A 71,933-nucleotide genomic window follows, 5' to 3' on the forward strand; every position below is an offset into this window, starting at 1 on the left:
GTCCCTCTCTCAATAATTGCAGGATTGTTGCTTATATTGAGTATTTTGTTTACTTAAATTCTGAATATCTTAAACAGGCTTCCCATTTCCCTTGAAGATTGTTCTAGTCTAACAGCTGGTCAAGGCTTTCCAGTTTGTCAGTTATTTTTGTATCCCCTTTTAATCTTTTTAACCCCTGCCTGAGGCTGTCTTCCTCTGAGGAAAACTTGTCTTGCTTTATCCCTTTTGTCTTGACAGCTCCTTTTACAGTGCAGTGGAACTAGGGCAGAGTCGTAACATTTGAGTGACTTGGGCTTTTTTTCCTATGACCGGTTGGGTGGGATGACTTTTAGTGATCCCATATTTAGGGTAAATAGACCAGAAATGGCATATGTGAAGCTGGAATATGGTCTATTTGCTGCATCTGCAGCAGCCTTTCTCGTTTTCTGTCAAACTTGGATTTGTGGTAAGAAACAAAAAAAATGCTGCTTTCCTTTGCCTACGCTACTTCATGTTGCTTAATGTCAACCATGAGCCTGAAGGATTTCAGGGTGAGAAATTTCTCTGTTTGCTGTAGGAGGTTTCTCACTTTCTAATTATCTTACCTTTTCATCCTGTTATAAACTTACTTTGTTATTTTTAGAACGCTTCTAGCCTTGCTTTCTGGATTGCAAATAAGTAACTATGGGGAGACTCAAGGACAAGCTCTCTTAAGAGCCTCCACCGTAGTACTTTTACTGTGCATCCTGTAAGAGCCTAAAGTCCTCTACATTAACAGGTGCTGGCAAGGGTTACGCTTTCCTCTAAAATTGAGGTGAATAAGAAGTCCATGTTATTCAAGAACTGGAAACTGTGCCCCTTTTCTGTAAGGAGGACCCTACCCTAGGTTTTTAGCATAATGATCTACCTGTTGAAAGCCAGGTCCTTCCTGCCCTTTTTAGTGATAGCTAAAGTTGTTTAGGGGGTAACTATTGGAGGTGCCTGTTTGAGGAAAAGGTCCAACTAGTTTACACAGGAGGAGAGAGCATCTGCCACAGCACAATCCAGGGCTACTACCTTTTTCTCAGGTGCTAGTGCCCATTTTTTTCTTGGTGGTGTAGGTGCAGTTTGAGGCTGACTGGTCATGACCCTACATAGCCATTCACACACCCACACCCGGCGCAGCCCGGCAAGGGGCGGCTGAGGTTGGGGGGGTTGCAGGGTGGAACGCGAGGGAATGACGGGGCTGCTGCCCCCGGCCCGTTTCCCTGACCTCACACCCAGCACTTCCGGCTGCTGGCTCCGGGCGCTGGCGGGCGGGGGTCAATGCAAACACCGCGCTCATTCCCGGGCTGTTACTGCCGCTGACCGGCCGCGATGGCTGAGGCCGGCCGCGCGCGACCCCGCTCGCTGGGTGGTGCGGGGGTCACCGGAGAAGCTACACGGGAAGCGGAAGTGAGGTCATCGGGTGGAGGCGGGGCCTGGTCCGGAAGCAGCTGGGGCCGGACGCTCGGAAGGGAAACAAGTAACCAGCGGCGGTGAGTGGCGGGTCTGGCGGGAGGAGGCGGCCGCGTGCTCCGAGGGGCCCGGAGTCTCGGGTGGGTCCCGGTGGCGGCGGCTCCAGCCCCTGTGACCCCGGAGCCCGGCCTGGGGGCGCCTTGTACAGGCCCGGACCCCGCTCGCTGAGCGCTCCGGGAGCCGCTGACCCCGCAGGGCCTAGGAAGGGGCAGGTCCCCGGACGGTCCCGGCTTGTGTTCCGGGGCAGCAGGGCCGATAGGAGGCCCACGGCCAGAGAGGCGGGGGTTGAAGGGACGGACCCGGGCTCTTCCTCCCAGTGCTTCCTTCCTCCACACCCGAATTGATGGTGATTGTTTGTGTTACTTGAGCCCAGCCCTGACCCAGGGCCCCTTGTGCCCGGCGCTGCCCAGACACGGAACAAAAGATGGTTCCTGCCCCCAAAGAGCTTTACAATCTAAGGAGGTGAGGGGCGCTGCTGGGCAGGTTGGAGGCGCTGGTGCTGCTGCCCCTCCTGTACCCAGGGTGTAACTCTGACATCTTTAACCTGCACCAAATGTTCTTACACCCCGAACAAACAAAAGCTCTGGCGAGGAGCACTTATACAGGAAGGGTTTCACTTTAGGTGCAGAATCATATGTATCTCTTTATCTTCTTTAGACTTCAATAAAAATTCTTCAGGGCAGCAGCTGCTTGAAGTTGCATCACACCTGCTGTAAGGTGCTCCCACCTTTTAAGCATCTGACTTGAGACTGGAGGGAAGCTTTTAATTCATTAATGCAAGACCTAAGCATTTAGCCCTTATGCTGTAGTTTTCTGGGCTTTACTATGTAGAAGCCAGGTTAGCAGTGTGGTTGATAGAAGGTTTGAGTTATGCTTGCCCTTGAAACAAAATTTAGAATTGTGTGGTAAGAACTGAAGATGTTTGTGGACTGTGAAAGGGTCCAGTACCATAATGACAGTCAATTCTGACAACATTAAATGATCAAATGGAGAGAGGAGGTTCCTTTCTAGCAGATTCTTGTGAAGTGGCTGATCAATTGGTCATAGCCATTGATGGAAACAGAATTTGTCCTGAAGAAGAGCGTAGCAGGGATTCCTGGGTCCTTTCAATATATGGATTTATACTACACTAATCATTGACACATCTAGGATATGTATTTCGTGTAATTTAGCTTTACCCTACAGCTGTTTTGTTAACTGTGGGACTGTTGTCTTATTGGTCAATACTGGTTTCTTTTGCGTTCAAAGTGAAGCGATCCAGATCTTCTCAGTGCTTGGAGGACCTGAGTTTAGTGCTTGCCTCTGATTCTGAGGAGTGCTGCAGAGGCAGATTTACTGGGTTTTCAAGGAAGAATGTCTTATTGTTGGGATTTTGAGCATTTCGGTAATGAGGCGTCTGCTAAGCATTGTACCTCTCAGATACTACTTCATGGTTACAGGACTTGGTCATAGGACTTGAAAGTACCTCCTTTGCAGTCTGTCTGTACCTCTTCTAAATCAATGGGTCACCAAGCAGTGATGTGCAATTCCCAGCCCTGACATTGCTTCCACGGCATTGTTAGATATATATATGCAACTTCAGGAAATAAGAAGTCTTAAGAACGTAATTGAATTCCACATTGCATTACTCTTCCGAGGGATGACATCTTTGTTAGATGCATGTTGTGGCAATTACTTTAAAGTGAGGTTAAGAGGACACACTGAACTGGACATACAAGAAACTAAACTAAAGCATTGAGCAGACTGAGTTGTAGGGAGGAATGAAACTGGGTGATTTGTTTAATGCTATTTCACAGTGTAAGGTTAAGAATTCAATGAATTCTGCCGCAGCTAGTGTCATGCTAGGCCAAACAGTGGGATTATTGAAGTTACCAGCTCATATCATCAGATGTTCTCTGTCTTCTAAGTGACAATAGCCAATTCAGTCCTGCAGGTTCCTTCATTGTGAATAGCGGGAGAAGGGAGCGTATTGACCACATCTGACTATCCACTGATCTTACCACCAGGGCTGAAACTGGCAGGAAATGTCACTGGTGATAGCATTGCTCAGAATCCCTTGTCAAACTGCTGCTGATGGTAAAGTAATATCTCTAACTTCTAGATCAACACTGAAGTTATACTAGCAATTAAAACAAAATCCCAGTTCAAATAATTTGTTAAATAATGCAAGGTTTACCTTTCTGTGGTTTTTAGACTGAGAAATACTTTTACAAGGTAAGTTTGCTCACTTTAAGGAAAGGTTGAAATGTCTATAGCAAAATTGCTTTGTCACATTTAGAAGGAACATACAATACTGTTAAAACAGATGATGTCCTGTTAAGAAGTTTGTAACAGACTCTGGAGTGTTTGGTAATTAAAACAATTGCCTTCTGGTTGGGTGAAGTACACTTTCCTTTCTGTTCCTAATGTAAAGAGACACTTAATAGTGTTACAGAGAAACACATTTGTTTGCACATACTAATAACTTAGATGAGTAAATGTAAAAAGTTTTTAAAATTAAATTTACCATGACTGTAACTTACTACTCTGACTTTTTTGCATTTTGATGAGGAAAATAGTCAGTTTTGCTTATACTTGTTCACTTCTAGGTTCTTCTCAGTACTGTAATATTTTGGCTTCAAACATTTTAGGGTCATAGATTCCAAGGCCAGAAGGGACCGTTGTTGTTATCTAGTCTGGCATCTTGTAAAACAGAGGGGCCATAAAACTTCCCCAAAATAATTCTTAAAGCATATCTTTTAGAAAAACATCCCATTTTGATTTAAAAATTGAGAGTGATGGAGAATCCACCACAACCCTTGGTAAATTGTTCCAATGATTAGTTACTCTGTTTTTTTTTTGTTTTTTTTTAAAAGTCTTATTTCTAGTGCCCTACCAAGTTAACAACCATGAAAAATGCATTGTGGACAGTGAAATCTGGCTAGTGTAGGAGAGGGGCAGGGCTGGGGGTGCCCCAGCCAACGACTCCTATCCAGCTGCTAATCTTGGCCAGGCTGGATAGGACGGGACTTCCTCGTCCTCTGCAAGGGCCCCTGCCCGTCTCCTACTGCAGCTGGGGGAGGTTCTTGGAGCTGGATTTGACCTGGGAGCAGCCTCTGCAGGGGAAGAGGAAGTCCTGTCCCTCCCCAGCCCCGCTGAGACTAGCGGCTGGAGCCCCATGTGCGGTAGGAGGCCCTGGCTGGTCACCCACCCATAAGGCCAACCCTGCCCCCCCAAAAGTGATGCCCCCCATGACCCCTCCACAGTAGCTTTGACACCCTTTTGGGTAGGGACCCCCACAGTTACAACACCCTGAAATTTCACATGTAAACATCTGAAACTGTGAAATTGACTTTTTTAAAAATCTTATGACCGTGAAATTGACCAAAATGGACTGTGGCTTGGTAGGGCCCTAGTTATTTCCAGTCTGAATTTGGCTAGCCTCAACTTCCAACCATTGGATCATGTTATACCTTTCTCTGCTAGAGTGAAGAACCCATTCTTAAATATTTGTTTCCCACTAGGTACTTATGGTTTGGACTTTATTCTGTTTGCCCATTATAAATGTAATCAAGTCACGAAGATTTGTACCTAAGCTACCATTAATTTTTAGTTCTGTGATCAGTTTCCCTTTGTTCTGTCAAGACTAGGTGGAAATTATCTGTAATATTTAGAAATGTCAAGGATGTTTTAGTACTGGCAGCATGAGATCTCAAGCATGTCATTCAAATTGAAGTCCCCCATGATCATGCATTTCTTTTATTCCTTACACATTACAGATAGGAGTGTTCATCCTGTTCCCTAGTGTGGTTTGATGCCCTATGGTAGACACCAGCTATTACCCCATCTTCTTTGTGTTAGGACATTGATCCATAAGCATTCAAGGTAATTTTCTTCTGAGTGATCAGTGACTCAGAAACAGATAATGCCATTTTTGACATAGAGTGGCACTCCCGCTCCCTTTTTGTCCACTCAGTCCTTCCTAAATAGGTTATAACCATTGATTTTAACATTCCAATAGTGCAAATCATCCCAGTGGGTTTCAGTAATACCAAATAGATCAAATATATGCTTTATAAATGAGCAATTCCAATTCCTTTTGTTTGTTATCCAGGCTCCTAGTATTGGTGTTTAGGCAATTAAAGAATTTCTTTTCTCTTATCCTTTGGTTCCTTGATTAATGCTATTCTTGACATCTTGAGTCTATCCTCAGTGAACGATCATATCTTCCCTCTTTTTACCCTCCGCTTTTGTTGTCTTTTTAATATCCTCCTGACATTTCTAGCCAACCTATTCCCAAGAGATGGTTTCCTCTTTTACTGGGGTGGAGGCCATCCAAACTATACAGCCTCCTCTCCCTATAGAAGGTAGACCAATGTTCCTCAAAACTCAAACCCTATACCACTTTACCTAGCCAAGTGGTTCATTTCAGGGTATGTTCATTTGTTTTTAAAGCAATTTTATTTTCATTTGTTGCTAAAAAATTTTTGAAGCATTTGTATTTGATTTAGATTTTATTAAAGATTGTTTTTATGAGTTTGACCAAGTTTAGACGATGCCCTTTTATTATGGATTCCTTGCTACTCTTTCATTTTTCTTTGATACTTTGTCTCACTGTTGATGTCATGTTCAGGTCTTTCTAAGTGCACCCCCATCTCGTGTTCGGTCTTTTTCCCTTATCTGTCTCGGGGTGGAATCTTGTGATGGTTAGACCGGGACTTAGTACGCTATACCAACTTCTTATTGCCCAGCAGGTCCAAGTGGGTTTTAGGCAACTGCATTTCTTCCCTTCAAGAACCTGTGATCAGTAATATTGACCAAGAGCCATCTTAAAACCAAGTGTTTTTATTTAGTAGCTTGAACAAAGCATTAGGCCTGGTCTGCACTACAAAGTTAGGTTGTGTCTGTGGGGAGAAGAGGCTGTGCAGGCACAGCTCCAATCCAGCTGTAGAAACATCGACATCTATGAGTAGATTGCTGGGGGCATGTAGGAGAAGGGCTACAAGAGGGACCAGCTACACTACCATGTGAAAGCCAAAGACTTGCACCAGAAGGCAAGGGCGGCCAGCGATCGATCTGGTGCAGAGCCACAGACCTGCCACTTTTACAAAGAGCTTCATGCCATCAGCAGAGACCTCACCACCACCTCCAAGAGCCTGGTGGATACTTCGGAGGAGCCCGAGTCACAGGCCCCTGCCATGAACAGCAAGGAGGAGGAAGTGGACAAGAAAGAGTATGGGGAAAAGGCAACTGGGGGACAGGCAACTGGGGGATCCAGCTGTGAGAGCCAGGACATGTGTTTTACTTCACCAAGCCAGTCCCGACAGTCGAGCACGGGCAATCCTGATGCTGAGGAAGGAACCTCTGGTAAGTATGTGGTTTGCTTTGAAATTACAGGGATGGAACCCCCAAAGTAGCAGGACAAATCTGTTGATTTACTCTTTTTACTTGTGCTAGAAGAGGTAGTGAAACAACCAAGAGAGGTAAAGTTGCTATCTGCATTTCATTTCCCTCTAGAGTTAGGCGCAGAGGGCTGTGTGGAGCAGTTGGTTTACGTGCACTGGGATGTCCTGTGAATCCTGCATAGAAATCTTGATTAAACTTTCATGGGGGTAGTCTGCAATCCTTTGCCGAAGGCTTCTTGGGAGGGCTGCCTTATTTCTTCCACTTCAGTAGGACGCTTTCCCATGCTACTCAGCGATGACTTCATTGAGCAAAAGAGCAAGGCCAGGCAGAGCACACTACAGCTACACACACCACTCTGGCTCGCTATTAAAATAGTCTTTCAAAGCCTCACTGAGCCATATAGCTCTGCACTGAGCTCTTCTTATAGCCCTTGTATCTGGCTGTTCAGATTCAGCAGACAGCTGCTCCATCTCTGCCCTCCACCCCAGTGGAAACTTTCCCCCTTGGCTTCACAGATGTTATGCAGGACACATCAGGCAGCTATTGCCATTGGGATATTTTTTTCCACTGAGGTCCAATCTCGTAAGTAGACGATGCCAATGAGCCATCAAATGGCCAAAGGCATATTCAGCTGTCATTCCACACCTATTGAGCCTGTAGTTGAAGTGCTCCTTGGTGCTGTCAAGTGGCCGGTGTACGGCTTCATGAGCCCTGGGGGAAAGGGGTAGGCTGAGTCTCCCAGGATCACTATTGGCATTTCAACATCCCCAATGGTAATCCGCCGGTCGGGAAAGACAGTCCCTGCTTGCATCTTTCTGAACAGCCCTTTGTTCTTAAATATGCTCATGTCATACACCTTCCCTGACCAGCCACATTGATGTTGGTAAAGCATCCCTGGTGATCCACCAGCACTTGCATAACTGTAGAACAGTAGTCCTTTCTATTGATATACTATTCGTTGGCAAGGTGGTCTGGTGCTAAAATAGGGATGTGTGTGCCATTTGTCGCCCCACTTCACTTCGGGAAGCCCATTGCTGCAAAACCATCCATTATGTCCTGCAGATTGTCCAGAGTCGCAGTCCTTCGTAGCAGGCACTTAATGGCCCTGTGCACTTGCATCAAAACAGCCCCCGCGGTGGGTATCCCAACTCCAAATTGATTCCTAGCTGACCAGTAGCAATCTGGCATTGCAAGTTTCCACAGTGCAATCACCACTTGCTTCTCAGCTGTTACTGTCTCTCTCATTTTGGTCTCCCTGTACTGAAGGACTAGGGTGAGTTCGGCATGCAAATCCAGAAATGTGGCCTTGCGCATCCGAAAGTTCTGCAGCCTCTGCTTGTCATCCCAAACTTGCATGCCAATGCGATTCCCACCAGTCAATGCTTGTTTCTTGGGCCCAGAACCAGCACTCAACCATCTGCAGCTGCTCCCTGAATGCTGCCAACAACCATGAATTATTTGTTTCTATGTCCCACAGCAACCTAGCCTCCAAGGAATCGTCATGTTCCCCATGGCTTCTGTTGCAGCTCTGCAAATACTGCAGGATCAGGCAGCCCATTCTTGCAAAGCTCATCACAATAGTGCAGAGCTGTGCAGGATCCATGTTTCTGTCACAGATGGCAAACAGCAAGGAGTGACGTGTGGATTTGCGGGGATTTTTGAAGAGGCACTAAATATTATGGGATGGAGAACACTGCATTATGAGAAGTTGAATCCATGCTCCCAGTCACCCCTGCATGACTCATTTTGTCCCATGGGGCATTGCAGAAACTTCCCAAAACACCCTGTGCTGGATGGTGGTGAATTGCACAGTGGGATAGCTACCCAGAGTGTATTGCACTCTGCATTGATACAAGCACTCCTAGTGAGGAGGCGCACCGCTGACACAAGGAGCGTAGGGTGGACACGCACAAACGCTGTAATAAATGCAGGGACTGTATGCTGCCATTACATAGGTCGACATAATTTTGTAGTGAAGAGATGACCCTTGAGGAAGATTTTAAAACCAAGAGCCTAGATGCACATTAGGGTTTGTCTCCATTTAAAAAGCTACAGTGGCACAGCTAGACACTACCTTCACTGATGGGAGAGAGGGGTTCTCCTGCCGTTATAGTTAATCCACCTCGCCAAGTGGTGGTAGTTAGGCTAATGGAAGAATTCTTCCATCGACCTAGCTCTGTTTATGCCGGGGGTTAGGTCTGCATTGCTGCACCTCTCACGAGTGTGGAACATTCACACCCCTGAGAGACGCAGCTATCTATGCTAATGTAAGTTCCCAGTGTAGACCAACCCTCAATTAGGTTATATCTACACTAGAGACCTTACAGCGAGACAACTGTACCATTGCAGCTGCACCTCTAAGGTCTCCCATGTAGCCGCTCTATGCTGATGGGAGAGAGCTCTCCTGTCGGCATAATTAAACCACCCCAACGAGCAGCGGTAGCGATGTCAGTGGGAGAGCATCTCCCGCTGACATAGCGCTGTCCACACTGGCACTTCTGTCAGTGAAACTTATGTCACTTGTGGGGGGAGGGAGGATGTTTTTCATACCCCCGCCTAATAAAAGTTTTTACTGACAAAAGTGCTAGTGTAGACATAGCCTTAGATCAGTGGTCTCCAACCTTTTTACACCCAAGATCACTTTTTGAATCTAAGGGCAACCCAGGATCTACCCTGCCCTGCTCACCCCATCCCCCCTTCTCTCCATCGCTCACTCTCCCCCAGCCTCACTCACTTTCACCGGGCTGGGGTAGGGAGTTGGGGTTTGGGAGGGGGTGCGGGCTCTGGGCTGGGGCCGAGGGGTTTGCAGTGTGGGAGGGGGCTCTTGGCTGAGCCTGGGTCAGGGGGTTGGGGTGCAGGAGGGGGTGAGAGGTGCAAGCTCTAGGAGGGAGTTTGGGTGCAGGAGGGGGTACAGAGTGCTGGCTCTGGGAGGGGGCTCAGGGCTGGGGCTTGGGGTGCAGGAGGGGGTATGGGGTTTGGGTTCAGCCTCCTATCGGGCAGCACTTACCTCCAGCAGCTCCCAGTCGGCGGTGTGTGCAGCTAGGCTAAGGCAGGCTCCCTGCCTACCCCACCCCCACACCGCTTCCAGAAGGGACCAATGCGGGGCGAGGGTCACATGGCTCCACGCGCTGCCCCTCTCTGCAGGCACCATCCCTGCAGCTCTCCCGGCCAATGGGAGCTGCGGGGGCAGTGCTTGCAGGCAGGAGCAGCGCGTGGAGGGAGACCCTTGCCTGCTCCCCCTCCCCCCCCCAGCTGCGGGGCTGCATTAGCCACTTCCCGGAGCAGCGTGTGGCCGGGGTAGGCAGGGAGCCTGCCTTGCTGCCAGAGATCATGATTGACTGGGAGATCCTCTAGGATCGAGGAGTCAATCAAGATCGACCAGTCGGTGATCACTGCCTTAGATGGACTTACCTCTCATGTTACTAGAGCAGGCTGGAGCCATTAGAGCTAATCACTCTGGCATTGTCTCTTAATGACCATTAAGTGGAAGTCATTATTAGAAGGGGTTTCCTGTCTCTTTCCTGAGGTGGATAGACTCTACTACCCAGACAGACCTCTAGGGAGAAATATCAATTTCCATGTATGGTATGGAAACACTCAGCTAGTGAGAGATCCAAATACAATATTATTTATTAAACAGCACCCCCACATTTGTCACTTGGTTTTCTCTAAAACTCGTACTAAATTATTTTCCTGTGTCCTGGCTTTTACAGTCCTGTTTCCTGCCTCTAGTACTTAGTTCAGGGGTAGGCAACCTATTGGCACGCATACCGAAGGCGGCACGCGAGCTGATTTTCAGTGGCACGTGAGCTGATTTTCAGTGGCACTCACACTGCCCGGGTCCTGGCCACCGGTCCGGGGGGCTCTGCATTTTAATTTAATTTTAAATGAAGCTTCTTAAACACCTTAACCCTTTTTTAAACACCTTTTTAAAAACCTTATTTACTTTACATACAATAGTTTAGTTATATATTATAGACTTATAGAAAGAGACCTTCTAAAAATGTTAAAATGTATTACTGGCACGCAAAACCTTAAATTAGAGTGAATAAATGAAGACTCGGCGCACCACTTCTGAAAGATTGCCGACCCCTGACTTAGCTGTTGGGTGGGGGTGGGAGAGAGATTCATTCATATGTATCTTATTGTTTTTACATTAGAGTTTGCATAGATTTTAAATAATAACTGGGGCTGCCACATGTATATTATGCTTGGCACATTTGAGTAAATTTGCCCAGTGCTATCTGTTGGGGGGGTGAATATAGGGTGACCAGATGTCCTGATTTTATAGGGACAGTCCCGATATTTGGGGCTTTTTCTTATATAGCCTCCTATTACCCCCCCACCCCCACCCCAGTCCCGATTTTTCACACTTACTGTCTGGTCGCCCTAGGTGAATATGCATTAATACTTGAAGGCTTGCTGAAGGTTTTTGTGCTTAGTAATTGAATGGAAGTATTGTTCTGTGTAACTCCAGGCAACTGCCAGAGCATTAAAGATACTAAATGCTATGTGTCAAACTTCAGTTTTTCAAATGTCAAGATTTAAAACTATAAACTTGCATCAAGAAGCTGAGAGATCTCCAACCTGAGAATGAGTGAACCAAGAGTGAAGAATCCTGCATGTGGTTTACTGTTACTTGGCTGTGGGGTATGGTGTGAGGTAATGAGGCTAAGGAAAGTTATAGGAGGATGTTCTGCAGTCTAATTAAAAATATAAGTGTATCGTTTACATTGTAAACAAATGTGCAATGAATGTTTGCATAATTGCTCAAGGTGGGATAAAGAATTTATCCTCTTTTCTCAATGACTTATAGAATCGTAGACTTGGCGCTTCTTTTGTTTACCCTCATGGCTGACTGACTTTTCTGATATTTTTTTTTCATTTTTGTGCTGGGAAATCCCCATAGGGCAGATTTTCATGAAAATGTAGCATGGTTGTACATCACCAAAGAGAAGCAGGGGAAATGGTTATCCTGTGTCTACATGAGTTATGAAAGATTTTTTTTTTAAAAGAGTTGGTGAATATGGAATCTTAACACATCTGCTTTTCCTTGCAGTGTCTCAAGAGGAAAGATCTGTTTTGTGTAGCAATAATTGGTTTCCACAGAGCTGTCCCAATGACAGAGCTATCTGCACACCTACCTCAGTTCCAGCATGGGCAGCTGACAGAAAACTTCCCTGACAACCACCTGAGCAATACTGTAAGTAACAAACTACTTCATCAGGCAATCAGCTTGCAAATACCTAGAAGATAATAAGGTGATAAGTAACAGTTAACATGGATTCATCAAGAGCAAATTGTGTCAAACCAACCTAATAGCTTTCTTTGACAAGGTAACAAACCTTGGGTATAGGGGGGGAAGCGGTAGATGTAGTATATCTTGGCTATAGTAAGGCTTTTGATACTGTTTCACATAATCTCATAAACAAACTAGGGAAATACAACCTAAATGGAGCTACTATAAGGTGAGTGCATAACTATTCACCTCATACAAGTACCATAATGCAATCTCTTTATTGTGAAAGTGCAACTTACAAATGTAAGTTTATTTTGTTACATAACTGAACTCAAAAAAACAAAACAATGTAAAACTTTAGAGCCTACAAATCTACTCAGTCCTACTTCTTATTCAGCCAATCGCTAAGACAAACAAGTTTGTTTACCTTTACAGGAGATAATGCTGCCGGCTTCTTATTTACAAAGTCACCTGAAAGTGAGAACAGGCGTTCGCATGGCACTTTTGTAGCCGGCATTGCAAGGTTTATGTGCCAGATATGCTAAACATTTGTATGCCCCTTCATGATTTGGCTACCATTCCAGAGGACATGCTGATGCTTCCATGCTGATGACGCTCGTTTAAAAAAAAAAAAAAAAAGTGTTAATTAAATTTTGACTGAACTCCTTGCGGGAGAATAGTATGTCTTTTGCTCTGTTTTACCCGCATTCTGCCATGTATTTCAGATTATAGCAGTCTTGGATGATGACCCAGCACATGTTGTTCATTTTAAGAACGCTGTGACGGATTCGGTCACAGAGACCCCCTTGGGACCGTCACCTGACGTGCTGGAATTACCTCTGAGCCCGTTTTCCCTACCAGCTTGGGACTCCAGAACCCTGCCTTGTTGAGCCAGACACTCTAGCCTGCTGCAACACAGACCCAGGTCTGGTCCACGCCCCCAAAGCTGCAGACTTTAACCAAAAACTGCTCAGCAGGTTTCCTATCTCCAGCACCCAGACACCCAGCTCCCAATGGGATCCAAACCCCAAATACATCCGTTTTACTCTGTATAAAGCTTATTCAGAGTAAACTCATAAATTGTCTGCCCTCTATAACACTGATAGAGAGAGATGCACAGCTGTTTGCTCCCCCAGGTATTAATCATTTACCCCTGGTTAATTAATAAACAAAAGTGATTTTATTAAGTATAAAAAGTAGTATTTAAGTGGTTTCAAGTAATAACTGATGGAACAAAGTAAGTCACCAAGCAAAATAAAACAAAACATGCAAGTCTAAGCCTAATACATTAAGAAACTGTTTACAAGTAAATCTCACCCTCAGAGATGTTCCCATAAGCTTCTTTCACAGACTAGACTTTTTCCTAGCTGGGCCCAATCCTTTCCCCGGCACAGTCCTTGTTAGTTCCAGCAGGCATCTTAGGTAAAAAGCAGGGGCTTTCTCATGACTGGGACCCCCCCTTGTTCTGCCCCACCCCCTTTTTATACCTTTGGCCCAAGGCGCGAACCCTTTGTCTCTCTGGATTCCCACCCCTCCTCCTAAATGGAAAAGCACCAGGTTTAAGATGGATTCCGGTATCCTGTTACATGGTCACATGTCCTGTGAGACGTCATTCTTCCAGGGCTGGCCCACACATACCCAGGGAGATTTGCAAGTAAACAAAGCCATTTACAACTAATTGTCCTAATCAGTGGGAGCCATCAAGCTTCCAAACCACCATTAATGGCCCACACTTTGCATAATTACAGTAGGACCTCAGAGTTATACTTCATATTTCTAGTTTCAGATACAAGAATGATACATACATACAAATAGGATGAACACACTCAGTAGATTATAAGCTTTGTAATGATACCTTACAAGAGGCCTTTTGCATAAAGCATATTCCAGTTGCATTATATTCACACTCATAAGCATATTTCCATAAAACACGTGGAGTGCAACGTCACAAATGCTTTCACTGCAAATTTGACAAAACGCAAAGAAGGTACCGATGTGAGATTTCTAAAGATAGCTACAGCACTCAACCCCAGGTTTAAGAATCTGAAGTGTCTTCCAAAATCTGAGAGGGACGAGGCGTGGAGCATGCTTTCAGAAGTCTTAAAAGAGTATCACTCTGATGTGGAAACTACAGAATCTGAGCCATCAAAAAAGAAATTCAACCTTCTGCTGGTGGCATCTGACTCAGATGATGAAAGTGAACATGTGTCGGTCTGCACTGCTTTGGATCGTTATCGAGCAGAACCCATTTTCAGCATGGACTCGTGTCCTCTGGAATGGTGGTTGAAGATGAAGGGACATACGAATCTTTAGCGCATCTGGCACGTAAATATCTTGCAATGCTGGCTACAACAGTGCCATGCGAACGCCTGTTCTCACTTTCAGGTGACATTATAAACAACAAGCGGGCAGCATTATCTCCTGCAAATTGTAACCAAACTTGTTTGTCTGGCTGAACAAAAAGTAAGACTGAGTGGACTTGTAGGCGCTAAAGTTTTACATGGTTTTATTTTTGAATGCAGTTATTTTTTTGTACATAATTCTACATTTGTAAGTTCAACTTTCATGATAAAGAGATTGCACTATAGTACTTGTATGAGGTGAATTGAAAAATACTATTTGTTTTTTACAGCACAAATATTAATAATAAAAAATAAATATAAAGTGAGCACTCTAAACTTTGTATTCTGTGTTGTAATTGAAATCAGTATATTTGAAAATGTAGAAAATATCCAAAAATATTTAAATAAATGGTATTCTATTATTGTTTATCAGTGCGATTAATTGTGATGAATTTTTTTAATCGCTTGACAGCCCTACTTTATATGCTTGCATTCTATCCACAGTTTTCATGCAGTGTATTGTAAATGGTGTCGTTTAGATCCTTGCTGCTGAAGCTATATGACAGTAAATAGTACAGTGTACATTCCCCACTCCATAGCCTCCTTGGCCTAGCATACAGAACACAGGTTGCAAACAGATGCTTATGGAAATGGGATTATTTATCTTGCAGAATGACAGTGAGAGGCGACGCCATGATAATAGTGAGCGAAGGCGCAATGATAACCCTGAATCAGAGACTAATGGGCAGCCACAGAATAGGACGCAGCAAGTGGTGGAACAGGACGAAGAAGATGAGGAGTTGACATTGAAATATGGGGCAAAGCATGTGATTATGCTCTTTGCACCTGTCACACTTTGCATGGTGGTAGTTGTTGCAACCATCAAGTCTGTCAGCTTTTATACACGCAAGGATGGACAGCTGTATGTACCAAATCTTCTGTTTTTTTGTATTGTCTTTGTTGGTTTGGGTCTTCTGGGGATCCTTTCCTTTACTATATGTCTGCACATCTTCAAGTGCCTATATTATACAATGACCTTTCCTCCAGCCCAAGCCCTGGCTTAATGCTGGTCCTTCTGGAGTCCAGCAGCCCTACTTTCAGCATTGTTTCCAGCTCCTGTCAGCCTGGAGACTGATCCAGACTGGTTTCTCCTACCAGATCAGCCCAATTTTTCTTGTGCTTGCATAAGTTAAAGGACTTACCATGGTGAAACCTGAAGTTTCTCTTTGCTGCTTTGCCAATAATTTCAACTCTCCCTTGTAGAAGCACCTCTCTCAAGATAATTTGTTCACCATTACTTTCATCTGAATCCTGGCCTTTGACTGAATAGTTTGTGCCTCTTGTATGATGTTTACGTGATATGGACTTCATTCTGAGCACAGGCCATGAAAATTGCACTCCCTTAGAAATTAAATCTTCATTAGCGATGCAAAATGAGAGCTTAATGAACATCCATATGTATGCAGGGTTCAGGTTTGTTTATGGTGCTTGTTGACAAAGAAATAAATACATTAGCAAGAGTTGTCCAGAGATTTTCCAACTAAATTTTTCAATTTCAACAGATCTGCATTGTCCGATGGAAAAACATTTTGTGGAAACATGCTGAATTTAACAAAAATTCATTTTTGGAGGAAAAAACCTGACACAGCTTTTTGATAATGTCACATGTTTGATTTCTGGCTTCAAAATAGATATTGCAAAAAAATTTAAAATGTTAAGATCAGAATGAAACATTATGTGATCTGAAATTACTATTTTTTAATTTAATTACGTTAGGAAGTCTTAACATTTTGGTTTTGTTCTGTTTTGGAATAGATTTTTTTTTTTTTTTTTTAACTCATGGAATTTCCCACAGAACAGAAAATCTTATTCCTCCCCTGCTCTACTCATTTTTATCTTCAGGTTGCGTTTTATTGAATATCCACTAGATGGTGTATGTACAAAGGCCCAAATATACTTAGTGTGATCTAATTCACATTTACTTGCATGCTATAAATCAGGAGTTCTCAAACTTCATTGCACGTGACCCCCTTCTGACAACAAAAATTACTACATGACCCCAGGAGTGGGGACTGAAATCTGAGCCCACCCGAGCCCCACTGTCCCGGGTGGGGGGACCAAAGCCGAAGCCCAAGGGCTCAGCCCAGGGAGCCTGTAATCTGAGTCTTGCCACACAGGTCTGAAGCCTGAGGGCTTTGGCCCCGGGCCCCAGCAAGTCTAACGCCAGACCTGGTGACCCCATTAAAATGGGGTCACAACCCACTTTGGGGGCCCAACCTACAGTTTGAGAACCGCTGCTATACATAAAATAGTTTTTAAATGTTGGTTGCTCTCTTATTAAGCAGAAAATAACTCTCACTTTTGTAACTTTAATTTGAAAGATAAGTACTGAGATGTCAAGAGGGAAATTGGCTTTAAATATCTACATATTGATCCTGAGCTTTTATCTAGAAAACATTTATGTGGAATATGTATTGGAATTTCATTTCTTCTTTTGGTCTGTATTGTAGTATCTACACTCCGTTCACTGAAGACACAGACACTGTGGGACAGAGAGCCCTGAACTCTATTCTCAATGCTGCCATCATGATCAGTGTCATCATTGTCATGACCATACTCCTGGTTGTGCTTTACAAATACAGGTGCTATAAGGTGAGCACAAATGCAGTTAACCTTGGTAATTAATCCTGCTAACCTTCTTTTATTTCCTGAAATGTATTGTCAGGGAAAGAGCAATCGTGATTAATTAAACTGGCAGCACAGATGTTCACTCCTTTAGTTTTTGGAGCCTTGTTCCCCATATTGGGAGGGGAATGGACAATTTATTTTATCAGATAGTACATAGTCTTTGTGGACAAGGCATGACCTTGGCATTGCCAATAATAAAATGCACTTCAACAGCAATTTTTGTGTGTGACGGTATGTCACCTGAGATCAGGACTCAAAAATATATAATGGTATTATTGATGGGAGCTCAAACTTAATCTAGGTGAGGGTCACATCAACTTGCTAGAACCTGCAGTCTCCATATGTCAAAGCTCCATGTTAAAGCTGCTGGTGTGGGCTGCTTTTGGCCCAGTGATTGTTTTTTTCTTTAATATTCAATAAAGCAGGATGTGGAATAACAATGATATACTGTCTTTTAGTCAGACCCTTGAGTATCTGTGTTATACAGTCACAGAATTTGCCTTAAAATTCACTCCTTGCCGCAAAATTTAGTTCCAGCTTCTGTGATTTTTTGGGAGGAGTTTCTAACCTGCATGGATGCAATGAAAAAAAGTCTTTTGAAAATGTCGCCACATTGTGACATCTGCCTGAGTCTGCAGACACTCTGGAACAAGATTTATGAGGTGTTAACTTCCCCATCTATCACAATGGGGGTATTGACTCAAAAACCTAACAATGATAGTTTAAAATAGATATTTAAATTATTTCACTGCTGATCATTTTAGTAGAAGCAGCCAACTGATGTGCTTAAACCCACAATCCCAAACTGTTTCTTGGGCCTCCCCAGATGCCAGAAGCCTCACCTGTGCTTACCAAGCTGCCAAAACCTCTAGCTTCCCCTTGGCCATTTCTACAGTGCAGTTGTGCACTGTCATTACAAAAATCTTTGGCACATCAGAAAGTGAATATGTAGACTGCATAAAACTAAATTTAATGACAAAATAAATATTGGAGCTTTGCTAGTGATTTTTGCTTCATGGAAAGTGTTGAATTTTTTAATTTAAATGAGGCTAACACAGTATCTCCAGGCCGCTGCACTGAAGTGCTGCAAAATCCAGGCACCCAGTTGCTGAACATAAATCTAATTTTCTGCTGGGTATGTAGAGAATCACGGTTAGTTTACATTTCAGTGAACAGAAACAAACTTCTAGCTAAAGAATATTTGACATCCCAAATGGTGGCAGTATGGTATCTACTTTGCTCATTTGTAGTGCCTTTCATTCAGGCATTATGTCTGGGAAAACGCCTTTGAGGTAGGGAAAGTATTGTCCCAATTTTCCAACTGAAGAAATTGAGGCCCAAATGTGAAGTGTCTTGCATGAGGTTACAGAATAAATCAATAGTAGAACTGGTCCTGATTTCAGATTCTGATTCTAACCATCAGAAATCACACCTTCTAAGCTTGTCTGAGTAGCTTCTCTTATTCTTTCATGTATTTTTATTTTTGCCTTAATTCCCTCATGTTTTCAGTCTGTCTAAGCAAATTCTTTTACTGCCAGAGCTCCAGATTTAATTCCCTGTATTTTGCAAACCTTGGCAACTCACTTTTATTCAGGTTTTAGCAGGCAAGCTGACTCTGTACCAACAAATCAGTTAGTGTAGGAGCCATTGTCAGGTGAGACATGGGAATGTTTTAATCAGAAGTCTAGAAACTTGCCAAGACATGTTATGAAATATGTTGGATAACACTTGTCTTTCACATGAAGTGTGTTGAGAAACTTCTATGAGAAAAGGACAGGTGGTTTTGAAAACCATTTAGTGTTTGAAAAGCCATGTAATGTGAAGAACACACATTACTGGGGTGGAAAGTGTTGTGATACCTAACTGAAACAATTAGGTGTATCAGTGAGGCTACTCACGGTAGTTAAGCACATGTAAGTGTTGCAGGATTGGGGCCTTAGAGCAGTGGCTCTCAACCTTTCCAGATTACTATATCCCCTTCAGGAGTGTGATTTGTCTTGCGTACCCCCCAAGTTTCACCTCACTTAAAAACTACTTGCTTACAAAATTAGACATTAAAAATACAAGTGTCACAGCACACTATTACTGAAAAATTGCTCGCTTTCTCATTTTTACCATATAATTATAAAATAAATCAATTGGAATATAAGTATTGTATTTAGAGCAGCATAAACAAGTCATCTGTATGAAATTTTAGCTTGTACTGACTTCGCTAGTGCTTTTTATGTAGCATGTTGTGTAAAACTAGGCAAATATCTAGGTTAGTTGATGTACCCCACAGAAGACCTCTGTGTACCCATGGTGGAGAACCACTGCCTTAGGGTTATGCACTTTTTGGCATTTGTTCAGTAGAGCAGACCTGCTCTTTGCTAGAATGGGACATTAGTATTCAGGCACACTGTACCTCCAGGTCTCTTCTCTTCCTAGCGAGTGGGACAGTTTTCTTTGGAGTTTTCTTATTGCTAATGTGTGTTTCTTTTAACAATAAAGTTATGTCATCTTGTCCATCAAAGTGACCTGAAAAGATTTTGTTTTTAAAAACAAAATCCACTCTTTCACTCTATCAGAATGTATGTGTAGCCAACACGGTATTTGTAAAGCTGATCCCCCAACTTCAGCGTTCTTCCCCTTGTAACCGTTGGTGGTGACAGAAATGTGACGTCTTCCCTGCCCAACAGCATTTGAAAACAGAATGCTTAATGCAAAGGAGAGAGCTGCACAGCCTTTATTCTTTGAGAAGGCTCTCTCAGCTATAGAGGCCAACCTGTGAGGTTACCCAGGCTTGCCAACAAGTCTTGTTACATGGAGGTTTTTTTGTAAACTGGGATAAATCGTGAAGGATGTCCCAGAGGAAGAGAAGGAAAGTGGAAGAGATGCTGCAGTGGCCTCTGACCACGCTTTAAAAAAAAAAAAACATTTAAAACATATATGAAACTTGACTCTTGTTTGTTAGAAGGTTGTTGCTGTTTCATGTAAGTAAAATAAATACTAGTGAAACAGAAATAATCTCTACAAGGTAAAACATTAAATTTCATAAGAAGTTTTTATTGTTTTTAAAAATGTTTAAAATCCAATATAAACCCTTCATAGGGAGGGAAATAAGGAGAAAAACAAAGCTCCAGATCAGAAAGATTGAGTTCTCTTGGATGTATAGTTGTTTTGAGCAGTAAATTCTGTTCTGAATCTGACTTCAACACAGGAAGAATTTTTGTGCCATTTTACCCAGTTCAAACAAGTACTAAATTACTGCTTCTGAATTGTTTATCTACAAAGAACTTTAATCTAGTTGTGGGGTCCGTGTGTTAGCTTGTGTGTGAGGTTCCTTGTCTAGAGGAAAAAATATTTCTTTATATTTTATGTATTTCATATCCCAGTGCACCTCAAAGGTACTCTTCTTAAGGCCAGAACTTGCCCAAAGTCTTTAACAGGTTGGAGTTTTTGATTTTCTTACAATTCTAGGAATCTGTTTTTCTGAAGAGACTGTCCATTCCCCTCCTTCATTCGTTTTTGAAAGATCTCTTCTATTACTTTTTTCCCTAGACTTTTGTATGATTTTCTACCAGTTCGATGTGGCATTTCAGAGCTTTGTTTTTTGTAATCTGGTACTTAGGAAATCTAGCATATTGTCTTTTTGCAGCCTGTCAGTTCAGACATGATCATAGTTATAGGACTTTCCAAATTCTCTTCAATCTTTGTTTTTAGTCTGGAACATTAGTATGAAGGACTAGTCCCAAAGTATTCTCACTCCTTAAAACAAGGTTTGATTATTTTTTTCTAATGTAACTTTTTTTTTTTGTAAAATTCATGTAGGTCTTGCTAGACTTTAATCTCAAAACACTGTTGTCTTCTTGATATACATGGTGACGTATCAAATTGTGTAATGTGTATAGGCCACACTATTAGGTGTTTTTTATTGCATATGAAGGGCAAATACTAAAGCTGCTTACATTCATTATTCATTCATTCCTTACGTGATGCCTTGTGTTAATTCTAGTTGATTTTAATATGCTAGAATTCATAAATAAAACACTTTGACATTGTACTTTATCCGTAAGGTTACACATAGATTCTGCTAATGATTTGGAAACTGGGCTGTTCATTTCTTTAAATAATAGAAAAATTAATAGATGTTTTTCATGTATTTTACAATGCAGTATATTCTACTTTGACATCAAGCCAACATTATCAAAGTGCTGTAAGTTAATATGCCAAAAATACTTTGCACTTGTACAGCACCTTTTATTCAAGGATCCTAAAGCAATTTACGATGGTTGGTTAAGTAGTGTCCCATTTTATAGATGCGTAAACTCAGGCACAGAAGTAAAGGGACTAGCCAAAAATCAATATATCAGTAGACAGTAAGGTATGGAGCCAAAGACTTCTGAATCTCAGTCCCTTGCTCTTACCACCAGGTATTAATATTTTCCTCTTGGAGAGGCTGGGGGCTGTAAGTGGTACTCTGAAAATGGGCTCAGATATTGCTGTATCTTCTGCTTATGAAACTGAACCTTTTTTTTAAAAAAAAAGGCATTTTTGATAAAGATGTACCGGTAATTTAACTTTAAAATGTCAAGTTTGAAATGGAGATGTTTGTTGATGTGTCTTCCTCTTTCAGGTGATCCATGGCTGGCTTATAATTTCTTCTCTATTGCTGCTTTTCTTTTTCTCATTCATCTACTTGGGGTAAGTCTACAAGAGTTTCAACTTCAGAATTTGTCTTCCAGACAGTCTTTGTCTCTTCACCATAAGCATATGTAAACAGTTGCCCTCGTGTCACCATGGTAATTGGTAAGGGTCAGCCATGCAAAGAGCGTTTATTTGGGAACAGTCTAAAAGACTTAATCTACTGAAAGGAATCTGCTCTGCCACCGATACACACTTCTATTCTATCTAATGGAAGTTATGCACTTGCATCTACAGCAGAATAGACCCATGTTTCAAGGTTTTGTACTTGTCCTGTAAGTCAGATCCTGAAGCAGCACTTCACCACCTCATCAGGCATGGCCATTTAGCAGCATTCTGTGCCAGCAGCATGCTTGAGCACTGATTTTTTCGCAGGCCAGTGGAAGTTACCTATGACTTGGAGAAAATATACTTGTTCCCTGCAAGGTAGTTTTTCCATTCATTGTATTCAGTAATCTCTCCTATCTGATTGAGGAACTTAGCTCCATCCTCAAAGGGAGATTTTTACTTTCTGGTAATGGTGGGCAGCTATAATGGTGGTGCAAACCCCAAACACAATCTTACAGTCAGCATGCTTTTCTTAGCCCTGAGTTAGCACTAGGATTTCATCCAGAAGGACAAAGATGAATGACGAACCCCAGGCTTATATTCCTGGAGAGCCATCGTAACTTTAAATTTCTTAGATATATTTATTTCACAGAATATTTTGTTCTCTTAATTTAAAAAAATTCAGTTCATTGGGGCCCAGGACAATGTCTGATCAGCTGAAGCATTCACACTACATCCTCTTTCCCTTGCACGGTTGACACAGTGGTACTACGTGTCTAGTTGATATTCCAGGTAGCTAAAAGAGCCATTTGTATGCCAGGAAATTATTTTTTTGAAATTTTACTTACAAAATGGAAGACCATCTATAGGTTAATCAACTACTTTGCATTGATGTCCTGTGCTGGCAGCTTTTTGATCTGTGACTGAGAAGGAAACAAGAGGGTCAATGGAAGGTTGTACTGCAGAAAACTGAATTAGTAAACCTAAAATAGTTTAAATGAAACACTCCCTGTAAAACTACCTCTTCCTCAAAAAGCAAACTGTTTCTTTGAGTCCTTGTCAGATCTAATTAAGATCTAATAAAAGAACAACTTTGTCAAAATACATGAAGTGTAGAGTTTTAAAATCTAATTCTCAAGTTTGCCTTCTTTGTTTTTTGCCATTGCTTTAGGGAAACAGATGCCTGTTTTCTTTATCTAATCTCCTTTTCTTAAATGTTTTAGTGAGGTTTTTAAAACCTATAACGTTGCCATGGACTACATTACCCTCGCGCTCATGATCTGGAACTTCGGTGTAGTGGGAATGATCTGCATTCACTGGAAAGGCCCGCTCCGGCTCCAGCAAGCATATCTCATTATGATCAGTGCTCTCATGGCCCTGGTATTCATTAAATACCTTCCTGAATGGACTGCGTGGCTTATCCTAGCTGTGATTTCAGTATATGGTAAGATCCTGAAAAAAGCATAATACCAGCAATGATGATAGCGTGCCCTCTTCCTACTTTCACTTCTTCCATCTGTTTGACCAGACATAAAACCCAGGGTCCAAACACAGGCAGGGCAAGGGTTTTGCTTCAATGTCTTACTCAAATTCCAGGGACCAGATTGGGAGTGGAATTGGGGTAGTACAAGGGAGGAGAGGATAGGCTTGAGACCCATATTGTAGTCCTCCTTCTGGTCTCATTGACGATAACTCTTGTGTCTCCCTCTCCCTCAAGGGCCTTTGGGAGCTATTGCATTTCCAGAGTGAAGCAGTTCCTTGGGAGGCTGGAGCCACATCCTGGGTACAAGGGCTTCAGGTGGATAGCTGTGGCCTCCCTAGGGTCCTCCAGATACCAAGGGGGCCAGTCCATCCCCTGACAAGAACAGGGTAATCTCAGAAATTCCTCTAGGAGTTTTCCTTAGGAAAAAGTCCCTTCACACAGGAGGATCTAGTCATGGCACAGTTAAATACTCTCCCACAGTTCAGATCGGTATAGTAGTAATTTCCTTTTCTAGACTATCATACGTTATGTTTCATCCCAGAGAAGGCTGCAATAAACTATATCTAGAGATCACATAACCCATCTCAGTTATCATACACTTGTAAAGGGCACTGAAGCCCTTCCGTAGGAGTGGTACTCTGTATTTTATGGTTTTCATGATCTTGCTATAAGGGCAAATGTGTCTCAAAGACTGATTTAGTTTACATAATAGGCCAGAATATCTAAGGTTACGGCTACGCGACAAGCTAGGAATGTGATTTCTCCTGCTTGTGTACACGTTCGAGCTAGCGCGAGTATAAGTAGCAGTGAAGCCGTGGTAGCATGGGTAGTGGCAGCAGAGGCTGAGCTGTGCTGAGCACATAACCCCTCAGCCATACCTCCGCTAGCCGTGCTACACTGCTATTGATACTCATGCGATCAAGACAAGAGCTAGCGCAAGCATGTGTTTGTGATCACACCCCTAGCTCCTAGTGTATAATTTAAATTTCTTATAGCGAAGAGGAGGATCAATGCAAACTTACTCGTAAAGAATTTGAATTAATTTGGAAACGCAGAAGTGAATTTTATCTGCAGATAGACACGAAATCTGAAATTCCCTGATGATGGGAAAGGTGAGGGTCTGTTTTTTTCCCCTCCATATTTGTAGAAATACAAGATTAATCAGACTTGATTAGCCCTTTGTCCATCTTGGGCCAGTATTGTCCTTAGGTACCTGATGCCTCGGAAGAGGGTGAAAATGTTCCTTACGCACGTAGTGCTAGCTGTTTGACCCAGGTTCTGAATGAGGTAGGGAGAGTCTTCCTTGGCCTTCATAGGTCAACTGCTTATTAAGCCCTTGTTTCACAGCTGGCATGAACCCAAGTGTTAGTAGTCATAAGATTTTATTTATTTCACTTTAAACAACATAACAGGTTTAGACAAGACTGTCCCATCCATGTGAAATACACTCCATAACAATAACAAACAGCAGCAATTCCTGTCCAATAGAAAATAGGCAGTTACCCAATAATAATAATAATCCCCACCCCTCAGATTCCCCAAAGAAACCCCACTCTCAGAGCACCTTAGCCTTCCCTGGGTGCTAGCCCAAGGAAGACAGGCTTCACAGCGTGACTTGAAGGTCACCACATTTGGGCTATTTTCAACCTGGTAGGGGTGAATTCCACGGTTATCAGATTCTTATCTAATTCTTTTTTGGACCCAGTTGTACTTTTGACCTTCACAACATCCCTTAACAATGAGTTCCAAAGGATGACTGCATTGTGTGAAGAAGTACTTCCTTATGTTTGTTTTAAAACTGCTGCCTGTTAATTTCATTGGGTGCCCCTGCTTCTTATTATGTGAATGGGTAAATAACACTTCCCTATTCACTTTTTCCACACCAGTCATGATATTATAGAGCTCTGTCATACCGCCCCCCCCCCCCCCCCCCCTTACTCCTCTCTTCTGTAAACTGAACAGTCCCAGTCTTTTTAATCTCTCCTCACATGGAAGCTGTTCCATACCCCTCCTCATTGTTGTTGCCCTTCTCCATACCTTTTTCAATTCTAATATATCTTTTTTGAGATGGGGTGACCAGAAATGCACGCAGTATTCAAGGTGTGGGCATACCATGGATTTAGATAGTGGCATTATGATATTTTATGTTTTTTATTGGTCTCTTTGCTAATGGTTCCTAATGTTCTGTTAACTTTTTTACTGCTGCTGCACATTGAGTAGATGTTTTCAGAGAACTATCCACAATGAAGCCAAGATCTTTCTTGAGTGGTAACAGCTAATTTAGACCCCATCACTTTGTGTGTATTTGGGATATTTTTTTCCATTGTGCATTACTTTGCTCTTAGCAACATTGAATTTTATCTGCCATTTTGTTGCTCAGTCATCCAGTTTAGATAGATTCCTTTGTAACTCTTTTCAGTCAGCTTTGGATTTAACTATCCTCAGTAATTTTATATCATCTGCAAATTTTGCCACATCACATACCCTCTTTTCCAGATGATATATGAGTATGTTGGATAGCACAGTTCCCAGCATAGATCCTTGGGTGATCCAGTGTTTGCTTCTCTCCATTGTGAAAACTAATAATTTATTCCTACCCTTTGTTTCCCATCTTTTAACCAATTACTGATACATGAGAGGACCTTCCCTCTTATCCCATGACTTCTTAGGGCTTGTCTACATCATCCGCTGGATCGATTGGCAGCAATTGATCCAGCGGGGGTCAATTTATCGCGTCTAATCTAGACGCAATAAATCGACCACCAAGCACTCGCCCGTCGACTACGGTACTCCACCAGGGTGAGAGGTGCAGGCAGAGTCAACTGGAGAGCGTCAGCCGTCAACTTACTGCAGTGAAGACACTGCAGTAAGTAGATCTAAGTACGTCGACTTCAGCTACGTTATTCACGCTGAAGTTGCGTAACTTAGATCGATTTTCTTTCCTCTCCTCCTCCCCCCCATTGTAGTCCAGGCCAAAGTTTGCTTAAGAGACTTTGGTGAGGGAACTTGTTAAAGGCTTTCTGAAAGTCCATGTACACCAGGGGTCGGCAATGTTTGGCACGCAGCTCGCCAGGGTAAGCACCCTAGCGGGCCGGGCCAGTTTATTTACCTGCTGACGCGGCAGATTCGGCCGATCACGCCCCCCACTGGCCGCGGTTCGCCGTCCCGGGCCAATGGGGGCGGCGGGAAGCCGCGGCCAGCACATCCCTCGCCCACGCCACTTCCCACCGCCCCCATTGGCCCGGGACAGCAAACCGCGGCGAATGGGGGCCGCGATCGGCCGAACCTGCCGCGTCAGCAGGTAAATAAACTGGCCCGGCCTGCTAGGGTTCTTACCCTGGCGTGCCGCGTGCCAAACGTTGCCGACCCCTGATGTACACTAATCAACTGAATCACCCTTGTCCGCATGCTTTGAGCTCCCTCAAATGATTCTAATATTTTGGTTAGCATGATTTCCCTTTACAGAAGCTGTGTTGACTCTTCCCCAACAAATCATGTTCATCTATGTGTCTGATAATTCTGTTCTTTATTTTAGTTTCAAACAATTGGCCTTGTGCTGAAGTTAGGCTTAATGGCATGTAATTGCCAGGATCACCTCTGGAGCTTTTTTTAAAAAATTGGCGTTACATTAGCTATCTTCCAGTCATTTGGTATAGAAGCTGATTTAAGCAATAGGTTACATACCACAGGTATCAGAGAGGTAGCCGTCTTAGTCTGGATCTGTAAAAAGCGACAGAGTCCTGTGTCACCTTATAGATTGTTAGTCTATAAGGTGCCACGGGACTCTTTGTTGCTTTATACCACAGGTAGTAGTTCTGCAATTTCATATTTGAGTTCCTTCAGAACTCTTGGGTGAATACATTCTGGTCCTGGTGACTTATTCCAAAACCTCCTCTATTGACACCTCAGACTAGGACAGTTATGCAGATTTGTCACCTAAAAAAGAATGGCTCAGGTATGGGAATCCCCTTCGTGTTCTCTACAGTGAAGACTGGTGCAAAGAATTGATTTAGCTTCTCTGCAACGGCCTTGTCTTCCTGAAGTGCTGCTTTAGTATCTCGATCGTCCAGTGGCTGCACTGATTTTTCTGTCAGGCTTCCTGCTTCTGCTGCACTTAAAAAAAAAAAAAAAAAAATGCTGTTAGTTTTTGTCTTTTTGGTAGTTGCTCTTCAAATTCTTTCTTGGCCTGCATAATTATATTTTTACACTTGACTTGCCAGAGTTTGTTCCTTTCTGTTTTCAGTAGGATTTGTCTTCCAGTTTTTAAAGGATGCCTCTAACCACCTCTTCTATTCTGCTGTTTAGCCATGGTGACTTTTTTTTTTGGTCCTCTTTCTGTTTTTAGTTTTTTATTTGGGGTATACGTTTAGTTTGAGTCTCTATTCTGGTGTTTTAAATTTCCATGCTGTCTGGAGGCATTTCACTCTTGTGACTGTTACTTTTAATTTCTCTTTAACTAGCTTCCTCATTTTTGTGTAATTCTCCTTTTTTGAAGTTCAAAGAAACCTATCACAGTAGCTTCCCTCCCCCTGCCCCCCTTTACAAGGATGTTAACTTCAATTACATTATGATGGCTGTTACTGAGCAGTTAGGGTGACCAGATGTCCCGATTTTATACGGACAGTCCTGATATTTGGGGCTTTTTTTAAATATGGGCTCCTATTACACCCCAGCCCCTGTCCCGATTTTTCAGACTTGCTATCTGATCACCGTATGAGGAGTTCAAGTATATTCACCTCTTGGACCAGATCCTGTGCTCTACTTAGGACTAAATCAAGAATTACCTCTCCCCTTGAGGGTTCTAGGACTAGCTGCTCCAAGATGCAATCATTAATGGTGTCTAGAGATTTTATCTCTTCATCCACCCCGAGGTGACGTGTTCCCAGTCAATATGGGCATAGTTGAAATCCCCCATTATTATTGGCTTTTCTTTTTATGTAGCCTTTCTAATCTCCCTGAGCATTTCACAATGCCCATCCTGGTCAAGTGGCCAGTAGTGTATTCCTACAGCTATACTCGTATAGTCACCTTTATTGATATGTATGGTTCAATGATTTCCTTTGATTTTATATTTACTTCTCTTAGTTTCATTCGTTGTCCCATGTACAAGAACCAGAGGACTTGATGAAAAAGGGGGCTGCTCATATTTCATTATGCTGCTCATCACTTTGAATACCTCAGTCAAATCCTTGCTAATACTCCTTTTTTCTAAGTTTAATAATCCTAGTTTTTGCAAACTCTCCATATATAAATATTCACACTTTCTCTTGTTCAAGTGGGAACAGGCAGGTTGGCAGCCTGTGTGAGACTTGCACATTCTATAAAATACCTCTATATGCTCCACTTATCTAGTCTCTTAAATTGTAATGTTAGTTTAGAGAATCCAAATTACCTCATAAAATGTGCTTGTTCATCTGCATTTCTAACCTATGCAAAGACACAGCCTTTGCAGATTTTTCTTATCTAGTTAGTGATTGTGCTGATTTGGCACTCCCTTTGTAGAACTCTCTTGGTTTAGCTTTGGACTTCTGCAAAGAAAAGCCACTGGTAGTATACACTGAGCACAGGGATTTCAAGGCATTAAATCTGGCAGTTTCATAGTGCTGTATTTGAGAATACTGTTGACTTACAAGTCAAAATGCAAAGACAGATAGAAACACTATTTGCAGCTGAGTGACATTTCTTGTGGGGAGCCTCTTATTTAGCAACAATATATTTTTACACTAGCTTGTCTCTTTTATTAACAACTAATTAGTACCTGGAACTAGTTTGTTTAATGCTATAGCACAACAGTGGCAGTTCGATCTTTTGATGTAGACAGGTCTCCATATATATTGCAGTTATGCAGCAGCATTGTAATTATGACATCTATTGACTTATTTTTAAAACTCAAGAAAAATATTGGGGGTTGCAAAGAGAATCTTCAAAAACGTGAACCAAACATAACCAAGGCAGACTTCTACCTAATTTTGTAGATAGCCAAGAGCGGTTTTATAGAGAAGTATAGTTTTTAAAAACAGTAATATATGCATCTCCCCTGCCTCAAAGAACTTGTAACTGTAGACATGGCAGGTGATGGCAACAAACAATAAGGAATAGGGAACAAGATGACAAGTTATAATGGTTACGTGGTTTGTTATGTGCAGTTCTTTGCGTGCTGGTCCATATGGGTATTCACCATGGGTGCACAATCTCCATGCACTGAAACTCATCAATAGAAGTGTCCGTTAGTCTGCTCCTGCACACTCTGTCTTCTTGTGCTGCAAACTGAGGGTACAAGGGGCGGCGTGGACTGAGCCCCTTGCAGAAAATATTCTAAACTGCCATAACATAGATACTCGCCAACTCTACACCATTCTACCACCAAAAGACCTATGAGCCACCAAGAAAGCACCAGATGGTACAGTGAGGCAGACGCTGCTCCACCCTACAGTTCCCTCTCCAGACTCAGCCGTCTATCAAGAAATCATTTTGATGCGGACGATTGAGAACCATCAGCCAGTCCTCGCACAATAAATCTCCTCAGACTCCTTTGGAGACCATCTAGCCTGTTTTCTTCCAATGTGTCAACTTTTAACTTCAAACAGGTGGATCTTAGACAACATCTGAACAGGGTATACCATTGAATTCTTGTCTACCCCATCTCCAACCTGCCCACCTCCCAGCCTCCTTCAAGGATCCCTGTCACAAGCCATTCCTCAAACCGGAAGTGGACTCCCTAATCCAACTGGAAGCAATAGAACCGGTACCACCTCAACACAAGGGGAAGGGCTTTTACTCCAAATACTTCCTCATCCCCAATAGAAGGGGGACTGGAGACCCATCCTGGACCTCAGAAAATTGAATGTGTTCATCCACCACTCAGAATTCAGGATGATTACCCTGGCTGCTGTAATCCCCTCCTTGAATGAAGGCATCTGTTTTGTGGCTCTCAGTTTTAAGGACACCTGTTTTCCACCCAGCACACAGAAATACCTGCATTTCATAGTGGACTCAAAGCACCTCCAGTGCAAAATAGTTTTGAACTTTCAGCAGCTCCAAGAGTTTTTACAAAGGTCATGATGATAGTGGCAGTGCATATATGCTACCAGCTCCACTATATATTTCCCTGACTGGATGACTGACTATGACACAGTGGGAATATTTTGTAATATTTTTGAGGCTTTTGTGCCTCAGTTTCCCCTGTGTGGCATTATTACCCAGTGAGTGGAAGGGAACTCTTTGCTCTTGGGGCAGGCTAGGAGACATAGGTGTGACTGTTGTCTAGCTGTCTGGTCCTTAATCCCCATATCAGTGGAGCATCTGAGAAGACAGTGGGGATCCAATTGATAGAATATTGACATCTAGCAACCAGCGACTTCCCTGCCTTTTCTTAGGGAAGCTGAACAACAGATTGCCCAGTGGAGATCAAGGGTCTGGAGCTCTATGAGGTGGGAGAGAAGAGTTAGCAGCTGGAAGGAGTTGGGGCTCTTACCTGAAGTTTGACCCAGGAGGTCAGACGGAGAAAGGAAGACAGACAGAACTTGAAACAAGGGGTTCACTACAGCTTGGCTGGACTAATCAGAATGGACTATGATTTAACCTTCATTTTTCTAGATTACCCTCAGGATTTCCTATGCTGTGTTCCAGTTAAGAAATAAACGCTACTGTTTTGCCAGTGCTATGTGAGTGTCACTGCAAATGCTCAGCAAGGTGCATTCATCCACAAAGAGGGTTCAGGTCTCTGTCGGGAGCCTGGCTCAGTTGGACTTGCTGAACAGAGCTCAAGGTGTGAAGCAGGAGTGCTGCAAGCCCAGAAATCCTGTGTAAGGAGGCAGTGGAGCCACCTGGCTTACCCTGGAGGAAGAGTGAGACCCTGAGAGGGTCTGGCACACTGAAGGGGCCTCCTAGAGACTGTTCCAAAGCTGGGGCTATAGCACCAATCCTGTGAGTCTATGGGTATGTCTACACTACAGGATTAATCCGAATTTAGATAATTCGAATTTGGGAAACAGGTTGTATAAATTCGATTGTGCGCGGCCACACTAAGGCCTGGTCTACACTAGGAGTTTAATTCGGATTTAGCTGCCTTAATCCGAATTAACCCTTCACCCGTCCACACTACAGAGCCAGTTAATTCGAATTAAAGGGCCCTTTAAATCGATTTCTGTACTCCACCTCGACGAACGGAGTAGAGCCTAAATCGATTTTGTTAATTCGAATTAGGGTTAGTGTGGACGCACACCACCGAATTACTGTGTTTAAGTTAATGGGGTAGTGTGGCCGCACACCACCGAATTAATGTGGTTTAAAACCGAATTAAGGTGCTTAGTGTGGCCGCGCACAATCGAATTTATACAACCTGTTTCCCAAATTCGAATTATCTAAATTCGGATTAATCCTGTAGTGTAGACATACCCTAAGCACCTTAATTCGGTTTTAAACCACATTAATTCGGTGGTGTGCGGCCACACTACCCCATTAACTTAAATACAGTAATTCGGTGGTGTGCGTCCACACTAACCCTAATTCGAATTAACAAAATCGATTTAGGCTCTACTCCGTTCGTCGAGGTGGAGTACAGAAATCGATTTAAAGGGCCCTTTAATTCGAATTAACTGGCTCTGTAGTGTGGACGGGTGAAGGGTTAATTCGGATTAAGGCAGCTAAATCCGAATTAAAGTCCTAGTGTAGACCAGGCCTAGGACACTGGCTCCTCAAGGGACAATCATATCAGGAGTACGAATAGCAATTGCTGCCCTGCTCTACATATGCCACTCCTTGGAACTTTTAAGTAAATCCAGGAGTGTCCACTTTAACACCCATAATGACTATAGATATTATTGAAGCAGTCGTAGATTCATGTGTAGCCACAGTACAGATTCTTCGCATTGAGATCTTTGTAGCCAACTCTGTCTCAGTCCTCAGATGGCAGTCTGGTCGCGCTTGGTACTTCTAGGCCACATGGCTTCATGCATTCATGTGACCCCTTTCGCCAGGCTTCACCTACGCAGGCTCCAAGTTTGGCAGAGTAAGGTCTGTCCCAAAGAGAGACTCCTTGGATAAGAGTCGCACTTCCTCCCAGTGTCTGGACATCTCTCACCCGATGGGAATAGAGAGAGAGAGTTTGTGTGTGGTGGTGGGGGGGGGGTTCCTTGCTTCTGCCCCACCCACAGACACTCATGACAGACCTATCCCTCCGAGGCTGGGGTGGCACACCTGGGTGACCATATAGCTCAGGGCTCCTGGACTTCTTAAAAGTCGCACACACCAGGTCAACCAACTTGAGCTTCAAGCAGTCAATGAAGCATGCAAAAAATTCTTCCCCTTCATTCAATCCACTCGGGTCCAGGTAAAATCAGACAATGTGACCACTGCTTAGTATATAAACACACAGAGGGGATCAAGGTTTGCATCACTCTGCAGGGAGGTGGTGCACCTCTGGAACTGGTGCATCCAGCACCAGATCATCCTCTGCAGTGCATCTGCCTGGGATAATGAATTCCCTAGCAGATAGTCTCAGCAGGCATTTTCACGAGTGGGAGCTCTACCCGTCTGTCACTCAGTGAATCTTTTGCCAGTGGGGATCCCCATCTTCCAACCTTTTTGCAACCCAGGACAACAGAAGGTGCTCAACTTATTGCTTTCTGGATGCTCGGGGAGCTGCTCAGAGAGGATGCATTCCTAGTGCACTGGTCACACCTTTCCTCCCATTCCGCTCCCACCATGAGTCCTCCAAAAGACCAGCCACAGCAATTCTGCTTCACCAGGGCCCTACAGGTGGCCTCCCACCCATGCATTCACCTGTACCGTTTCCAGACCTACGGTCACAGAACGGGTGGCACCAGGTATCCCAAACTGGCACCCCTTCATCTGACAGCCTGGTTTTGGGATGGATGACAGACTTAGGGAGATCCTGCTTGGAGAAAGTTCTGTTCATCCTTTTCAAAAACAAAAAACCTTCTATAGGAAAGTGTTACACTGCCAAGTGGGAGTGGTTCTCTCTGTGGGTCAGAGGCACAATTTGCCTCTAGGGGAATCTGGCATTCCTCTTATCCTGGACTGTCTCCTCTCATTTATAGTCTCAGGCCTATCCGTTAGTAAATTAAGGGTTTGTTTAGCAGCTATCAATGCCTTTTATTCTCTGGGAGAGGGTTTTCACCCATTCCACAACAGTCAAGTTTTTAAAAGGCACCATCAGAATGTTCCTACCGGTATCAAGACCTACTCTGTTTTGGGACCTGAACCTACTGCTTTCCCAATTCATGAAACTGCCCTTTGAACTCTTGGCCTCCTGCTGCCTCTTACTTTTATCAATGAAGGTAGCCATCCTCACAGCCATTACCCCAGCCAAGAGAGTAGTTGAGCTTAGGGCCCTCAGGGTGGACTTGCCTTATATTGTCTTTCACAGGGACAGAGTATCCCTGAGACTGGATTGCAAATTCATCCTTGAGGTTCCATCTGACTTTCACTTGAACTGGGCACTCCACCTACCTGTTGTTGTTTTTTACCCAAGACCTCAGGAATATAGAGGCAGGAAACGGAATGCTGGAGCCCTGCGGACATCCAGTCTGGATAGGACAAAGCACTTTAGAAGATCTCCATGACTATTTGTCTCCATATCTGAGAGGATGAAGGGAGAGGCAATGTCTTCCCAGGGACTCTCAGAATGGATTTCCAGCTGTATCTTTCTCTGCTATGAGAAGGCAGGAGCCCCTCCTTCACAATCTGTCAGGGCTCACTCTACCAGAGTGCACGCTGCCTCACTGGCATCCTTTCAAGGAGTCCCACTCTTGGAAATCTATAGACTGGCAGATTGGCTCTATTGGCATTTTACCGGGCACTATTCCCTGATTCAAGCCTCAGCTGAGGATGCTTCCTTCGTTTCTGCAATCCTGTTAACTGTGGTGCAAAGCATGGGCGGCGGTTGAAGCTTCTCCTTGGGGAGGCTAGCCCCCTGCCCTGCCTCTTCCCTCTGAGGCCACACCCCCGCTTGTGCTCTCAGCCCCCCCCCCCCCATGGCCCTGGCAGGGGGGCGGGTTTGGGGCTCAGTCAGAGCTATGAGGACAGGGGTGGGGGCAGGGGCTGAGAGCTCGTCCCCAGCCGGAGTCAAACTCTCAGCCTCGGCTGGGACCGCACGCAGCTCTTGGCTCTGCCTGGGGCTCTGAGCCTGGAGCCCTTCCCCCCATTGTGCCCCTTCCACCTGCAGCCCTGCCCCCGTTCTGCCCCTACTCCGGCTCTTCCCCCCCACCCAAGGCCCTGCCCCGGCTCACTGCTTCCCCTGTGGCTCTGAGACCAGAAAAGCTCTATGCCCCTGCCGTGGCCCCAGGGCTGTGGCAGAGTGGGGCGATTTTTCTGGGGGCCCCAAATCCGCCATTCCCCCTTCCCCCCGGGTGGCATGAGGTTTGGGGAGGCTTAGCCTCCCCCAACCTCCATTGCGCGCCGCCCGTGGTGCAAAGCTCTTCCTCGCACTTGCCTTCTCAATAGGCACTGCATGGGAGTCGCTCATAGTGAATACCCATAGAGACTAGCACTCAAAGAAAGGGAAGTAAGGGTATGTCTACACTACCCACGTTACAGCGCAGCCGCAGCAGCGCTGTGACGTGGGCAGTGTAGCCATGCTTTATAGCCGCGGGAGAGTCTCCTGGTGATTTAAAAAAAAAAAAAAAAAACACCCCTAACGGGCGGTGGTACCTTTATCGCTGGGAGCGCAGCTTTTAGCGCTTTTCAGCGCTAAAACTTTTGTCGCTCGGTGTTTTTTCACACCCCTGAATGACAAAAGTTTTAGCGCTGAAAGTGGCAGTGTAGTCACAGCCTTACTTACATTATAGTAACAGGAGTTCTTTGAAATGTGTGGTTCCTATGGGTATTCACAATCCACCTTCCTTCCCTTCTGCTTCGGATTCTCACGTGATTCACAGCAGAGTTGGAATTGGAGAGGCAGTTGGTTTGCCCCACCCCTCACACCCTCTGTTTGCAGCACGAGGAGAGACAGTGCATTGGTGTGGACCAACAGACACTGTTATTGAAGAATTTCTGGTTGCGGGAGCAGTGAATAGCCATAGGGACCATGCATCTCAAAGGACTTCTATTATCATAAAGTAATTAACCTTCCTTTATTGATCTACCGGATGTTTACATGTGTGTGCAACGGACTGTTAACAATCTAAACATCAACAATGTCATCATTAGGTTTCAGAATTGTCAGTTTATTATAATTTTAACAGAAACCTCAAGATTGAGTGCTTATCCCCCAGTGCTGAGCTGGATATTCCATAGATATTGTGATGGAGGGCAGTAGGGCAGCAAGGGTGTGGAATGAGGAATTTGGAATTAAATCCTGCTTCAAATTTGAAGTTACACCCATCACTGCCTACAAGGGAGGGAGAGGAATTCACACCCTCCCCAGTACACAAAGTTTCAGCTGCCTCCTGGTTTCCAAAACTGTCAGATGCTGCATTGTTTACTGCCCAGTCATCAAAACCCCAAGCTTGCCTCTGCCAGCTTCTGTGATGAAACTACATGGTCTGAGTTTAAAAATATACAGCATGCTGAAAAACAACAGTTTGTGGACTGCATGAAAAACATTAAAAGTAATATCTCATTAAAAGTAATGTCAGAATAGCTCCAGAGATATGTTAGTGTATTTGGTTTCTTGTTTATTAAAATTCCCAATATTTGTATTTATCTGAATTTGCCACAATTTCCAGTTTCTTGGAGAAGCCAGGGAGCCTTGCTGCAGGGTTTAAGTCCAGCTGGCCACAGAGTTATAAGCGTCTTTACTCCTAAAGTTCTTGGGAGTAGGGCTCTTCTCCCTGTGGAGCTCAGGGTGTGCCCTGATGACTGGAGCCAGCAGGGATGGTTCAGTGGTTATGGCGCTGTTGTGGGACTCAGGATACCTGGGTTCAATTACACAGAGTTTGTGTGGGGATGGGCATGTCACTCAGCATGTGTGCCTAAGTTCTCAGTCTGTGAAGCAGGGATAATAATACCGCCCTGCTTCATAAGGGTGTTGTGGGGATGAATACATTAAAGAAGCACTCAATTACTGCAGTGGTGGGGTCATGTAAGTACCTAAAATGGATGGAGGGCAACAGACCCCGGGGAACATGGAGGGACCAAAGAGAAGCATGCGCTTGCACACCATAGAAGTTAAACATGGAAAACGAATGTGCTTATGCCAAAGGCCCAGACTTCTGACCAGTCCGTCTCTCCCACTCTTGCACCTCCTACAGTGCGCAAGAGTGGGGCACGCACTGACACCCAGGGCCGCCGAGAGCGGGTTCGGGCCCCGGTGAAAAAAAATTTTCAGGCCCCCCAGCAAGGGCAGACCGGCTAAACAGGCCGACAAGAGGTGGGGGGAGCCGGGCCCCGGGCCCCCTTCCAGACCGCCGGGCCCTGGTAATTTGTACCGGCTTCCTCCTTCCTCCCCCTCCCCCCCCCGTCATCCCTGCTGACACCTCTGTATGCCAGACACTAAAAGTGGCAGTAGAATTGAGGGATATAGTGAGTGGGGGAAAGGGCTTGAAGGGGGGTGGGTCCCTGCCACATAATTTAGATATAATAAACTATCACCTCTATTTACCTCCAATATCTACATCCACTGGACTTGTATCTTATCACTGAGAACTGGACTGGGACAAACTCATTAACCTGGTCTATATTCCAGGAAGCGTCCTAGAAGGTATCCCATTACCAATTCCTGAAGCCGCTCTCACATAAAAACTTTTTAAAAACCAAGTCTGTAATACTGTAGTACAGGATCTTTTCTGTGTGCTCTCCCCTGCAGATCTGGTTGCTGTCCTATGTCCTAAAGGTCCTCTTCGTATGTTGGTTGAAACAGCTCAAGAGAGAAATGAAACACTCTTCCCAGCACTTATTTACTCCTGTAAGTATATTTCATTAAGGCTTTTAGATTTGTAATCTCTTGCCTGACCTTGAGGAAAGGAGATGTAATCATCCCATTGGCTTCCTTTGCTTTAATATGTTCTGTTGCATGCACAGCTGGAGATCACATTTCATTTTCTTGGGCCTCAATTTTTCATTTGCTATTTGCTCAGAAACCTGGAATATGTTCTTTATAAGATATTCCAAGATAAAAACAGCACATATTGTTCTTTTTAAATTAAAATGGAAAAAATGGTAAAGGATCTTGGTCTGGCCAAAACAGCATCAGTAGAACGTGAATCTAGCATGCTTAGGATAGGCTTTGTTTCTGTTTAGAAATATTTGTCCATTTGCAGGGCTTAAACAATCTATTTGCCACAGAGAAGGGGGAAGCTCATGTTGGTGAGTGAGGGGATCCTATCCCATGTATTCCTGCAAGAAATAGATTTTCTTCAGACTTTTAAAATTTACGTTTCTAGCTTATGGTTGCAAGGAATAACCCATTAAATGTGAACTGCTTCTGTGTTCTCTGTGTGTGTCTGCTTCTGGTTTTGCTCGTAGTTTGTCGACCAGAAATTATTTGCAATTTTGACACAAATCTGCAGACTAGTTTTAACCCCAAAACATGTTTAGGCTTTATTCACAAAGTGTATGTGTGGGGGCAGGGGGCGTGCCCACCTTGTAACTTTTAGTTCAGTGCTTCGAGCACTCACCCAGTAAGGGGGAGACCTAGTTCAATCCTTCCCCCCGCTGATATGGAGCAGGGATTTGAACTTGGGTCTCTCCTCCTCCCCCATCTAACCATGGGGCTATATTTTGGCGTATTCTGGGATATAGTGTTATGATCTTTCTCAGTCTCTCCTGTTGAAACTGTTCTACCTTGTATAAATAATTACGCATTGGCGCAAAGATTTGAACTTCGGTTTCCCACGTCCGAGGTGAGTGCCCTAACACTAAGCTATAGAGTGATTCTTACTTCGTCTCTATTCAAGTATTTTATACAAAGTGGGACAGCTTCAACAGGAGAGACACCTGTCCCAGGATGTTCTATAGTCGGGGCACTCTCCTGAGTGTGGGGGAAGACACAAATTCAAGTCCTAGCTCCGTATCGGGCAAATGGGGGAATTGATCCCAGGTCTCCCCCATGTTGGGTGAATGCCCTAACCATTGAGCTAACAGTTATAAGGTAAGAACCACAACTACCTCTGGCAGTTTTGTGAATCTGGCCTTTAAAAATACCTGGAAACAAGACCTTTTTGGATTGAAATTCACCAACATTTTTTCCAAATTTTTAGATTTGGCTCAAGTAGAACCAAAAAAATCAGTTATTTGCCCAGCTCCAGTAAGCAGCAGCAATGTAAAACTAGCACAAATCTGATCATTTTCACTGCTGCTGTTCGTAATCCTGGGAGCAGCAATGAAATTGTCAAGAATCAACAAATTTTACTTTGCTGCTGCTCAGGAAAACTCTGTGTTGAAAGAGGAGGACTGAAACTAAAATGCCAGGTGCAGATAAAGTACCAGACACGCACTTTCACCTCCAGCAGCTAAGAGTCTCTGGGATAGGGGGAAGAGAGTTATTTCTCCCTTCCAGCAGCCATATTTTAGACTAATCAGGTACCCAGCAGACAGAAGCTGATTTAAAAAAAAACTGAGCCCCCTAGTGAGGTCCACTATGGTAATGCCAACTTCCTCTCCCTTACCAGCAGCTGGGGCTGGACTTCTCACCAGGGCATCACCCATGGAGCTCACTACTGGGGATTCCTTCTCATCTTGCATCTTGATTTCTGGCTAGTGGGAGTGTATAGAGCTTTTTAAACACTGTTTATTCAGATTGGATAAGTTCAGAACATCTGGTTAAACCGCTTACCCAGTCGGCTCTCTTGTAGCGTTGAAATACATAAGACCCTTTACAATTGGGGGAGGGACTCTGGTCTTGTGGGTGACAGGGAGTCAGGAGTTGTCTTTTTCCTAGCTTTGACATTAACTCGCTATCTGATCTTCCCCCACCTCAGTTGTCTTGTATAAAATGGGGCCAATACCTATCTCGCAGGGGTGTTGTGAGGCTTGTTTTGGGGGAAAAAAACTGTTTGAGATCATCTGACAGGCTCTACAGAAGGCAAGTTATAAAGAATCCAAAATACTTTGACAATTGAATGGAAGACTCTAGTTGTTTAAGGGGAACTGCAGTGTTTTTATCCAAAATAAAAAAATTTAACATTAAAGATCAGTGTTTTAAAAGCTGGCCAGAAGTGCATGATAAATGCAGTTTATTACCTGGATATTGCCATCTCAGATATAGAAGGGTGGGGCATATGTGATGATGTCCAACTCATGAGACAGATTGTTACCTGGAGATCTGACTTGTTAGGGTATCCACCACTGACATTTTCCATACATACTTAGCTTTGGGATACTATTATGTCCTGAAAACCTAGCAAATATCATGTTAATTCAGAAATCATTGTACAGATGCTCCCCGACTTACGCAAGCATTCCGTTCCGGAATGTATTGCGTAACTCGAATTTTGTGTAAGTCAGAAACAGATACCCGACAATTATGCCAAAAAAAACCCCCTCCTATTTCTAGCTTATGGAACTGTTTCTGTAAGTGCGGATTTGCGTAAGTCGGGTTTGCGTAACCCGGGTGGCTTCTGTATTAAAAGGTCAAGCACAGTAGAAATGTCTTATGTTGTAGACTCCAGTTGGCTGCTTAGGAGAGAAGGGTGTGGTGGTGCGGGGGTGGGGTGGGGAGGTAAGAATAGGATGGAGTGAGGGTTGACTTACCTGTCACAACCTTAGTTCTGTTGTACTGGTAACATCTGCCCATAGCTGTCTTAGCCCTTCTGTATGCCCAAGAAGTGGAAGTTAGGGCTGGGAAACAGCAAACTTGAACTAAAAATAAACAACTTAAATTGAATAAAATTGAATTGTAAAAGAATAGGAGAAGTGACCAGCCTTTTAAAAAAAAAAAAAATAGCTTCTATAGATACAGTTACCAGCGCTGCCTGTGTAAACTGATGCTACTTCAATACCAGTCATTATACTTCCAAATGAAAATCTGGTTGCTTCTGCACAAGAGAGTAGGAGGAGAATCATCAGTTCAGTTTTTCAATGTGTACTCTTAATGGGAAACTGTATCTCTAAGGCAGCTGCAACTTGACTGTTATCATTTTTAGAACATTTATTATGACCAGTCTGTATCCAGTCAGATCTGGAAGATGTGTTGTAGCTGAAACTGACTTCATCCCAACTATTAGTATGCCTTTAAGTATTTTAAAAGGAAGTAAAACTGCCTGTGACAGAAGATAGTTGCAGCAGAAAAAGTAGTAGAGAAACGATAGCCCAATGCTGACACCACAGTTTGTCCTCTGACACATGTTGACCAACGTCTTTTCTTCAACAGCAACGATGATATGGCTAGTGAACATGGCTGAGGAAGACCCGGAAGCCCAACGGAAAGCTTCGAAAAGCTCCACTTATGATAAACAAGGTGAGGATTTCTTTTGCATGTTAGCTTATTGTAGAACATCTTCATAGAGAAAAGCGGCAAAGAGTCCAGTGGCACCGTATAGACTAACATGTATTGGCGCATAAGCTTTTGTGGGTGAATACCCACTCTGTCGGATGCATGCAAAGGACTCTTTGCCGCTTTTTACAGATCCAGACTAACACGGCTACCCCTCTGATACTTCATAGAGAACTGTCCTTGCTTTCAGATGGAGCTTTTTAAACACACTTTTTGCACAGACAGGTTAACAAATGGTTCTCCACTCCCTCAGAGTGAAAGCCCCGCTAGAAATAATCTGTCTTGACTGCAAATGATATTCAGTTAATATGCAATTACTATTCTTGCAGCTTTTCATTATTATGGCACTCATGGTTTCTATTTAAGAGACTTGTCTCAAGAACAAGTACTGACTGAGCTCAGTTCAGTGCAGAGGATAGTTGTGGTAAGGCAACATCCATGTGCAGGGAAAGACAAAGTTTATAAAATGAGATTTTAAAGAATAAGGCCACATTGAAGGGGCAGGATTTGATCAGGTTCCCTGATAGTCCATTCACAGATTTCTCTACGATACTGAGTGGTTCTGCTTTCTTCCCTTTTCTAAGGGCTCCCATCCAGTGAGCATGTGGTATAGAGCTGTTGTCTCACTGGAGAGATTCAAAGACATTCTGCTGACAAAATGTCCTCATGTTGTCATGACAGATCATGATATAATGTGATGACATTTTGCTGTAACATCATATTGCATCAACACATCTCACTGTAACTGGTTAAAGATAGGAAACAAAGGGTAGGAATAAATGATCAGTTTTCACAGTAAATAGTGGACTCCATCCACTCCCCACCCCCAAGGATTTGAACTGCGACCAGTTCTTTTCAACATATTCATAAATGATCTAGAAAAGGGGGTAAACAGTGAGGTGGCAAAATTTGCAGGTGATACAAACTTACTCAGAAAGGTTAAGTCCAAAGCTGACTGAGAAGAGTTACAAAGGGATTGCACAAAACTGGGTGACTGGGCAATAAAAATGGCAGATGAAATTCACTGTTGATAAGTGCAGAGTAATGCACTTTGGAAAACACAATACCAACTTGTAGCGGGGTGGTTACCCTGCTCCTGCCCTGAAGGGCTTAAAACAGCCCTGGGAGACGGCTATGGCAGGGGAAAAGCTGGGCCGATTGGGGAAGCGGCTGCAGCTGGGTCACACCCCAATCAGGCCACTGCTGGCCTGTATAAAAAGGCTGTGAGCCAGAGGTCCAAGGGGAGTCACTCTTCAGGCTGGGAGAGAGCAGGGCCTGGCTGCCTGCACAAAGGGTATTGGAAATGAAGCAGGGCTGGGGAGAGCCAGAGAAGCAGGGGAGCTCCAGGCTGGCAACTCCCCAGGCTGCAGGGCCTGGTCCAAGGCCCATAGAGGTACTGGGAGGCAGAGGAAGGTAGCAGGTCCGAACCCCCTTGCCTATGATGAGTGGCTTTTACACTGCAGTCCACCCCAGGGAGCGGGGGCTTGATGATGACTGGCAGTAGCCCAGACTGAGGCAAGGTGAGGATTAGAGGCTTGAGGGTTCCCCCCAGAGGCAGAGTGAGGGGTTACTGCCAGGGGGCAGCACCCCAGATAACAGGGCACCAGAGTCCAGGGAGGGACACGGGGGGCCTAGCGGCAGTGGGACACCGGCCTGCAGTGGGCGCTCCAAGGCTGGAAACGAGCTATTCCCAAGACACCAGCAGGAGGCGCCGCAGGGGTGAGTCCCACATCGCTACACAACTGTACATATAAAATGACTGAGTCTAAGTTAGCTGTTACCGCTCAAGAAAGAGATCTTGGAGTCATTGTAGATAATTCTCTAAAAACATCAGCTCAGTGTAAAGCAGCAGTCAAAAAAGCAAACAAAATGTTTGGAATCATTAGAAAAGGGGTAGATAATAAGACAGAAAATATCTTCATGTCACTATATAAATCCATGGTATGCCCACACATTGAATACTGCCTGCCATTCACATCATCCCATCTCAAAAAAGATATATTGGAAAAATTACAGAGAAGGGCAGCAAAAATTATTAGCTTCCGTATGAGGAGACATTTAAAAAAACTGGGACTTTTTAGTTTAGAAAAGAGACAACTAAGCGGGGCTATGATAGAGGTCTGTAAAATCATGACTGGTGTGGAGAAAGTAAATGACTGTTATTTACTCCTTCACATAGCACAAGAACCAGGGGTCACCCAATGAAATTAATAGGCAGCAGTTTTAAAACTAGCATAAGGAAGTATTCTTCACACAACATAGTCAATCTCTGGAACTTGTTGCTAGGGGATGTTATGAAGGCCAAAAGTAGAACTGGGCTCAGTAAAGAATTAGGCAAGTTCACAGAGAATAAATCCATCAATGGCTGTTAGCCAAGATTGTCAGGGACACAACTCCGTGCTCTGGGTGTCCCTAAACCTCTGACCACCAGAAGATGGAACTGGATCACTTGATAAATTGCCCTGTTCTGTTCATTTCCTCTAACACATCTGGCATCGGCCACTGTTGGAAGACAGGACACTGGTCTAGATGGTACATTGGTCTGCCCCACTATGGCCATTCTTATGTTAGAAAAGGGCTGGAAAGGACCTTGAAAAGTCATCAAGTCCAGGCCCCTGTGCTGTGGAAGGACCAAGTAAACCTAGACCATCCCTGACAGGTGTTTTTTAAAAACAGGTTAGAAAACCTCCAATGATAAGGATTACAAAACCTCCCTTGTAAGCCTATTCCAGAGCTTAATTATCCTAATACACCGCTACCTCGATATAACGCTACCCGATATAACGCTACCCAATATAACACAAATTCGGATATAACGAGGTAAAGCAGTGCTCGGGGGGGCCTGCGCACTCCGGTGGATCAAAGCAAGTTCAATATAATGCGGTTTCACCTATAATGCGGTAAGATTTTTTGGCTCCTGAGGACAGCATTATATTGAGGTAGAGGTGTAGTTAGAAAGTTTTTTCTTAATATCTAACCTAAAATTTCCCTTGTGGCAGATTACATCCATTACTTCTTGTCTTGCCTTCAGTGGACATGATCACAGTCCTATTTATAACAGTTTTTAACATATTTGAAGGTCCCTCCTTTCAGTCGTCTTTTCTCCAGACTAAACATACCCAGTCTTTTTAACCTTTCCTCATAGGTCAGGTTTTCTAAACCTTTCATCATTTTTGTTGCTTTCCTCTGGACTCTCTCCAATTTGTCCACATCTTTCCTAAAGACTTCAGCTGAGGTCTCACCAGTGCCGACTAGAGGAGGACAGTTACCTGATGTGACTTACATAGACACTCCTGTTAATACAGTATGAGAAACACTTTTGAAATAGGGGTTATATTATTATTTTCTTCCCTTGAGCCGCAGCGAACCAGATTCAGAATGAAGATGCTGACATGGATGATGGAGGTTTCAATCCGGAATGGGAGCAACAAAGGGATAGCAGAATAGGGCCCCTTGAATCCACTCCTGAATCCCGGGCTGCTGTTCAGGCTCTCCCTAGTAACTCCCAAGCCAGCGAGGACCCAGAAGAGAGTAAGTATCTTTCCAAGACTGAATAAATGTACATTTGATTTTCAGTCAGCTAAAGATAATGTGCCTATTCATTCATATGTTACTTACATAGTACACTGTATTTCAAGGACAGGCTGAAAAGTCCCCAGTGATTAGGATATGTTGACCCACCTGATGTCCTTCACAGGACTGGATGGACTTAAACCATCATATAACAGCAAAGATCTGAATGGCTTTTTTCAATCCGCTGGTGGTCAGAGATTGTCATCCATTTGGATACAGACCTTTCAACTGCGATCCATGCCTTTGTCACCTCAAGATTAGAATACCGCAGTACACTCTGCACAAAACTACATGTTAAGTCTAATTAGAAGCCAAAGTTCAATGCAGGATGTTGCAGCTTGCTTGCTTGTTTTTTTTTTCCCCCCCTGTAGCAGCCTGCTTGTTAAATGCAGTGTCTCGCATTGAGCACATAACATCAGTAGTCAGGGATCTGCACAGGCAGGCTTTTCGTTTCCAAGTGGAATTTAAGGTGTTGTTGGACCAGTAGAGCACTAAGCATTTTCAGACCTGCCTGTCTGGCAGACTGTCTCTCTCCCCATGTGTTACTGCCATAGTTGTGATCAGTGAAGGCACTTGTTTATAGTGGTAGGATGTTAGTAGGGTGTATTTCATAACAGCATCTTTGGCGTTTACTGCCTACCTTTCTCCAAAATAACCCAAATCTCTGTTGACCTTCGGAGTGAACTGCAAAGCCTCTTTCTTTGCTAGAGCTTTTGGGGAGGACACTTAAGAGCACAGGGGGTCTTGGGAGTGGGGTGAAGTTTATTTTAGTCTTTTAATAACTGACCTAATTCTTTTATGTGTAGACTGGCTGTGTTGGTAGACAGTTATAGTTTTCTGAATGGATTGTTATTTAAAGTAACTGTTAGACTCCTATCCCAGGCTGTAGGCACTTTTTCTCCCTGCCCCGTGGGTATTTTAAATGAAGAAAATAATAAATTGTTCCAAGATGTGTGTCTTTCTCCCTCTATTTCTACAATCAGTAGTTCTAGTAGCATATTCACAGTGCTGCTGGTCATACTTGTCTGCCAGCAATAACTTGTTAGAAGCATGTTGGGAAATTCACGTTGTGTGGCAGTAGCTTTGTAGCCATTGCACTGATCACTGAGCGTTTAATACGCTGCAACAGTATTTAAATGTTTAATATCATCAGCATGGTAAGACAGCATTCTGAACACTGCCTTTTTTGTCAAGTTACTGTTCAACACAACTTGACTTGAGAGAGAATTGTTTTAGCATGCAGTGATCACTGTGCAGAGCAAGCAGTGATACAGTCTGTTACTGCGTTTTTAAAAGTGAGTTGGGATGTTGTAAGTAATTTTTTTTAATGTCACTTTGCTAATAAAGGTAAGTGAACAAATTCTGTACTGGATGCATCCAGTAAGGTTCCCACTGAATTTTTCCCTTAAAGTTTAGCATCTGTCTCTGGAGCTTGGGTTATTAATCACTGTAGTCAGTGATAAGTAACTGTAAGGCATCAATTTCCTTCTACAGCTGTCTCTTGAAAGCCCTTTAGAACTGAGATCAGGACAACTGCTAGTCCTAACTCTGCATAATTCTTTTCATTTTCAAATACTTCATTTTTCATTAAATTAGAGCTTCCCAATATGATGAGAAATTAAATTTTGAATAGTAGCTGCAATTCCGGATCTTTTAGATATTCAGAAGTTGTTTCCAAAATGACTTTTTAGTTTTAACAAGGAACCTTGCCACCAGGAATTAAAATAAATGTTGTTAATACTCTTGGAGCCTGGTAATCTAGTAGGATTGGAATGTGCTGCCATGCAGTGTTTCACTTGGCGTCTAGCTTGGTATCGTCTGTGACAGATCAGTGTTAATTTGACAGTGTTTCATAGCTGATAGAGTACAATAAAGTGAAAAGTGACTTATAAAAAAAATAAACCTGTCTCTTTAAAGACAGACTGAGTTATGTTTGGATTGGCACCTCCAGTCAAGACAATTAAGATGCGAAAGCATGGCCTTTAGGGGTATGGGAAACTATCCTTGTAAATGAGAAGTTGGAGTGAGGCTGGGAGACCCTATTGTGTGTGTACACATTCTAAAGGCTCCAAACTGTAATAGTTCTTACAGGATAAACAGGAACCAAAAGAGTTGGTCCAAAGCAGTGAACATGATCCTGAATGAATTTAGGAAACACATAATGGTTAAGTCTTAGGGGAGATCACAGTGAACAGATCAGAGTAACCTGAGCGGTGGTACTGAGGGACTCCAGGGAGATGAGACGTATAAGGTGCTGCCGATTTTCCAGTAGTGACCTAAGTTGGCTTTTGCCGGGTTTAAGACTAGCTATTTTATGCAGTCTGTTTCTTTTGTTTTAATCTCTTCTCCCCTCCCCTCGCCAGTAATCTTGATTTACTACAAACTCTGTGGTTTTGGGACTGTCTGTCTCACAGTCTGAAAGAGCTGAAACCACCATAAAGGTTTAAGAGGTAGTAAAGAAAAGGGTTTCTGGAGTCTGTCGCTCATGGGACTGCCTGTCTAATGGCAGTCTAGGAGTTTTTTCCCCCCACTCTTGCAGCCTGAGCTGCAGTCCTCCCAGATTCACAGGAAATTTCTAGTGAACATGGACAAGAACTGAGTGGAAGGGGTGTATGGGAACACCCTTCTCCTGTGCTAGCAGAGGCTCAGGGGCAGCCATGCTGAGTCCCTGCAAAACGGAGGACCACTTTGCAAATCAAAGATCAGTGCTGATGGGATGCAGAGAGTTTCATCCAGCTAATGGCCATATGAATGAAGTATGTCTACACTACAGCAGCACAGCTATGGCGCTGCAGCTATGCCGATCTAGCATAGACCCTTCGTACCTTTATGGAAGGGGTTTTTCCATCGATGTAGATAATCCATCAGTCAATCCATCCAGGCAGCAGATAGGTTGATAATTTTTCACAGCCCTGAGCAACATAGCTAGATTGAACTAATTTTTAAGTGTAGACCTAGGCTGAAAAATAAATGTGGGGAATGGTTAAGATATGGGAACTCCTTTGAGTTCAGAAGGGAACTGTTGAGGATCTCTCTAGAAAAACCCAATAATTATAGCTTAGAGTGGGAGTGTCAAACTAATTCTGAGGTGAGGGCCAAAGTGTACTTTGACTTGGGGTTTGTGGGCCAGAGAAACAAACCTCACCGGTAAGGAGCATGTTTTCCAGTCTCCTCTGACTGTAGAGTGCACCTGTTTAGCTAAGTTAATTCGTCCTTTCCCCTTGTCTGAAAAGTAACAGAACGCTGGATTGGTTGGTGGAGGCAGCAGTGACAAGAAAAACATGGTGGGAAGAGGAGGACCCACTCCCATAAACCTGCTGCTGCAGGGCTTGATGGGGTTATCAGGAACCCTGAGGGAAAGATGAGGAGAGGGAGAGGGAAGAAGGGGACAAAGGGGGAGAAGAGAGAAGGAGAGAGCAGCTGCTGGGAGAAGAGGAGCCCTAGATTTCCCTCCCCAGGGCAGACGACCACCTGTGCCTCATCTGGGGTAGCAGAGCTCTGGGGCCCTTCCCGCTAGGCCCGGATGAGCAGAAACAATTTGAGGGGCAAGGGAAGCTCCGAAGCAATGGGGCTCAGTCCCAGTGGCAGAAGATGCAAAGGCAGCTGCCATAGCAGGAGGAGGCATGCTGGGACTTCCTTGCATATGGCCAATCAGGCATAAGCTCACTCCTGAGCTCTTCCTCTTCAGCAGGTGCCCACTCGATCTCCAGCTCTCCCTTGGTTCCTGCAGAGCAAGTCCAGAGCTGGATTGCACTGATGTGACGAAGGGAGCTGTGGGCTAGATGAGAGTATCCAAGGGGCTGGATCTTCCCACCATCCGGGTGTTTGACAGCCTTGACGTAGAGGCTTTGAAAAAGCTATGGCACTGTTTGAGCCTTATTTGGTAGAACAAATATACAGGAAATCTTCTGTACTTCTGTTTTACAGAAATGCTGTTAATTGGATATTATGCTACTAAAGTCCCTGCCGAGGTGGTAATTACCATAAAAACGAGCACATTGGCTCATGCACTTTTGAAGGGTCCATGTACTGCAGAACCACAAACACCCATTTAATCTGAAAGATGCATCATAATTACACAAAGAGCCTTTCAGAGCTATCATAAGAAGGATTCTGTAGGAGACACAAGAGGTCACTGGAATGTTTTGCTGGATGTTGGTTTGTGCACTGGAAGATATGTAAGTGGAAACTGCAAAATAACAAGTGACTCATCTGCCCGCTAGGCAGGGTAGTAGGAATAGTCTTTTGGCAAAATGTTGCTGTAAAATGAAACAATTGAAAGTGGCTTAGATCTATAACAAATATAACAGGAACATCCAAACTTGCTCAATTCAGAGTCACACTGGCAATTATTAGGAGTCGGAAGACCTCGTGTAATTTGCATAAAGTGGAGCAAATGGGCAGGGGTCCTCCTTTTTACTCTAGAGATGTTAGAAATGACCCCTGTTTGTGTCAAAATGGAGTACTCTGTTGGGACCTGCAGTTTTTGCTAGCCACACCTCTGTACGAAAGTTGAAATCAGCTACAGGCTACATAGTAGAACTCTATGAACTGCGTTTTGGCTATCCTTTTCTTCCAGAACGTTTTATTTTTGAGTATTCTATTCATTTTTCCCTTTTAAATTCCTTTTCCTGATGTCAGTGTTTATCTGGTAGAGATAGTCGTGCTGATAAGTGCTTCTTCCCTTGTTGCTTTAAAACGGCTTCTGAAAAAATTCTACTTCTCATTGATTCCCAGCCTCCCATTTTGACTCCTTACTAGCTTAATTTAAAATGGGGGTGTGCGTAAAAAAAATTTCTCTTATGTTTGATTTGTGACATTTAATCTGTTTATAACTCGATACAATGAAGTGTACTGGCAAGCTGCGACATATCATTCATGTGTATTGGAGACTGGAACAGCTCTGCAGCAGGAGGGTCAAGAAGAATCTGCTAGTTGCTTTTGGGTGTCCTATTGGTTCCTTGGATTATTCTGTCAGATACGTGCAACGGAAGTCATTTGCTGTGGCTGTTGGTGCGAGTTGTTTTGGGTCTTTATGTAACGCTCCCATATTTTTACCGTTGCAGGGGGAGTAAAGCTCGGTTTAGGAGATTTCATTTTCTACAGTGTTCTGGTTGGCAAGGCCTCAGCAACAGCAAGTGGAGACTGGAACACAACTTTAGCCTGTTTTGTAGCTATACTAATTGTGAGTATAATGTAATGTGGTGGTGGTGATATTTCAGTGCATTCTTCAGTGACCAAGCGGGCTGCTGTTGTATATTTTCCTTTGGGATTTTGCATATTGGTTATTCAGTGCCTGATCTTGCCATCATGGTCTTAAACTGCAAGTTTTGCTGTGGATTTCAGTTGGAGCAGGATCAGTCACTTAAGCTTCAGTTCAGCACAGCACCTAAGTTCATGTTTATGTCCCATTGATTTCAGTGGGATTTTAAATATATGCTTCAGTGCTTTACTGAGTGGGCTCATTAGTGAGTTACTTTGAGTGCTATTAATGTCAGGATTAATACTTACTACACAATGTGGAAAAGCAAAAGACTGTAATTGACCAACCCTTTTGTCAGCCCTTCAGCTTGATGTCTTCTGTAATACACCTCTACCCCTATATAACACTGTCCTCGGGAGCCAAAAAATCTTACCACGTTATAGGTGAAACTGTTATATCAAACTTGCTTTGATCTGCTGGAGCGTGCAGCCCCCCCCCCCCCCCCCCCCTCCTCTACCGCGTTATATCCAAATTCGTGTTATATCGGGTCGCGTTATATTGGGGTAGAGTGTACATATTTTTGCTGGCTTGAGTTTTACCATGTAACATCTCCTTGTTCTTCTTTCCAGGGTCTGTGCCTTACTCTACTGCTTCTTGCCATCTTTAAGAAGGCTTTACCAGCTCTTCCAATCTCCATAACCTTTGGGCTCGTTTTCTACTTTGCCACAGATAACTTGGTGCAGCCCTTTATGGACCAGCTAGCATTCCATCAGTTTTATATCTAGCACAGTTGAAGTTGATATTCTGTGGACATTTATATTGACTCTAGAAAATCTGGGAGGAAAAAGGGATTTTTACTTGGTCCTCACATGACACTGAAGTTCAATGCTCAAGATTTCTGGCATGAATCATTGCAACTTCCTCCCATGTTTTCCTGAGCCACTGCACTGGGTACCATATGATTCTTCTGTGTAAAAAAGGGTTTTTTCTCAATGGATGGACTAACTTGGATGCCATTATGTCATAAGCAATCTCTAAATGATAAACATGTAATAAGGACCACCTGTGTAAAAGCTGCTAATGCTTCTACCAGCAACGTGAGCCCTGGGTATAGGTTGATATTTTCCTAACGCTGAAGGCACTCAGACTGCCATGAGGTTAAACAAAGGAAGTTAGCAAAGTTCTGTTTGATTTGACATGTAAACCATTTGAAGAGAGTCAATCCAATATAAACCTTTAAAGCAGTGTTTTTCACCAGTTGAGTCCTGACCCACTTTGGTTCATTAGGAAAAGGCCAGGCATTGCAACAATGGGACCGAAGGAGAAAGAATTGTCTCTCCTAAAGAGAGTTCCACCCCTTAATAGCCTCTGTGCCTAAGTGTGCTTGGTTTTGATAAGTCTAAAAGCTTATTTTCACACTGGAACAAGAGCCTGTACTCAAATTTACTAACACTTTGCATTCTCAAGCACAGAGCGTGCATCCTGTACTACCGCTGCCAATTTCTAATGTAGCTACCAAGGCTTGGACTGAATAGTTTGGAACAAGTCAATCATGAGGTCCTAACATGGATCTTTGTAAAAGGTTGGAGGACTAATACTCTAAAATTTTCTTTACTAAAATTACATGACAATGTTTGGATTTATTTTTGTCGTCTTGCTAATCTTTGCTAGAATAACATCAATTCAAACCCTGCCTTTAGATGGCAATTTGCCACACAGGACTGCATTGCTCTGAGTTCCCGTTCTCCCCCTGGATCTTTGGGCATATGAAATAGGCAGACATTTGCAGCAGCATCTCCATCCAAAGCATTCCAGGATTTTAACCTTCTATTGTCAGGTGTAGAGAAATGGAGGGTTATTTTTAGTAGCATTCTGCTGTTTCCTTCAAACCTTTCTCTCCAAAAACATATAGTTGAAAGGATCTGGATTACAGCAAATTAAAATGAAGGGCAATGTTTTTCCTAAGTAACAGTCAGTTGACTTCTCTGTTACATGTTAAGCTTTAGTATCAGCCGTTCAAGCTTATTTCAGGCTAACACCTAACGCTGAGTGATTTTATTTTATGTAGTGTATTGATAAATGAATATTCATTAGTCAAGTGAGACATCACTTAGTGTTGCTTGGGAATAAAAAGTATGGCCTTTTTCCCCAGTTATAGTGAGGCGTGATGGAATACGAGATTGGAGAAACCTGGAGAAGCTTAAGAAGGGAGAAGAGAGTCCCAGAACAGCTGAAAGGAGGCCTATGGGTTGTTAGCCTTTATACAAAGTGAAAAATTGAAACTAAACTTAATAACCCCACCTTAATTTGTTTTGTTGTCGTTCTTTATTTAAAACTACAATGATTTGGTGTTTGGTGAACATTTTTTAGAATGGGACATTTTTGGGAGGATGAGATTGGAGAAAAACATTTTGTGTAAGCGAAGAGCCTGGTTTTGGTGCAGCTGAGCTCAATGAAGCATTGAGTGGATGGAAAGGTTTGACTGTTGATGGCATTGCAGTTTATGTAAATTTAATATTGGAGTCCTTTCTAAATAAGAACCTAATGGACAAAACCAGTATAAACAGAGCCTCTGAAGCAAACTTTTTCCCCTCCAGAAAGAGCTCAACTTCAGAAAACATGGAGTAGTAATAGGACTGAGACTTCATGCACATTTTCAAGTTGTTGTTTGAGTACTGGGTAATATGTTGAGGTGTTTGCATTTGTGTTGCATACCAAGAAGGCTTTGCTTTCTTTAACTGCCTCATCTTTAATGTCCTTGGGAACGTCTATGTGTTGCCCAGTGAAATCTCTACTAGCCACAGAATGTTGGCACCTGGAAATCAGGGCAGTTACATCAAATAAGGTGCGCACACTCTTCTAATCTGAAAGTATTTGCATTCTAGGTAGTGGCTGCATTTGCCTGTTGAATTCATTATGGATAGCATTAATAAAGTAACCACATCTTGGTACTCATTCTGGCTGTCTAGGTCAGAACTGCCTGTGTAATTGTAAGGACTAGTTCACTGTCCCAGATATTACTTGAGTGGAACTTCATTTAAAATTGGATTTTTAATACAAAGTTTTCTACAGTTTGAGTTTTCTTTACTGTTGTTATTGATCCTCTCATCAGCATTAATCTCTGAGAAATTCATCTGGTTTTTGTTGTTGGGCATTCTAACTATTGCTTGTTCTTTATATAGAAAAGGATTGCCAAAAGTTGGTACCACTATCATCTGTTTGTACATCTGAGCCAAATCTCAGTTAACCTCTGCATTTTACTAATAACTGTTATCTTTTGTTTGAAATAGTCACTGCTGGAACTCTTGACTCCCTTAAGGCCCAATCTAATGCCTGTTGAAGTAAATAGGAACCTTTCTATTTACTTCACTGAGTGTTGGATCTGGCCCTTGAAGAACAACTCAGAATCCTCAAAACATTTAAATTGCCAGTCTTCCACTGCCTAAAATTCTGCCATCCTGGAGTTTTAATTTCTAGCTATGTTACAGAAGGTTGTGGTGGAGATTATACACCAATATAATAACATTAAGCCTTGAGTACACTTGCTAAAGCCAGGAGATGCAAAAGTAAGATTGAAACTCTTTCCTGAATTTGCCCTTTTACACCGAAGTACGGTAGTACATGTGCTGAATGCAATACTGTGATGCTAGACCACTTCTTAATTAACCCTTCTGGACCAAGTACTGAATAGTGTTCATTCTGCATTTCCTGGATTTGGGAGTTTAATGCACAAGTATGAAGTTAAGTCCTGTCATAATTTCTCTTCTAGCCTTCCATAAAAATACAAATCTAATTTGATATTGGATTATTTCAATCTGGTCTACTTTGTATAATCCAGAGATTTCTGGTATATTGTATAGCTCTTTGAGGGGGTTATTGATTCCTAAATTAGAACACTATTGACAACACCTTAGTCTGCAGAAGCTCTTTGCTTTTATTGTGTTATCCCAGTAGCTGTGGATCTTTCTCCTCTGTGTTCCAAACATGTCTATCACATTTGATTAACCAGTAATTGTAGTGGCTTCAAGACTAAATTCTGTCATCTTTGATAGCTTCCCTACTTTTCAAACTTTCATAAGCGATTAGTCTCTTTTAGTGGCTACTCATCTGCAAAATGTCATAAACCAAAACATCGAGTTGTAAGAGTGCTTAAAAATGTCCGCTTGGATTTATACCATGTGTTTTCTTCCTCATTGCTTTTATTTTCGGATTTACTCCAGAGCAGATAGATATAACAGATATTTGTAAATAGGGAATTATTTTCATGGCTATACTGAATGCTGCTACTATAAATAACTGGAAGCTCCTGACTGTGGTGCATCTGCGTTCAGATGTAGTCAGTGTAGGGTGAGTCTGGAGGTCGAGGTGCTTGTGTACAGCACCATGTTCAAACTGTCCTGGGAGCAAATCCTGATTTTAAGCCAAATACTCAATACTGAACTCTGCTGAAAATGGCTAACCTCCTTGGAGTAAAAAGCAGACCATGCATTTGTTGTTTGGACTCTGGTACTGTACATGGCAACTGTTCTGCCATTACCACAGTGAGGGAGAATTATCCTGGACTACATTTGAGTGGAATTTCCAGACTGATGATGAAGTGTTAGGAAACTTCTCAAAACACTTAAAATAAATAAATAAATAAAAGGGGGCAGGGGGAACTGTTTTGACAGCTATGCTGTTGAGACCAGTATAATGAAGACTGTGGAACACGTCTGCACTACGGTAGTATCTTGTTTTACAGCATAAGTTTGGTCATTGGGAATGCTGGAATATGAATTAGAATTGGATTATTTTACACTCAAGCATTTGCTGTTTTCTTTTTTACAGACACTGGTTTGTACATAATCTGAATTGAATGTGAATAAGTTTTTTAAACACCTTTCCAATTCTTGATAAGATACAGTTTTGATAGATTATTGCAAATTTTCCTTTGTCTAATCATTAAAATAAAGAATGCATGGATCTTAACTTTGCTGATTGTCGTGGTTTCAATATGATTATATTAAACATTAAACTTCTATTGGAGGCCTAAACACTGCAGATTTTAGCTTCAGTATTTAAAGAACAAGTATCTTGTCTTAAAGAGATGTTTAAAAGCCTCTTATTTCCCAAAGGAATAATTTCTTCAAACTAGATTCCCATAAAAACACATTTTTAAAGCTTCCTTTCATATTAATTTGGAGAATCTGTCAAAACCAATTATAGGAACCCACATGAGACATAATTAAGGTGTGAAATAAGCTATATAAAATTGTTGAAATTCAGGATGTTTTATGCAGCAAAAATAATCGTAGTCAGGCAACATTTATGTAGGTCATTCGGGAAGAAATCCCCTCACAAACAGCATCTAAATGTACAACACTGAATACTGATTTCACAGCTGTAAGAGTGGCGGGAAAGCCTTACACCCCTCAAACTGTAACATATCAGTTTTAGTCCTGTTGAGTGATGCAAATTTAAGTCAATTTTACCACTGTTGTGTGGAAACTTAGGTTTCCTTTACTGGGATTTGTCCTGTCTCTGTTAAAATAGAAAATGGAACTCAAATTATGAACAGAACTCAGCAAATAATTTGTGATGAAATTAGCTGTGTTGTTGTTGAATTATCCACAAGCAATTTAAGACTTTTTCTCAAATGAAGCTGCTCAAGAATGATTCAATACATAATTTTGGTCTGTAGCTTGTTTGCATGGGTTTCATTGGAGTTCTCACACCAGCAACTTGGTCTACAGCTAACACCTTCATTAACCAAGCACTATGAGGTGGATCTTCTGTCTTCTGCTGAGGCCTCCTTTGGCCTGAAGGTGCTGCAGGGGGTGGCCCAGAAATAAATACCAACTTTTGAGCAAGCTCACCAAAAGAAGGGGTACTTCTTTCCTTCAGAACTTTGGTTTTATAACCCTCCCCACATCTGTTCATGGCTTGCTATTTCTCAGACATCCAGAATTGTAGGAGATGCTGGGCTCCAGAAAGGAAAGTATTGGTAAGAAATTTTCTATTCTGTTTAACATATAAGAAATGTTCCGTTTTAAAAAACAAACTATTGGTACTATTTTTGTATGCTTCTGCCTATAAAGCCTGGTATCATAGTCACCATGAATCCAACCACATAAGGCCTGAGAGGGAGAAATTCTAGCTAATAACATTTCAGGGATGTTTTAAATAATGTCCCAGTTTTAAGGTCTGATATCTTGGGATCGTTCAAGGTTACATATAAGTGCTCAGAGAGGCAGCACCTTCTCTAGAATGAAGACTTTGGACTTAATTCAGGCTGTTGGGTCTTTCTAAGAAGTTAGGGTTACCATATTCAAACATTTAAAAAAGAGGACACTCCACGGGGCCCCGGTCCCGCCCCCGGCCCTGCCCCAACTCCGCCCCTTCCCCGCCCCAACCCCACCCCTTCTCTGCCCCCATTCCAACTCCTTCCCCAAAGTCCCTGCCCCAACTCTGCCCCCTCCTCTGAGCACCCCGCATTCCCCCTCCTCCCTCCCGCTCTGATCTTGGTTGGAGGTTGCTAAGTGCTTCCCTGCTCCCCACTCGCCCCGCAGCCCCTATGCCCTTGCCTGCCCTGCTCCTCCTTGCCCTGCAGCCTCTGCACCCCCCCGCCCCTGCAGCCTCTGTGCCCCCTGCTCCCCACTCACCCTGCAGCCTCTGCGCCCCCTGCCCCTGCAGCCTCTATGCCCCTGCCTGCCCTGCTCCTCCTCGCCCTGCAGCCTCTGCACTGCCTGCCTGCCCTGCCCCTGCAGCCTCTGCACCCCCCTGCCCCTGCAGCCTCTGTGCCCCGTGCTCCCCACTCGCCCTGCAGCCTCTGCGCCCCCCTGCCCCTGCAGCCTCTGTGCCCCCTGCTCCCCACTCGCCCTGCAGCCTCTGCACCCCCCTGCCCCTGCAGCCTCTGCACCCCCCGCCTGCCCTGCCCCTGCAGCCTCTACACACACACACACACCCCCCGCAGCCTCTGCTCCCCCGCTCACCCGCCAGAGAGAGAGCTGCGGGCTCCATGTGGAATCAAACACTGCCGGCTGCTCTGTGGGGGAGGAGGGAGCGGGGGAGGGGGAGGGACTCTGGCTGCTAGAGGCCCTAGTGGCTGCCAGCGGCTTTCAATCAGGCCAGGCGTCCAATCAGCCGCGCCGCACTCCGGATGAGGGGAAGGGGGAAATCCCGGACATTTCTACTTGATTAGAAATCTCCCCCCTGACGGCCATTTAACACTGAAAAAGCCGGACATGTCCAGGGAAACCCGGACGGATGGTAACCCTAAAGAAGTATTGTCTTGCTGAAATGTGTATCTTTTTAAATACAGAACTGAGAATACTTGCTTTACCATTCTAAAATCTCCGGGTTTGCAAAGTAAAATGCTAACAATTTATCCAGCGCTTCACTTTGAGTCTCTTTTCTTACTCCCTTCCTCTTTAATATAATCACCTGGTCTGTGTAACATGAGATTACTCTGAATTGATGTTTGAGATTTTGCCATCCCTCCATTACCATGGAGAGGGCTGCTCTGCCTGCAATGGAGACATTGTTAGATTCTGAATCGCTGGGAAATTGCAACTGAGGCATGAGAGGTGATTGAATTAATTAGCAAAAGTTTAGGATCAAATTCTGATCTGCTGTAAGTGACAGTAACTCCTCAGTTCAGAGCAGGGGACCATCCATCTTCATTGTTTGTAAAGTACTTGGTATATTGTGGGTGCTATAATAAATAAATACTAGTCTTCAGTAAGGCTACACCAAGTCTGAACTGGGGCCTTTACTATTTTTAAAACTGCATTCACATTTGGGTGATGCTTTTAATTTGTCTTCAGGTGGCATTAATAGATAATTCCTGTGTACTCTTGGTTTTTTAAGTGCAATTGTAGTCTGTAAACAATGTGAAAAGGGCAACATCTTACTCGACAGAACTTCCCCTTGTCAGAAGAGGAGATTCTGAATGCAAACTTCAGTGACTAAGCTGTTTACCCCTTTGATCTGGTTAGCACTAGCCACAACTAAGCACGGTTCCATGCTCATTGATGTGATGGCTGAACACCAAGGAGAACACTCCTCAGAAAACAGCACAAGCTGAATTCTGTTGCTTCTCCAGTGTAATTGTTGCATACAAATTGTCATACCATATAAGCCCGATGGTCCTTCTAGTCAGTGCCAGATGCTGCAGAGGACATTGCAAACAACTCCATCATGGAATAATCTGCCCCAAAGAGAAGTGTCCTAACTCCCTCAGTTAGTGTCTGTGTTATCCCCTGAAGTACCAGGGCCCACTGCACAGGTATCAAATTTATTCGGCACACAGGGCCTAATTCCATTTTTTAATTATGGTCAGTGCACCAGGATATAAATGTAAGATTACACCCTACCTTCAGTCCACAGCAAAACACCCACAGATGCCAATGGGAGGTTTGACAAAGATGGTGGTGTCTGGCCTTTATGTTGTAACTACATGTTTGGTTATTTATTTACTACCTTATTGTCACATTCACTTTCAGCAAAGGGGACTTGTTCCCAACTCAGGACAGGCACCACGTGGAGGACAGAACTGAGACAGGAGCTGGTCTCTCAATGTAAAATATCTGGGGCAACTCCCACCAACTATTATTTACAGAGCTGTTTTCAGAGCGCTATAATTAAGGATCCAACCACTGTTTCTATTCTCAGCCTCAATTAACAGGGAGTTCCAAGTACAGGATGAAAATACATGCTAAAAAGAAAAAGTGTTACATTTTATAATAGGGTTTCTTTTTATAAAGTGAGTGTCAAGGCTTCGGGTAACTAGTACTGAATCCTGTAGGTGAGTCATAGATAAACTCCCAGTTATCTGCTAAGGTTTCAAAACTATTTTAAGGACTGTAGAACTTGGCCGTTGCCATAGCAGCAATAAATCCTTTAATCTCACTTCCTGTGGAGCTGAAGCTGTCATTTGATTATCTACTTTGAGATCTTCAAGGCAGGTTATGCGAGAGAGGAGTAGAGCGGCAACGGCATGAAGAGATATTACTGTCTTAAAGCTGCTGTCTAGTCTGATACCATTTGATGAGGATTTTCTGAAGCGAGGATTCTACAAAGGGTTAATAGGAAGAATGCCACTAGGGAAACAATGCAAAATGAACGTGATAGGACAGACGTCTCACTGCTATGACTATGTGAATCTACTAGCCCCTTTTTGGAGGCAATATGGGCTAGGGATTGGAGAACTAGACAGAGGAAAGAAACCTAAGTTTGCCAATAGCAGAGGTAGAAATAGAATCATCTTTGAGCAAATTGCTTCATCCTCTGTGTTTTGTTTTCCCTGTTTTATTTATATTGTAGTAGTGTCTGTAGACCCCAATCAGGGATTTAGGACCCATAAAAGCTTGGTAGATGTACAGAAAGATAGTCTCTCCCCTCAAGAGTTTACACTCAGTCTGTAAAGTGAATTTGAAATACCTCTTTGTGCAGTGCCTTGATATATTTGGATAAATGTACTCTCTAGCTGCAAAGTAGGGCATGCTTGTTTGTTTGTTTTAGATTACCACTTTGTGACTGCAGGGTCATCAGAAACCTGCAGAAAACTTTTCCAATTCTGCAAGGGGCAACACCATCAAGATCAGCATGGTTATAAAGCTGTCATAATTTGAAGGGGCGGGGAGGGGGATTAAATGTCACATTGAAACACACTGCAAAATTCTGCACTGCCACCAGGCATGACTTTAAACCTACGAATCCAAGATTGAGGTAGTTTTCCTCCCAATTAGTAAGATTTGGCAGTTCTGGTTCTGAGCATAAGAACTGAGGCCTAGTCATTACTAGATCACTATAGTTAGTTCCACTGCAGTCTCCATGGAAGGCTGGAGTTAAGTAATCCACTGAGCATTGTATGTGTAAGCCAATATGTTTTGTCTGTATTTGTATTCACTATATACCTCGTTTCATTTTTGTGTTTTCTGAAGCCTGAGACAAGCCCCTGGCAGGATGCATGCTTTACCCGTACAAATAAAACCATTTGGTTTGCGTAAAGTGTTTCTCCAAAGTGGTGCTCGCTGGTTGACAAATACTAAATCCATAGCTGAACATCCCTCCACAGGGTTCTGATGACAGAGGTAACTTCACCTCCTACCTCATCTTTCCTCTTCCTTCTTTCCTGCTCTGTAGCCCCGAACAACTCTGTACTAAGTGGTGAGATTGTGACACTGGAGTTAGACCAGCCAATCATTCTGTCCCTGTTGGTGGGATTGTGACATTAGTATGAAGTCAATCAGTTATCCTCCAACCCTTTACTTATTTCCTCCCCGAATGGATTTGCAAAGTGATAAAAGCATTTTAGCATTTCAGTCTCAAATATTTTATTAATCATAAAACATCTGTTTGATGAGATTTGATGTCTTGCAGATCTGTAGAAAAATGTGATTTGTCTGATTACTCATTGATCTAACTTGGGGTTGCCAAACTCATGTTGTTCCGGAGTGCTGCCAAGGGTCACACAGGCTGTGCCACGCCCAGGCATTTGGCCGTCTTGTTACACATCCCTGCATTCAGGCTGAGAGGTCACACATCCAGGTAGGCCCTAGAAATGTCCTGTAATTGCTGCTGCCTGCCAGGGACCTCTACTCTCCCTGTTTGGGCCAAGCTGGGACGCAGCAGCTGAGAGGAAGAAGGGGTGGTGGTGGTGGTGGGAAGAGAAGATGAGGGGCACAACAATTGTAGGATAACTCTAATTCTTTAATTTTATATTTATCTTATATTTCCTTACGGAAATATATATATGTTGTAAAGAGAGGCCCTGACTAGCAAGTAGAAGGAAGGCCTTGAAAATAATGAGTTAAGAGGCCAGGCGGAATGAAGTAGGAAGGATGTCTGGTTCAAAAAATAACTTAATGAGATAAGGGGAAATTTCTAAGAAGGTGGCCTCTGACATGGGGGTGACTGCAGATGGCTTTAAATAAGACAAAAGAAATCTGTCTTTAAATGAACCAACATGGCCCGCCCCCACCCACACACCAGTGTTACCTCAGACGTTAGGGCCTATGTGAACCCAGGGGCAAAAACTGTTCATCAGCGAGAAGGAGGGGAGGAGAAGCCTTGGGAAGAAAGGAGGTTGTAAATCTTATCTGGATTAAGACTGGAAATAAGGGTGAACTGTCTCAAATTGGTTTTTAGCGAAAGTTAATAATTGGCAACAGGGCCAGCCTTACGGGTGGGTGACAGCCCGGGGCACCGTGGTCAAGATGCAAGGAGAGGGGTTTGCCTGTGGTGTGAGGCCATGGAACGGGAGCTTGGGACCGGGGAGGAGGAGATGGGAGAGGCAGCGGGGACCCAAGGGGGATGGAGCCTGGGGAGGAGAGGCAGTGTTTGGGTGGAGAGGCAGTGGGGGTCAGGGGCAATGGGTGGAGGGTTGGAGGAGGTAGCAGGAGTCTGGGGGGATGAGTGGGGAGGCAGCGGGGGTCAGGGCGATCGCGGGGGGGCACCAAAATACAAGTTTGCCCAAGGTGCCGTTTTCCCTAAGGCCTGCCCTGATTGGTGATGACATCATTTGTTTGTAAAAGGGTTATGAATTGACGGGTTCTTTGTCAGACTCTACCTAATCATGCTGGAATATGCCAAAATGAGATGGTCATCCCTAGGTCTGGCCTATTTGTAAGTATACTGAACACATGCTTATGAATACTTTGTTGTTACTGTATTGGGTGTAGTGACTGTTTATTTTTAGGCTGTTAGACATGTTTAAGGCAGCTGCATAAAATACCATTTGGCCTTTGGATTTAATAAACTGGTGTTTGCTGATTTCCCATATAAATATTAATAATTCCAACCACAATGGCTGCAAGCTCCCTCAGACATTCCCACTTGGTTCCGGATGCCGGACACCCTGCTGCCCCCCTATAACCTTAGGACATCCTCCTGCACTCATCTTTCTACCTAACTGCCTCTCCTTACACTTCCCAGAAGGTACCATTGCACCCCCTTCCCTCCCATACTCAGCTGCCATAGTTTGTGCAGCAACACATCCTACCCCCACCACTGCCTGGCACTATGTTGCCCAGAAAGTGAAATGTATGGCGTATACGTATGAATATTTTCAGTGTCATCCACCTCTTTGAACAGTTGACTGAAATCTCTTATGGCGCACTCTGTCATGGGGGTGATGGTGAATGGGAGGTTTTTGTTTTTCCTCATGCTTTGAAGCCTTATGTAAATAAGGCATAGCCTCATGGAATATCTCATTTTATTTGCGAGGAAGGTGATAGTACAAAACTCTTCAGTCTGTTTTATTCTCAGTCAGGCAAGGATTCAGAAATTTGTAGGTCACAGCTATTCTTCTCTCTCAGTTTGATGTCTGGGTGACCTTGTAGCTAGATCTTTATTAATAACTTGAGACTTTGTCATCTTCTCCATGTGTTAATAGGACGGGTTTAAGGCATTTGTTTTATTTTTCTAAGGACCTATCAATGCCCAGGAGGGAGTTAATGTAATTGTGGTCACTTTTAGAACTGATTTCCACTATTCCATATTTGATTTCCCTAACATGCTAATTTTGAGACAAATCCATTAAGTGCACTTAATGTCAACAATTTTTCCTTTGCCCAGCCATCTGATATAAAACCAATTCTGCAGTGTATTGATCTTCTGACTGGTGATTAGGTGAAGCATAGAGGGAAGTGCTGCTGCTTTCAATGATTTGCTGATTTATTTTGTAAACTTTTCTAATATTGTGTTTTCTAATGTAAGTAGGTGTGGCCAGGGCTGTGGATGGGAACCCTTCCGTGGGGAGTTTTAGTTCAAAATAAATAAAATGTATAGCTGTACATGCAGCTGAACCTACAAAGGCTGCCTTCAATTTCACGAGATTCAAAAGTATCAAGACAAACATACATATGTAGTGATATGGGAAATCAGCTACTCTCTGTTATACTTAGAAGTGATGATAGTGTATGCAAGGACCCAGTCATTGTCATCTTGCAGTGGCCCAATAATCCATCTAACATGGTATTCTGACTCCCAATATGATGATTGCATTAGCAATATGTATGTAAGCCCTATGGCCTGAAACTCTAGAGCAGTGGTTCTCCAACTTTTTTTCACATAGCAAGCCTCTGAATGCAACCCCCCTCCCCTTATAAATTAAAAACACTTTTTAATATTTTTAACACATTATAAATGCTGGAGGCAAAGCGGGGTTGGGGTGGAGGCTGACAGCTCGCGACCCCCCATGTAATAACCTCGCAACCCCCTGAGGGGTCCCTATCCCCAGTTTGAGAACCCCTGCTCTAGAGTGCTTGGAGCTCATTACTGACACCTGTTGGTGAACAGGGAGAAGAATGACCCAGAGTTGCCTGAGAACTCCAAATGGGAAAAGGCTCCATAGGGTAGGGGGAGCGGGGGAACAACTGAAGGGGCCTGGCAGTTCGGGGCATTTTCGTTAAAATTCAGTTAAGTTTTGAGCTTGGGGCGCAATAAAATGCTATTCTCCCTGTTGGAAAATGAAAGAACAATAGAACAGCACCAAATGTGCCTGGGGCAGGGGGTCACCATGGCCAAGACCGCCGTCAGGAACAGTTGGGTAAGGGAGGCTGGACAGGGTGAAAAGGAGGGAAGAGGGGAGTACCTGGCTGGTGGTAAGGACTTTGTAGAGCGTCTTATACTCCAGGGGTTCTCAACCTTTTTCTTTTTGAGGCCCCCTCAGCATGCTATAAAAACTCCACGGCCCACCTGTGCCACAACTGTTTTTTCTGCATATAAAACCCAGGGCTAGGGTTAGGGGGTAGCAAACAGGGCAGTTGCTTGGGGCCCCATGCCACAGGGGCCTTGCAAAGCTAAGTTGTTCAGGCTTTGGCTTCAGCCCCAGGTGGTCTGGCTTCAGCTTTCTGCCCTGGGCCCCAGCAAGTCTAATGCCAGCCCTGCTTGGCAGACCCCCTGAAACCTGAGAGAGGCCCCCCAGGGGGCCCCAGACCCCTGATTGAGAACCACTTTTATACACCACAGCTCCTTCTGTAAATCAGCAATGAGCTGAGGCAGCTTCAAGGTGGCGGGCTGAGGCGGCAGACAGTGCAGAGGCAGTGCTGAGACAGGTAACAGCACTGAGATGGCTTGGGCTGAAGCCAGACAGCGCAACAGCTAGGGGACTCAGGTGTGGGCCTCCCTATTCAGCAATCAAAGCTGAAATCACTTCACCTGGGTCAGGTGGTAGAGTTCTTGGCACTGCACTGACAATACTTCCCTTAGAAGGCTGGAGAAGGACCTGCCTGAATTTTGGACTGCCTATCCTGGACAACAAACTGTGAGTGAGGGGGTGGGGAGAAGGAGGGAAGTGCCTAGAATAGTGGTTCTCAACCAGGCATCTTCAAGGGGGTACATTAACTCATCTAGATATTTGCCTAGTTTTACAACAGGCTAGATAAAAAGCACTAGCAAAGTCAGCACAAACTAAAATTTCAAACAGACAATGACTTGTTTAAACTCTATATATTATACACTGAAATGTAAGTACAATATTTATATTCTAAATGATTTATTTTATAATTATGAGATGGTAAAAATGAGACTAAGCAATTTTTCAGTCATAGTGTGCTGTGACACTTCTGTATTTTTATGTCTGATTTTGAAAGCAAGTAGTTTTTAGGTGAGGTGAAACTTGGGGGTACGCAAGACAAATCAGACTCCTGAAAGGGGTGCAGTAGTCTGGAAAGGTTGAGTCACTGGGCTAGAAGGTGTTAGCCACTCACAGCTGTGAGAGGAGGTTAAGACTGTTGCTCAGACACCCTGCAGAACATGGTTGATTTGTTAATAGCTGGCTTTCCCAAGTTCATTCTCTGTCTCCTTTTCCCCACCGCGATAAAAAGATTTTGTTTTAAACCCCTGGACTTAATGCTTGCAGATTGGGAATTATTGCCTGTCATGGAGACCCAAGGGAGGTAATTTAGCTTCCCAGGTTTTTGGTGGGGGGTCAATCTGGTGTTTGTTTTCAATAGAAACCTCTAGAAAACTGTACTTGCTGCTGACAACACCTGACTTGACAGAAGGGTTACATATAAAAAATCCAACTGGAAGGAAGTGGAAGGCATAAACCACTCATCCTAACTGTGGAATAAAACTGCGGCTACTTTTAAGAACTAAGGTTGTATGGGTCACCTTAGTGACCAGGGCCGGCTCCAGGCACCAGCTTGCCAAGCAGGTGCTTGGGGCGGCTACTCCGGAGAGGGGCGGCACGTCCAGCTATTTGGCGGCAATTTGGCGGACGGTCCCTCACTCCCGCTCGGAACAAAGGACCTCCCGCCGAATTGCCGCCGCAGATCGCGATCGCAGCTTTTTTTTTGTTTTTTGTTTTTGTTTTTGCACCGCTTGGAGCGGCAAAAACCCTGGAGCCGGCCCTGTTGGTGACTTGGTTGATTACTGTTGTTTCTTGTGGTAGATAAGGGGGGTGAGTGTATGAGTGAGAAGGAGATGTGTGTGGATATATGGCTTTACTCCATATTTCCCAGGTTTTGTGTTTTGAGTTGGGTTGTGTTTGGCTTTACCATCGACTGTCATTAATGGGCTTTTCTGTTTGGTTGGTTGTTTGCAAATTTAAATGTCTATTCTCAAGTTGCGCTCCCTGCAGTGTGGAGGAATGCCTGGAGGCAATGTGAGGGAGCACATTGACTTATCCCAGGGGTGTCTCCTGTGCCCCTTTGGAAGAGCCCAGAAACTAAAATGCCCAGGGTACAGTCGCTCTAATGGGAGATGAAAGGCCTTTGTGTCACCCTCTTCTAAGCGCCCCTTAGCTCGACATACAGGTACGTGTTAGGTGAGCTTGTGTGCGCACCCCCCCCTTGCCTCTGGGGCTGAAAAGGTAGTATGGCTGAGTGTACTGCTGCAGCTAGTAGTGGCAGTTCCCAACCAGTACGGAAAACCCCAAGAAGTCCCTTCCCTCAGCCTATGCTATTCCCTGTAATTTTCTTGCTCCCCTTCTCCTGCCTCTCCTATCCTTAGCACTAGTGCTGCCCATCTGTTAACATCTCTTTCTCAAACGTGCACTCTCCTGTGTGGCGGGGGTTGGTGGTCATTTAGGAGTTGGGGTCTTTGGATATAATGTGTCTAGAGCAGCCTATGAGTGGCTTAACTCAAGCCTTCTGATTTAGTATGACCTTGACTTGACTAGATTAGCAGCCACTGGTTGTACGCTAGCCCCTTCTTTAATAATGCGATGGAAGCACTTTTTTGTACCAGACCTCTCCCCAGAGCACTTGGGGATTAGGCACGACTGAAAAACAGTCTCAAAAATGCTTTGGACCATGCAATTGTTAACCTTTTCTCATCAACCAATCCTTGCAGCCCACTGATCATTTATGTTGCTCTTCTCTGAACACCCTCCAATTTGTCAGTCCCCTTCAGATAGTGAGATGCCTAGAACTAAACACCAGGTCCCTGGAGCGGTTGTACTAGAGCAGGGGTTCTCAAACTTCATTGCACCATGACCCCCTTCTGATAACAAAAATTATTACATGATCCCAGGAGTGGGGATCCAAGCCTGAGCCAGCCCAAGTCCCACTGCCCCAGGGTAGGGAGGCCCAAAGCTAAAGCCCGAGGGGGTCTGTAACCTGAGCCTCAATGCCCTGGGCTGAAGTCCTCGGTCTTTGGTCCTGGGCGGTGGGGCTCGGGCTTTGGCCCTGGGTCCCAGCAAGTCTAAGCCAGTCCTGGTGACCCCATTAAAATGGGGGTGCGACCCACTTTGGGATCCCAACCCATAGTTTGAGAATTGCTGTACTAGAGCTTTAAAAGAAATGATATTAACCTTGCTGATTCATGACATGAAGCCTGTAAGTGACGCAGCTCAGCACTGCTTGATTATTTTCCTCTGCCATACTGAATCCCAAACTCCTGTTGAAGTTGTGCTGTCCCATACCCAGGGGCGGCTCCAGGCACCAGTGCAGCAAGCGCGTGCCTGGGGAGGCAAGCCATGGGAGGTGGCCTGCCGGTTGTTGTGAGGGCGGCCGTCAGGCTGCCTTCGGCGGCATGCCTGCGGGAGGTCCGCCGGTCCCGGGGCTTCCGCGGTAATTCGGCGGTGGGAACGCTGAAGGCACGGCACCGGCGGACCTCCCTCAGGCATGCCGCCGAATCCGCGTGGCCAGCGGACCACCCCAGGCGTGCCGCTGAAAGCTGCCTGACTGCCATGCTTGGGGCGGCAATAACCATAGAGCCGCCCCTGCCCATACCATTTCCCCACATTTTTTTTTCTGCCCTGCTGCTAGTCAGTTCTCTCCCCCACTGAATAGTTGTGGTTTGAATTATTTTCCCTCAGGTACATTAGCCTGCATTTTTCTAAGAAGAATTTCCTTTTGTTGTGTTTTGCCCATGTCTCCAATTCCTCTCTAAGGGCCCGATCCAATACCTATTGAAGTCATGCCCAAAGTCCCATTGCGTTATTTCTCTACCCTCTAGGGTATTTGTAGTTCCCTCCCAGTTTGGTATCACCTCTGAATTTCATGAACACACAGTTCACTTTTTCTTCCAGATCATCAGTGAAAACACAGAATAAGACCAGAACTAAACGTGATTCCTGCTTTTCTCCACTAGAAACACACACATGCAGGCACACACGCACACACACACAAGCAGGCACACACACACACACTTCAATTTAATGTTACCATGGTCTTTCAGGAAGTTTTCCGTTCTCAAAACAGCGTCTGTATCCAAGTCAGTTTGAATGAGTTTTGAGAGTAAGATTGTGAGAGACAGCGTGTCACATGCTGTACTAAATTACCTCTCTACTGCCTTCTCTATGCATTGGTGTTGTAATTCTGTCTGCATTAAATTGTGTAGGACTGCCGTGTGTACGTCTCAGTGCTGGCAGGGATAGTTCCTCACTAATGAAGACCTGCAGTTTTGTAATGCTGTTACATGTTCCAGCCTATTCCATTGCCATGCGTGTCACGTGGGGTCTGGGCTGGAAGCCAGTGCAAATGTTTCTACAAGGACTTTAGGACATATATTTTAATTATGTTTATACTCCCCCCACCCTCCTTCCCTTTTGTACATAGTTTTCCCTCTAGCCTTTGCAAAGTGCTCTGGTCCACCTGCCAGTGCTAGTTTCTTGTATGACTGGCCCCTTTAACCTCCCATCGTGAGAAGTTCCAAGGCTCTGGCTTGAAATACCAATACTGAACACTGTCAGGCCCTGGCATGATTCCATCACTGCCTTCAGCTTAAGCTGGTTTGGAAGGAGAGGAGCCACTCCCTGCGTGAGGCAGCTTTATTGTCTCTGCATAGTCAGAGCTCGGGGGAGGGGGATGACTGTAGAATGAACACCTAAAACTTCCCAAGATTAGAGAGAGAATGTCCTGATCTGAGGCCAATGGATGGAGGGAGAAGGTCTCTGTGGGAATGATGGGTGCACACGGCCTGTCTCTTTCTAACTCAGGCTGGCATTTAACACGAACGGTAGTGCCACAGAGGTCACTTAAGGCTCCCTCTTAAGCAGACCAGTTGTCACTAAGCATACAAAATAAAATGCAATACAAAGAGTTGTGTACCAGAGCATAACTCGGCTGGGGGTGGGTCTGATGGAAACAGTGTCTCTGTCTCGGCACACGTGCTCTGTTGGGTGAATGGGATTGTACATGTCTGTGTGTGTAGAACACGTGTGACTAGAATGGGTGTGTATAGGCATGGACTGGAGTAATATGTTACCAACCTTAGAGGGGCTGCTTTTTGTCCTTACTTTGCAAAAGGTATCTTTGAGCCTGTCTCCTAGTTTCTGAGTAGACTTTGACCAGATGGCCAGTACTAACCTACAGTGAGTTTCCTTCCTGTGGAATTGTATGCGACATCCCTGTTCTCAGGGTTAATGTCATTACACTGGATCCCAAGCAAATGAATGATCCTTATTATTTGGGCAAGTTTATTATTAAATTAACAGAATTTCCAGGGAAGTACCCATCACCCACCCACATCGCCAAAGAGTGGGCAAAGCGCTCACAGGCTCCAGTGACTGATGGCATCAGCCCATTGCCTAGGGGAATCTGAGCAGTGTATGGGTAGATTGTTTTTGTGTCATTTGTGTGACTGGCATCATTGGCAAAGCTGAGGTAGCAGGGGGTGGAGGGTGGGACCAGTAGGAGATTGGGTTTAAGCTTCAGGATGGTGTGGAGGTGAGCAGGGTATTTTGTGCAAGACCTCTCTGGCTTCAAGATTAGGCTAGATAAGTTTATGGAGGGAATGGTTTGATGGGATTACGTGATTCTAATCAATTAGGCAATAACGGCCATCGCTGGTCAAATGAGGGTCTGGCTAGAGAATCTTGCCTGTATGCTGGGGGTTCTGCTGATCGCCATATTTGGGGTCGGGAAGGAATTTTCCTCCAGGGTAGATTGGCAGTGGCCCTGGAGGTTTTTCGCCTTCCTCCGCAGCATAGGGCAGGGGTCGCAAGCTGGAGGATTCTCTGCGTCTTGAAGTCTTTGGATCACGATCTGGAGACTTCAACAGCAGAGCTAAGGGAAAGTGGGGGGGTCAGCTTTTGTGGCCTGCGTCGTGCGGGGGGTCAGACTGGATGACCATGTTGGTCCCTTCTGACCTTAAAGTCTATGAGTCTATGAGTAAGAAGTTTAAACTAGATTCACTAGCTCCCCCTTACCCAGAGCAGAAATAGCTTGAATCTCCTCTTGCCTACGCGTTTTTTAAACCACTGTATGGCTCACTTAATTGGAGCTACTCCTGATTGACACGGGTGTCTGTCTGCAGGGTTGTTGTAGCCATGTTAGCCCCAGGATATGAGAGAGACAAGAAAGAAAAGGTAATACCTTTTTTTGGACCAACTTCTGCCAGTGGAAGGTGTGACGGGTGAGGCAGGCCATGCTCTTAGCAGGAGCTGAGGAGGGTGCTGGCTTGCAGGAGGTTCAGCTGAGCAGTAAGTGCAGTTAGTCTATGTGAGTGATGAGCACTGCAGAGAGCCCCTGTGTGAATCTCCATGGTGAGTGATGGGCGAGTCTGAGAGGCTGCATAGAGGGAGTGTTATTGGGCCTTTTGCTACACAGCACATATGTTACTGTTGTCAGCCCTTCAGCAGATTTCTACAGTGCAGTGAAAATAAGTAGATTAACACAGCAAAGAAGATTAGAGATGCTTTGGGGAAAGGAAAGGGGGAGGATGAGCAGAGGAGAGTATAAAAAGAGACAGCAGGCGTGTGAGTGCCAGGCTTCCTGGTGTGTGTTACTCAGGGTACCTGTCTTTGGCCCCTTCGGTTTCGGGATAGGCCAGCTGAACGGAACTGTACCAGGCACGATGTCGAAGGAGAAACTGGAGTCGCTGGTAAAAAACATGGAGATCATGCTGTCTGAGGTGGAGCAGCTGAAGATCCACTGCACTAAGCAGACAGAGGAGGTGAACCAGGTGGTGCAGGAGTTGCGCCGGGAGAACAAGGATCTCATGCAGAAGTACGAGCGCATCTGCCAGGATCTGAAGGAAGCCAAGGAGACCATTGCCCAGCTTCAGGATACAAAGTTTGCCTTTGAAGCGAAGGAACGGCAAGCACAGAAGCTCAACAGACAGCTGTGAAGCAATACAAAGGAGACGCATGAGATTTTCCCAAGCAGACCTAAAACCAAACCAAAACCTGCTACCACTGGAACCGGAAAACACTGGACTGAACTGGACTACATTCTCCCCAGACCAAAGGGACGTGGTGGGAAAAAGTCACCTATTTGTGGGGGTGAGACCTCAGAAAGGCAAGAGAAGTGCAGCTTGGATTCTCTCCTATGGGGGCTCCTTAGTAATGATTGCATATTTTATCATTCTGGGAGAAGATCCCTGACTCCTATCCTGGATCATAGAGATATAAATCATAGTTGTAGTGGGGACCACCAAAACCTGAGCATGGCACCATCACATCTGCCATGGAGTTCACACAGGGACATAGCTGGGGGAAAGGAACTGGACCCACCTTGAGTTTGCTGGAGGGGACTGGACTGTGTGAATGCATAGAGGAGAGAGAGCTCATCTTCTCATCACTCCACTTCGTTGCAGTGTATGCAGACTTTTCTGTGCTGGCATTAGGCTTCAATACTGTCAAGGCTTTTGCTTGAGGTATAAACTTTCTTACTGCCTGACTGAAATACACTTGCAGAGGTGGCATTGTCTCAGCCTCACGGTTCCAAGCACTGGCTACTAAAGGCATGACTGGCCAGAGAATATTAATGCTATTACAGTCATTCTTGTCCTTTTCCCATTCCAAGCTGAAATGTAAAACTTTCAGGGATTTCTGTCTAAATTTCTATTTGTGTAGTCAGCTCATGATGATTTGGAGTGTTTGGTGTGTGAGAATTAAATCTTGGCTGACTTAAAGACTTTTTAACTGAAGGGCTATGTTTTGACACCAGATTTACATTTATTAAGTCTCAGTAACTGTATATTAATGGACCAGGAATTAGAGGAAGAAAATGGAGGAGGAGGGGAGGTGGAAAGTACTGTCAGGAGACTGTTTTGCTTTCACTGTCTTTCTTATACCGTCTGTCTCATCACCAGCACTGCAGTGGATGTTCAGTGCTGAATGTAGCTAAGAACAGGTGACTTTTGACTGTACCGTGAATAGCGGGAGGGGTAGAAGGTGGGAGTGTGCGTGGGAGAGGCTGGTTAGAGGAAACAGCCTCAGAGCTTAAACAGAATAGTTGGAGTGGTTCCAGGAGGATCTTTCTTCACATCAACTGTGCTATGATCGGCTTCCTTTTATCTTTCAAAACTTCTCTTTATTATTCTTTTGCAGCAAACTCAAACACACAGTGAGGGCCAAAGGGCAGGCGGAGAGGGGAAATTGAAAGGGAAAACTAATTCTAAAACCCTCAACATCAAATCGTCACCTCTCATAGCCAGTGTGCAGCTGTTGGGTGTGTTTGTTTTTTCCAGACAATTAGCTATCCTGTAAAATATTATAACCTTCGCTTTTGAAGGAATCGGTGTCACTTTTTGATCAGCAGAACAAGCCCCTAGAGCACTGGTTCTTAACCCATGGCCCAATCAGCACACAGCTGCAGCCCATGTGACATCCTCAGAGCAGTACAGATAGTGTATATAGTGTGTGGATGCAGCCCACATAACACATAGAGAGCTACATATGTGGCTCACAATGGAAAATAGGTTGAGAGCCACTGATCTAGAGGCTCAGGACAACGGCTAATGCTGGGAGTCCTTAGAACCTGTGTCTGAAGAGAGAGGTTGAGTTGCTTGGTTGGCTGCTTTGACTTCCCAGTGAAAACCCTATGTTGAAAGATGCAAAACCCCTCTAACACAGAGATTTTCAAAATGTGGGGGGTGCCGAGGAATTTTTTTTGGGGGGGGGGAGGGAGTGGCGATGCCAGGGGGCTTGGGCCAGCCCCATGCAGGGGAGCTCTGGGAGGAGTATCACCTCCACCCTCTGTCTCACCTAAGTGGGCCACCTAGCCTGTGGGTCAGTGTCAATGCTTCTGCACCCAGTGCTA

At 44.1% G+C, this 71,933-nt stretch overlaps 1 protein-coding gene across 4 annotated transcripts; it reads left to right on the top strand.

The window, feature by feature from the left end:
• Window positions 1-1,444: 1,444 nt before the first annotated feature.
• Window positions 1,445-51,739, top strand: PSEN1 (presenilin 1). 4 transcript variants are annotated; one of them, XM_024197489.3, is made up of 11 exons: window positions 1,445-1,496; window positions 11,921-12,064; window positions 15,114-15,364; window positions 16,953-17,094; window positions 21,746-21,813; window positions 23,085-23,305; window positions 37,113-37,211; window positions 40,617-40,703; window positions 44,097-44,270; window positions 49,379-49,497; window positions 50,145-51,739. In XM_024197489.3, the coding sequence occupies exons 2-11, from the start codon at window positions 11,981-11,983 to the stop codon at window positions 50,298-50,300; spliced, it is 1,401 nt and encodes a 466-aa protein (XP_024053257.1). In that variant the 5' UTR covers window positions 1,445-1,496; window positions 11,921-11,980; the 3' UTR covers window positions 50,301-51,739. The 4 variants fall into 4 exon arrangements, with proteins under 4 accessions (XP_024053257.1, XP_024053256.1, XP_024053254.1 ...); XM_024197488.3 differs by lacking the exon at window positions 1,445-1,496 and adding an exon at window positions 1,782-1,822; XM_024197486.3 differs by lacking the exon at window positions 1,445-1,496 and adding an exon at window positions 6,750-6,822.
• Window positions 51,740-71,933: the final 20,194 nt, after the last annotated feature.

Source organism: Terrapene carolina, unplaced genomic scaffold (assembly GCF_002925995.2).
Source record: "Terrapene carolina triunguis isolate 2854851 unplaced genomic scaffold, T_m_triunguis-2.0 Scaffold96, whole genome shotgun sequence".
In the NCBI taxonomy this organism is placed as follows: Eukaryota; Metazoa; Chordata; order Testudines; family Emydidae; genus Terrapene; species Terrapene triunguis.

What these genes read in the sequence shown, in the direction of transcription:
- PSEN1 (XM_024197486.3), top strand. Translation starts at nt 6,802, where the DNA reads ATGCTGAGGAAGGAACCTCTG. An exon ending in ACAAATACAGGTGCTATAAG is followed by an intron (nt 17,095 to 21,745) that starts GTGAGCACAAAT and finishes TTCCTCTTTCAG; the next exon opens with GTGATCCATGGCTGGCTTAT. An exon ending in TTCTCATTCATCTACTTGGG is followed by an intron (nt 21,814 to 23,084) that starts GTAAGTCTACAA and finishes TAAATGTTTTAG; the next exon opens with TGAGGTTTTTAAAACCTATA.